At 41.8% G+C, this 72,089-nt stretch overlaps 1 protein-coding gene and 1 long non-coding RNA gene across 4 annotated transcripts; both read left to right on the top strand.

Annotated features, from left to right (window-relative positions):
* The first annotated feature begins 18,031 nt into the window (after window positions 1-18,031).
* Window positions 18,032-31,893, top strand: LOC143842614 (uncharacterized). Its single transcript, XR_013233223.1, has 5 exons — window positions 18,032-18,157; window positions 19,287-19,487; window positions 24,969-25,002; window positions 30,168-30,286; window positions 31,806-31,893. It is a non-coding gene; the product is annotated as an uncharacterized LOC143842614 (long non-coding RNA).
* Window positions 31,894-35,455: 3,562 nt separating this feature from the next.
* On the top strand, window positions 35,456-48,421 carry TRIM42 (tripartite motif containing 42). Of its 3 annotated transcripts, XM_077347840.1 has the most exons (6): window positions 35,456-35,958; window positions 38,118-38,863; window positions 41,172-41,986; window positions 45,362-45,589; window positions 47,857-47,984; window positions 48,279-48,421. In XM_077347840.1, exons 1-5 carry the CDS (start codon window positions 35,549-35,551, stop codon window positions 47,935-47,937), a joined length of 2,280 nt encoding a protein of 759 aa, XP_077203955.1. In that variant the 5' UTR covers window positions 35,456-35,548; the 3' UTR covers window positions 47,938-47,984; window positions 48,279-48,421. The 3 variants fall into 3 exon arrangements, with proteins under 3 accessions (XP_077203955.1, XP_077203956.1, XP_077203954.1); XM_077347841.1 differs by lacking the exon at window positions 48,279-48,421 and having other exon boundaries at window positions 38,118-38,815; window positions 47,857-48,107; XM_077347839.1 differs by lacking the exon at window positions 48,279-48,421 and having other exon boundaries at window positions 47,857-48,107.
* The last annotated feature ends 23,668 nt before the right edge of the window (window positions 48,422-72,089 follow it).

Raw genomic sequence — 72,089 nt, 5'->3', positions numbered from 1 at the left:
ACTTCCTCTTTCTTCCATATTAAATCTCTGACATTTGTATTCATATATGTATTCATATATCTATAGCTAAAACAATCCTTTGGAAGTTACTGGAAGCACTGGCAGCTGATAACTTGAACATTGTGGGGTTTGATTTTCTTAAACAAGTAATTTCCAGAGGCAGAATATCAACATTTTCTATTTCTTCTCATGGACTGAGGAAGGTTTAGGTTTATGTATTATTATTTTGGGGCTGTGTAAGGCCTTGAGTGAAAGATACAGAACAAGTCCACTAACCTGGAATTGGAAGAGATCATACAGACCATTCATGCCATGAAATAGCATAAGAAAAGAGTGGAAAAGAGGGAAAAGAGGAAAAAAGAGAATCAGTGGAAAGGCATTTGGATGGATGCAGCAAAATGCTGGCTTTGGGGGCCTGTGAGCTCACAGGACCCCCAAATGTTGCCCCCTCAATTCCCTCCTCTCAGCAGCCCTGCACACTAAATAATGGGAATGAAGAATGGGAAAGAATATCCCAAATGCAAACACAGTGATTTAAAGGAAAATTTGGTAAACATGTCCACACACTGAGAAAAAGGAGAAAAAGACTTTAAGTATACCTATAGATTGTGTAGGCATTCCTAAGGAAACATGGAATCCAGAAACTTATTGTACCGTCCACACTAGAGCAGAATGAGATGGCTGAACTATTCTGTAATGAACATTGTCAGATGTATGTTAATTGACTCAGGCCTTCCATATGGGCACTGGGGAGAAGCTGCAATCACCACAGTTTACTTGCAGGATAGATTGCCAACCAAAGCCACAGAGAAAACTCCTTACGAGTTATGATATAACAGAGGGCAAAGTGGAGAACACATTATGGTATTTGGATGAGCCCATGGTCATATCAAGAAAAAAGAGATCCATATTGGCAGCCAGAGCTGGAGAAGGAAACATTGTAGGCTATTCTCCAGAGGATAAGGGATTCAAAATTCTAAACCAAGCACTAACCAAATTACTACAGGCAGAGTGGTACAATTCAATTAGCAACCAAGGAACAACTGGACTGCTGTGACAGATGACGGTCCAGAGGGAGATGACAACAACAACCATCTGCTGGTGTATTAGAGCCATAGGATACAGTCACTATGCTGACAAAACCAGATGCTCAGCCAGAAGAGGAGGTGAAGGAGGAAGTTGTGAAGGAGCCAGAAACTGCTGCAGTGGTAGATGAGACTCTGGATCTCAGACATCCATCTCACTGTAATTTGTTAGGGGAAAATGGAGATTATTGTTTTAGGTTTTTATGCTCTCACTGTTTGTATATTGTCATACTGTTATCCACCTTGAGCTCCACAGGAAGGGGAGACTATACAAATAAAATATTTATTGCAGGCCAACAAGGGAGTTCTACCTCAGAAACGAATTTACTGTGCAAGGACATTACTACATGAACCCACATCATTGCCGGAATCATAGAGCATGCCTGAATCAAAAGAAAGCAAGTGGAGGAAAACAGCACAAGACAAAAATTATGAACTGCATAAGAACAAAAACTGACCATGACTTACCATAGGTTGTGACTGCTGCCTGAGCCAGGAGAGAGAGGAGGAGGCAACAGTTGCTTCTGGTCACATGGACAGGTATTTTAAAGGTGGATTGTCACTGGCTTTTACTAATGGCTGGCCACCTACATCAACAGATGGACCGGCCTACTAAGCATGGGATGGAGAGATGGACTGGCCTGCTAAGCACAGGAACTTGGACACAGTGGACTGACAAAGACTGGCAGCAGAGTCCAACATTGCCTCTAGGAGCACTCAGAGTTGTTGTTCCCCCCCCCATCTTCTCTTTTCCCTCTCTCCCTTCTTTTCAGTTCTTTCACTTTGTCCAGTTTTAATGCTTGTATCTTGATGTAGCTTAGGTGGTTTGGACTTTGGGATGGATCTTTTTTTTTTTTTGAGGGTGGGGGAGATGAGAGTGTGTGCCCACTATAGGTTTTGAAAAAAAAAACAGTATTTGTGGGGTTCAGGTTAGGGGTGGGCAATTTGACTCAAGTAAGTCGAAAAGTTCTCCATCTTTGGAAATTTTTAGACATTGGCTAGTTAGCCATCTGGCTGATTCTGTGAAAGGAAAGGGGTGGCAGGTTACAGTAGATAAGCGATTGGGATGTGAGTGTCCTGCATAATGCAGGGGTTTGGACTAGATGACCGATGAGGTCCCTTCCAACTCTATGATTCTATGATTCTAAGTACGTGAATCAGTGCTGAGTTGGGTAGTTTTTTGGCTCATCCAAGCTGAAATGCCCTTTAACTTGCATTCAAGTGGTCTGAGTCAGGATGGTTGAATTGCAATTCAGCAATCTGGCCACTACTTGGCCATTTAAATGCTTCCTCCTCACTTTCTCAGGCAGTGCCTAAGAAGGTAAGGGAGAAGAATATAAGCATAACTGCTGATTATGACAGGTGCACTGTCATCTTCATTAAATCCTCCCCAGTGGGCAGGCCAGCTGTCTTTATCAGTTGTTCATGCCCCAATCACTCCCCACCTGCCTATGAGGGTCAGGTGAGCATTTAAAGGAGGTGGCCAGGATGCCTAACAGCTGATAATGACCTGCTCCATTTAATTTCCTTAAAAACTTAAAATTCCTCCCAAACAACTTTGCCTGTAAAGGTGTGTGTTTGTGGGGGGGGGGGGCATACTTGTGCTACCCTCCTGAAACTTTTCAGACTTGGCTGAACCAATTTGGATGAATCTGAAGAAGTGGAGGGATTTGGTCCAAATAGTTTCAGACCAAATCTGAAACTCTACTTTTTTTGTGCGTGCACATTCCTAGTTTGGGTTTATTGAACAAAATAAATCAGTATTTGCCAGTATTACCAAATCCCAATACTGGTATCATATTTGGATTAAGTAAATATTCAGGAATGCTGAATTATTTTTGGCTCTATTATAACTTATGGAGAACATTATTGCTAATGGTCCACAAAGGGTATAATAGAGTATCTGGGTATCTGGAGGGTTGTTTTTGATGTGGAATACATCTACTCCCTTGCTCCCTGTAATGGAAATGATAATGGACATGACATCCATTGTCCCACCTCAGGGACAACACCAGTAGATGGTGGTGGGGGTGGTAGAGCAGAGAGGCCCAGTCCTGAGCCCTGCTCAGTGCTCTGCTTCTGCCTCCCATCTTATTAGGCCAGTCCTGTCCTCAGGAGAGTGGGACTGGCTTTGGAAAACAGGAGGTGGAGCTGGTGGTGGCAGAGCAGTGAGACCCAGCACTGAGCCCTGCTCAGTGCTCTGCCATGGCACCGAAGGAGTAGCTTTGGGGTGGCCACCTGGGGCAGTGGACAACCACAGAACATGTCAGCCCTCCTGCCATAAGTGATAAGGAGAGGGAAGCGGGAGTGGGGAAAAGGAGTCTGTGTCTGGGTATGTGTATGAGAGAGATAGGGAGGGAGGGGGAAGGGACCAGGGAGGATGTCAGAGAAGTACAAGGTAAGGGAGGAGAGGTCAATGGGGAATGGGGGGAAGAAATCTGTGTCTGGGTGTGCATATGTGTGGGAGGGGGAAGGGACCAGGGAGGAGGTCAGTGAAGCATGATGTAAGGGGGGAAAGGGCAGGAGGGAGTGTGGGGAAGGAGTCTCTGTCTGGATGTGTGGGTCTGTGTCTGAGAGAGAGGGAAAGGGGAGGGACCAGAAAGGAGGTCGGGGAATGACGGGAAAGGCCAGGGAGGAGCGGGGGAGCAGAAATCTATATCTACATGTGTTTCTGTGTGTCTGTGACAGAGAGAAAGGGGGCGAGGACCAAGGAGCCCCAGAGCAGATATGTGTTTCACATACCCTGTGATAGTCAGACTAGCACTAGACATTTTTTTAAGGTAGATATACAAAATTTGTAGCATAGTTGCTGGTGCCTCTCCTAAAAAGAACCCTCCAAGTTTGAAAATATTGTACCAGGAAGATAAATTCCATGGGCCCCAAAAGTTGATCCTATCCTCCACTGTTTCCAATGGAGGGGAAGGCATTTAAACATTAAAAGAAATGTATTCTTTCAGTCAATCATCAGAAAGGCCAAAGCTGAGAGTGAGCTAAGATTGGCCAGGGAAGCCCATTGTAACAAGAAAAGATTTTTCAGTTATGTGAGGAGCAAATGTAAAGTAAAGGAGGCAATAGGCCCACTGTTGGGTGCGGATGGACAAACTCTAACGGAAGATACAGAGAAAGCAGAAAGGCTTAGTGCCTATTTTACATCAGTTTTTCCCCACAGGTCAAAGGGTTTAGGCACATCTAGAGATGACAGTAGCCAACGGATAGTGTCTGGGTGGCAGATTAACATGGATAGAGAGGTTGTCGAGAGGCATTTAGCTGCACTGGATGAGTTCAAATCCCCTGGGCCGCATGAAATGCACCCGAGAGTGCTCAAAGAACTTTCCAGAGAACTTGCACAGCCCTTGTCCATCATCTTCGGGACCTCTTTAAGGACTGGAGATGTCCCAGAGGACTGGAAGAGAGCAAACGTTATTCTGATCTTCAAAAAAGGGAGGAAGGATGACCCGGGAAACTACAGACCAGTGAGTCTGACCTCTGTTGTGGGGAAGATAATGGAGCAGATATTAAAGGGAGCGATCTGCAAACATCTGGAGGACAATTTGGTGATCCAAGGAAGTCAGCATGGATTTGTCTCCAATAGGTCCTGCCAGACCAACCTGGTTTCCTTTTTTGACCAAGTAACAGGTTTGCTGGACCGTGGAAATTCAGTTGATGTTGTTTACTTCGATTTTAGTAAAGCTTTTGACAAGGTTCCCCATGATGTTCTGATGGATAAGTTGAAAACCCATATAACATCTCAGTTTTTCCTACTTCCTTCCCTCTTTCCACCCAACAGCCAACCTACAATTACCTGCCACTCCATGTTAGGTTTTCCCACTCCCCCTTAGCAATCTCTGACTAGGAAACTATGGACCATCTGGGACCATCTGGGGCCAAGGGACCAAGCCCTATGAAGATAGGCTGAGGGACTTGGGAATGTTCAGCCTGGAGAAAAGGAGGTTGAGAGGGGACATGATAGCCCTCTTTAAGTATTTGAAAGGTTGTCACTTGGAGGAGGGCAGGATGCTGTTTCTGTTGGCTGCAGAGGAGAGGACACGCAGTAATGGGTTTAAACTACAAGTACAATGATATAGGCTAGATATCAGGGGGAAAAATTTCACAGTCAGAGTAGATCAGCAGTGGAATAGGCTGCCTAAGGAGGTGGTGAACTCCCCTCACTGGCAGTCTTCAAGCAAAGGTTGGATACACACTTTTCTTGGATGCTTTAGGATGCTTTGGGCTGATCCTGCGTTGAGCAGGGGGTTGGACTAGATGGCCTGTATGGCCCCTTCCAACTCTATGATTCTATGATTCTATTATCTTTAAAATTTAAATTCCTTTTGCAAGGCATGGCAGAGGCGTGAGTGAACTTCAAAGCTGAGAGTTCATTCTGAAGGCATTTAAAGGGACTAAAAGTTGGACCCAGCACCAAGGTGCAGAGACAGGGATGAACAAAATGGAGGCAGCTCTGCAAAATTATGAAACAAATGTTTCTTTACATGTCTTGTAATTTGCTTTTATTTTGGGATTGCAACGGTTAAATATGTTAGTGCTTTACCAATATGACTATCAATATGACATCATCTTTGAAATGAAAATAAAACCATATATTAATGTGATGTTTTGAAATTTGGTTTTAGTTGCTTGCTTTTTACAGTGAGACAAATATCAGTGCTGATTTGACAGAAAAGGAAGGAGGACAACATTCAGTCTAGACAGGAGAGTTGTAGGTTTTTCCAAATAGTCATCTATCATCCATGACCTTCCTTGGGACTTGTGTCATAAGAAATCACTATACTGCTTTGGAAGTATTAATGGCTCTGGACTTTTCTGTTAGGTCTTTCTGTATATCCCCCCCCCCCCCAAATCCAAGTAGTATTATACATGTGAGCTATTTCTTCAATGCTTTCCAGTGTTGTCACTGAAATATTTGTTCATTTTTTCCTGAAGAAATAGAAGAGTAAAAATCACTAGCGTCTGCATAGTGTTTTATGATCGCATCTCTGCAGTGAGCCTTAGGGTCTAACTAGCTGTTGTGGGAGATACATGGCTGCTGTTGAGCCATGTCTTCCCAAAGTACTCTTCCCAGTAACATCTAGTAAGAGAAATACATGACTTTCTGTTCAACATGCCCACATTCCGACTTGAATTTATTGGTCCCAGGAAGCAGGATACTGAAGGCATATCTTTCTTTTACTAGACATGAGCAGGACACAAGGGTCTGTGGTGGCTAGGCATCACTAAATAACATCTGTTTAGATCCTCTGATTAATTCATCTTGCACATGACAATAGTGAATCTGATAGTTTAAGAATGCCCTTGCTAAATCTTCAAAGAAAATTAAAGAAATAAGCTGAAACAGCATCAGACCAATTTGTTTAATCACTGATTTATTTGCAATTGTGTAATAAATAAGGGGGAGACCGACATTTTAGAACAAAATCCCTGCTCTACTCATGCCTTCTAACTTTAAAGTCTATTCACATGGGCTGTTCTCCTCAACTCATTTGGTTTTGTTGTTGTTGCTGTTTCTGTGTGGTTATATTCACTGTCACAGCTGTAGTTTAGGCATGGTAGGAGCCTGTTGGCAGGGAGTTCAGTTTGCGCACTGGACTTCCTGGGGGCTGGGGGGTCTCCTTAACGAGACCAGCTGACACACAAGCATGGCCTACCCGGCTGGAAGGCCAGGAGCTCACAGCCAAGTGATCAAGGGGTTCCAAAGTGAGGTGGACGCCTGGTGGACCCCTACATGGTCACTTCCCTGATGAAGGATTCTGGACTCAGAAGGCCTGCTCTCCCAGCTGGGATGGAGCGGGTCTCATGGAGACCATGGACCCTTGGGCAAGCAGCCAAGCAGCTGAGGTGCAGGCTTCCTATCGTGCTAGGCCAAGCCCATTTTGGTTGGCACAGTAATAAAGTGGCTATCTTAATGCCAGAAACGAGTCATGTCTTCATTGGCATTCTGCCACCCTGCTAATCAACTGCAGATTTTTTGTTTTCCAGAAGACACATATTGATGAGAACAACAACAACAACAAAAACCGTTTTGAAACAACAACACCTGGACCACATTGGGGGGCTTTTTGTTTGTTTGTTTTGCTATTAAACAAGAATATATGTTTGTGTATATATAAAATAAAATATTATTTCCACATGTGGAAATACACCATTGACAACATGCAGAAATTTTTTAAAACATTATTTTTGTTATAAGAAATAGGAGGAATGGCAAAGGATTTTCTTCTTTACACTCAGCCACACTCATATGTATGTTCATAATCTATGAACAGCATTCAAAAATTCTAAATTACAGCCAGTACTAGAACCATAGAATATGGGCACAAATGTAATAATTCTAATTTGGGTTGGGTTTGGAATGGACCCTGAACCAAACCCTGAACCAAACCAGCCACCTGCAGCCAGGAGAAAGGGGGGGGTGATCGCCCAGAAAAGGTGAAATGGCTAGAAACCATTTAAAACTAACAGTGAACAAGTGTTCCCATTTCACTTTAGGTTTGAACAACTGCAAGTCATTTCAGTCTAACACCAGTTTAGTTTAACTCTGCTGTTAGGCTTAAATGGCGGCAAGTCATTTCACCAATCAATTTCACTTCCCCCATTTAGAAGTGTGGAATAATAATAGAGCAAAAGGCAATCTGGTCATCCACTGTGGGAAAGCATAATAACTTAAAAGGATTGATGGTATCCATTTGGGCATCCCCTTATACCTAGCATCACTAATTTTGGTCCAGATGCAAATACTTTAAGGCTTTCTGGAGTCTAGATGAAAATCATGCTGCTTATGAGAGAGGTACATAACCACATCCAGCAAAAAATACAAATCTGTTTACCTTCAAAGCCCTGTAAATTCCACAGTTAACTCTCCAATGTTACTTAGATTTAATATTTATGAGACTACCTCGTTTGATTTAACCTTCACTATATATTTCAATTATCTTCTACACTTTAATGATTCCCTGTAAGTCCAACAGAACATATTTGACCTTTTGAGGATCTATTTGTTTCCTTGAATTAGTATAAATAAGATCTGTAATCTTATCTGTCAAGGTTGTTTAGAATATCCCTCAGCGGAAAATCTAATTTTCTCTACTAAAGCATTTATTAATGTCTCCTGACAGTGTTTTTTTTTAAAAGAGGCAGATGATATTATACAGCTTCATAAATGGGCTTTCTTACTTTTCATTATATCTAAAGTAGGCGTATTTATAAACTGGTTACGTTCCATAATGCTTTGCCCTAAAAATGATGTTTCAAACTTGTAATTGTTTATGAGACATCACTATTTATAATATATGCAGTTTATCTACATAATAATGTTCTATATAGCCTCTAAAGGTTGTGAAGGCTTCTGGTACAGGAAATAACACAATTTTGAGTAGCAATGATTTTTTAATTTTCCATCTCTCAACATACCAAATCTCAACATGCCAAACCTTTATGTGGGCCTGATGTTATCCTTTCTCCAGAAACTGCAGCTGGTCCAGAAGACAGAAGCAAGGGTCCTTGCGGGTACACCTTGGAGGGCACACATTCAATCTGTGCTCTGACAGCTGCACTGGTCACCAGTTGAATTCTGAATCAAGTTTAAGGGATTGGTACTTATCCAAATGGCATAGGTCCTGCATATCTGAGAGACTGCCTCTCTATCTATACCCCCCAAACAGCGCTCTGCTCTGCTAAAAGCAATCAGTTGATTGTCCCTGGCCCAAAGGTCAGGCCTCAACCATGGCCAAGAGATTTTCTGTCTTGGCCCCTGCCTGGTAGAATGAATTCCTGGAAAATATCTGGGCCTTGCCAGATCTGGAACAATTCTGAAGGGTCTGTAAGATGGAGATCTTCTGACAGGCCTTTAGTTGGGGCCAAACATCTACTGAGGCCCCACCTACCTACCCTTTACTTACCAATTAGTTAGAAAAATCAAATAAATAAATAAATTCCTTGAAGAGTTTTCTTGGAGTTTTCTTTGTCATAGAAAGGTCATTCTACCTGTTTAATTCTGAAAAAAACTAGTCATGTTCTTCAATATCTATCAGTGGTGTGTTTCAACAATATTAGAGGTCTTTTTTATTCATAGATTTTCACAGATTTATACAGCATTGATCAAGAAGCCTGATGTGGGGCAAAATGTGCATTTTACGTGAATTCTCCTTGAACACTATTTTGTTATGAGAAGATAAGAAAGACATTCTTTGCATTGTATAATGCTGGCAAGCTCTGGTTGCTGTGTCAACACCCTATTACCTTTTTCTGGATCATTTATAACTGCATTATCTGTAGTGTACATTTTTATTGGTTTGAGAAAACCATGCTGACACTTCATACTTGTCTATATAGTAATTGCATTGTTAATTATAATATTCTTTTTGAAAATGAACTATATGTCTAAATTAGTTAGTTGAATTCACATGGACTTTTTGATATTTGTTTTTTTATTGCATGTTCCATTAACTTCTTGGGAATGTGTCTTTGCAGGATTCTTGTTGTTCCAAGCAATACTGTCTTCTGGACTGAGCTGCTGTTATTTGCTTAATGCTCAGGCTGTCCAGATGTTTCTTGAGATTTCCAGGCATTTCTCCAAGGGCTTGAGTGACAACTGGCAAGATGGTAAACTTCTCTCTGAGGTGCTCTAACTCAATTTGTAGGTCTTGGAATTTTTGTGATCTTCTCCTGTTCTTTTTTTTTTTTGTTGTTCTGCTGTCTCCTGGGTATGCAATGTATTTTTCATTCTCTTCTACAATTGTGTTCCAGGTGTTTATCTGTTTGTCCTATAATAGGGCATAACTCAACTGTTTGTCTGTCCTATAATGAGGCATAACTTTACAATTTACAAATTAAGTTTATTTCCTCCATTGGGAGGAGATAATTGCATTTCAAAGAGGCTTGAAACTATGACAACTTATGCTAAGTGCAGTCAGTAGAAAATGATTCAGTTAGCATGTATGTTTTTAGAGCGTGGAAACAACTATCAGTCAAGTTTATGGACTTTTATTATAACCCTTAAAATTGTCAGTGCTCCTGGTTTATTCTTCAGGGGTTACACATCCCCCTCGTCCAGCCTTTCTCAACTTTTAAAAATATATTAAAAATAATTAGTATCCCCTCATTTGGGAAACCCTTCCAGGACTGTCAAGAGTGCCCTAGTCCCTAGTTAGGACCTTTTACCGGACGTTTGGCCTGTCCTAGTTTTTCTACAAACATTCAAAATGCAATGACCTGTTTCAACAACCTCTACCCTTAGGTGGTTCTGGAGAGTGCATCTCTAATGAATTTACCCTTCCCTTTTATATGTCAGCAGAACAAACAACAGTCAAGTTTTAAACTTTGTTAACAGTTTATGCACCAACCATTTGAACATGGCTGGGACTTTCCAAAGACCAACTGCTATGATTGTGAATAAGAGTCCTTCTCTGGTCACAACAGCAGCTTTTGATTGTTTGTGCCAATCAGAATGCTTGAAGCAGCTTGTTACTCAAGGCTCTCTGTCTCTTTGTAGTCCTTCAAGCTGCTTGTACAGCACTTAAAAAATTAAAAGCGCAGTCCATAACACACAGAAAGAATAAGATCTGTGTGAGTTTCTCACAGCAACAATACTTCATTACCTAGCCTTATCAGAAGACAGATTCAGAGACCTCAGATTTCCTAAACCAGCGCCCATAGCAGTTGATCCCTGTCTGACTGAAACCCCCAGTTTAATAGATTTTTACTGTCAGCCGCACTCTGCCAATTAGTTTCTCCAAAGTTCTGTGGACCCTAATTGACTGTTATCTGCTCCTCACCCATTCCATCCAGGAAGAAATGGGATTACTTGTACATACGCAGGGCCCAACCACATTGGTATCTGTTTCTGGATTTCTGGTATCTATTTCTGGACTTTTAACTTGCTGGAAACGATCAGGTTCTGGAGGTGTTCTAGCTTTGCTTTATAACATAATTTTGTCCCAGGGAAGCGTAAGGAATAAAATTCTCATCTTTTATTAGGCACTATATGTGTGATCAATTATTACTTTTTTTTCTTGGAACCAGGGCCCATGCTATTCTTACCAAGAGGATGTTGCCAAAATTAGCATAACCATAACAACAACTTTCCATCTCTCTGCTACAATATTTAGAATGACTTAACATATGGATGATTATCATTATGTGTAATGTCTTCAGAACTGGAGAACTCTTCACATGCTGGCAGCCAGTCACATAGTAGCCTTTTCTAAATGTTATTCCTGGAGAGAAGCCCTCTTGAATAATTCAGTTTTACATAGTTTGCAGAAATCCAGAAGAGTGGGAGTCTTCCCGATCTCATCAGGCAGGCCATAAGATGGAGACCATAATAGAGAAAGCATGTGTATGGCCAATTGTTGGTTTTGCCCATTTGCAAGTTGGTATCTACATAAGACCCTGCTCAGATGAGCAAATGTATTGTGGCAGAACATAGCAGAAGAGGTAGTTCTGCAGATATGAGGGGCCAAGGCCATGAAGGGCTTTATATAAGCTGAATCTGGTGACAGATATCCAGCCAATGGAGTGACTGCACAATGGGAATGATATGCATACTCTGTCTAGCTATACATAATAACTAATCCCCATTGTTTTGTACCATCTAGAGTCTCCAAGCTGATTTTGAAGGGAGTCCAAAGTTGTACACTACTGTAGTCTAGTCTTAATGTTACTGTGGCATTGATTTCTGTGGCCATATCGACTATCTCAAGGTAGGGGGGGGCATCATCTGGAAGACAGTCAAGTGTTCAGGCCCTGAATCTGAATGTCAAACACAGTAATCACCCTAATTAGTAACATACAAAGCCTGTTGCCTACTTCAGTTGTTTGGTTTTGCTACTTAGCATTGAGCATGAGAGAGCAGAAAAGGTTCTACAAGTTTCTGAGTCAGAACTTGCCTGCATTTTAAATAGCCTTGTTGTTGTTAGGTTATGTCAAGTCATTTTACTACTCTTGGTTGTTTCAAATTCCAGAAGAGAGGGGTATACTTAAATAGCTTAGCCGTGGCCATATCCTAAACTTAGATAAATTAACAGATGTGTTAAAGATAATGAAATCAATGACATCAGGCTAATTTACTCTTTGTATTTATCTCCTATTCAAGGTGTTACAATGAGATGGATTTTCCATGGAGCAAAGTGATTTATTTAGTTTCTCTGACAACAGGCAAGAAAAATGGGGAGGGGGAGAGAAGTTGTTCTCTCTAAAGGTTGCATGAGTAAAACATCCTTGAAAAAGACTGATATAATCTGGAGTCATTTAAAACAGAGGAGCCCCCTTTCCCAGGTTGTCAGCATCTCAGGCTAAGTCGAGTCCCTTAAGTTGTGGTCACTGTAGCAACTATAATGTTCTGGCTAACTCCGGGGGGGGGGGGGTGAAAGTCATCCTCTGAGACATCTACACATCTTTTGTGAAGCTAGCTGAGATGCTCAGTTGCTAAGGTGACCACAATGCATTGGTGTGGAAAGCATAGGTTTCTGTTTGGTGGAAGCATCCAGTGTGATGTAATGGTTAAGGGCAATGGACTCTATTCTGGAGAACTGGGCTTGATTCCCCTCTCCTTCGCATGAAGCCTGCTGAGTGTCCTTAGGTCAGGCACAGCACTCTCAGAACACTTTCAGTTCCATCTACCTTACAAGATGTGTGCTGTGAGGAATGTGATTGTGAGTCATGTTGACTCACAAGCAAGGAATAAAAGCCTTTCCTCGTCTTCATTTCCTCCCTCCATTTTACAATGGCATATTGCAGATATCAGGGTTTTAAACTACAAGAAATGCCTTTATGGCTGTACGTTGTGCACCCATGAACCAGCTAAGAAAGCTTTTTAATGGGTACTTTGACCTAGGAAATATTTGTTACAGAGATGACCATTTTAAAGATCCACTGGAGTGACAATTAAGAAGGCATGCTTTCTTTCTGCAAGCCTCTTTGTTTGATCCAGGCTACACAGAAAATTCCTGATATTTTAAGAAAGGAAAGCTTTCTAAAGCCATTGTAGTATGATTCATGCTGGCACAAGCCTCTGCTAGCATAAAACCTGGATTAGATTAAGAAACTGATTTTTAAATTGACCTATGAAACAATGTTGTAAAGTCCAGCAACTGTACTCCTAAAGCCATTTAACCTAATGATGTTGATCTATCTATAGTCAATAAAGGATTGACATCATCTAAATTGGTATAAGCCAAGGTCAAGCTAAAGCATATTCGCCCTGTGGCTGGCTTTACTGGTTAGCCCAAAGAGGTCTGAAACAGACTTTTGTTTAAGATACCATAATTTCTTTGTGGAAAACTACAATCTCGTTTGCAAATATATCAGCAAAAATGTCAAGCAATCTTTTCTCTTTGTCACTAGAACCTGGTAATAATTGGCCCTACATTAAAGTTCAGTAGGAACCAACCACGTTGTGTTCAGGGGGTTCTGTGTTTAAAAGCTGTTCTGTAGCATGCAGACTGCTCCTCAGGATTTGCTTATCAAATTGCTACATTTAATTCCCGCCTTTTACTATTATGCAATCCAAGGCAGGGTATTCCGACAGAATTGCCAGTTTCCTCAGAACTTTTTCACCTCTAGCCAACTGTCACAACCTATTATATATGTCCTGAAAAATCTGCACTGCCAGATAATTTCATATGCACAGTTTTAAATAACTTGTGTGACAATAGATGTCTTGGCTTGTGTGCAGTTGAGTTTGGGAATTTCAAAACAACTCTGTTGATTCTTGCCCATGGCAATAAACAGGGGCATTTTATCATCTGTGTTTAATTCAGAAATGTCTCCCTTACTTGACTCTTCTGACCCAGTCACATTAATCCATATTTCTGAAAGCTCCTGACTGAACTACCTAGGTGTGCTTTCTTGGAGGCTGCCTTTGAAAGTAACATGGTAACTTCTACAGAATGCAGCAGGTGGTACTCACATACAATACTAATGCTGCCACAATTGTACTGGTTGCCAATCTGTTTCCAGGCACAATTCAAGGTGCTGGTTTTGTTTCACAATCTGTAGCTCATATACAAGAATTTTTCTTCTATACAGATATGCCTTGATTGGCTTAACAGTTTCTACTGAAGCAACATCCCTTCATGAATTGCATTTGGCTCATCAGTGATCAACAACCTTGACTGTGATGGATCTCATTTTCTATAATAGACCACCAGAAGAGTTGGGGGGGGGGAATGCACACCCTAGTTATGCTTTAGATCTGTTGGTGTGCCAAAAGAACAGGATGATTTCGTTATAACTGGTAGAATGACGGAAAGGTCTGCATATGAGGCAGCTCTGAGGTAAATGGGGATCCTTTACTTTAAATGGGGATACTTTTACTTTAAACTATTAAGCATAGGTGTTAATTTACAACAGCATAATGGGTTCAGTATAGTGTCATGTACAATGGTCTTAGATAGGTACATAAGCCTAATGTTTCTAGATAGGTGTACTGTTCTTCTTGCCTTCGCTAAAGTTCCTTAAATAGACCTAGCCCCAAAGGCTTGTTGCTATACTACTAATTTACACAAAGTGGGAATTTCCTGCCCCATAGGCTAATAACTTTCACCAAGCATATTTCCCTCACTTGTCACTTAAGCTTAGACCCTCCACACAGATTTACTTATAGTGAGCCAGCACAATCCCAGAAATGGGACATGGAATAACCAACACATTAGAATTTTAAACCTTTGGAACCAACTGAAAGAACTGTAGTATAGCATGAGTAGTAATATGACACATTCAGTGGTACAGAAATTATATAACAGGATCCTTCTTTAATATATTTATACACAGCAGTATATATAGCAATACTGACCACAAGTCTCATTCATTTATCCAAGTACGCTTGTGAACCATTTCATTATGTACAGACTTATTTGCCTACACAGAAGAGCTCTCTTTGGGTGTTCAATGTAATGTAGTCTGTAGGAGGCCCAGGATTGGTAGGCTAGCAGGAGCTGGCTTCTCTTGTGGCTCAGTTTAAATTCAGATCCAAGAGGAGATAATGCAGGAGGATCGGCTGGGGCAGCAGGATCTAAGAGCTCTCAGACAGGTCTGTATGCGGTAGGGAGAGGTCTCCCCACCACACACAGATCCTGGGGTTTAAACTGCACTGCTGGAAAAACTAAGCCAGCTCCAGGACCAACCTGGCTGTTTTTTATCAGCATTTTCTTTTCTTGGGTATATTGGACCCCCAAGATTTCAGTATTTCTGAAAAATCCCAGATCTGAGTCAGTATTATCAGTATTAGAATCTGCGATTTTTCAGAAATATTGAAATGTTTATGGGTCCAAGAGCTCTCAATGAAAAAACCCAACTTGGTGTAGTGGTTAGGAGCATGGACTTCTAATCTGGTAAGCCAGGTTTGATTTCCCGTTCCTCCACATGCAGCCATTTGCGTGACCTTGGGCTCACCACAGCACTGACAAAGCTGCTCTGACTGAGCAGTTATATCTCAGCCTCACTTAACTCACATGGTGTTTGTTGTGGGGAGAGGAAAGGGAAGGTGATCGTAAGTGATGTTTTCTGATCGAGAAAAGTATCGTATAAGAACCAACTCTTCTTCTTCCTTCTCAGCACACCCCTAATCATAACACACTTCAATCACACATCCAGACCCCACTTGTTCTTACTCTACAGAACTCTTGTACCTTTTGTAAAGAAGATTTAAAAGGAACCGTGGCTCAGTGCTTAGAATCTGGAAGGTATCAGGTTCTATCCCGAGCATTTCCAGGTAAAAGCTGCCTAACAATAGGTGATGTGAATGGCCTTTACATAAGGCCCTGAAAAGCCAATACTGACCTTGATGGACCAATTGTCTGATTCAGCACAAGGCAGCCTTATGTATGGCCTACGCTTATTTAAATTTGAGAGAAAAAGAGAGATCAGACAAAAACCAGATTGGTACTTGCATTATTATTATTATTCCACTACTAGTAGACTCAACTAAGTTTTTGAGTCTTGTGGTATAACATTTTTCTGCTTTCGTATGACTCTTTCCTGGATTTATAAGTATATAATGAGATAATACTTTATCCACAGACTTGGACCGAACTTTTCCCATAATACTGTACTCTGTGGTTAAGAAAACTTGCATTTTTTGGGGGGAAAAACCTATTTCATTTCTATGGACTTTATGTGTAGGTTGGCTGTGCTTTCCACCAATTAAAAAAAGCTCTTCTGAGCTGAGAAGATTAGCGGACATTTTTAGAGTCAATATAAAAAGTTATTCAGAATATTTAACCAGCTTCTTATTGTTAATATTAGAACAATGTTAGCAATAAAGAGCTATTTAAATAATCTCACTAACTTCAGAGGAAGTGGGGTAGAGAAGAAGAGTATTTTATAATGTCTCCTTATCTAGCTTGCTGCTTTGAAAGCACATTTCATATACTTGGTTATAAATTGACCTATTTTTCCTAGAGAAAACTATTTTTATCATCATTTCTCAGCCTCATTCATGCCTGTGTCAATTTCAGAATACTGTAGACCTGCTGGCCTTACTGGAAAGCACACCTATCTGTCCTATGACTGGAGAGAAGATGAATAAATAAAACAATGAGCAATTTCAGTGGCTCATTTTCTTGGAGTGTAGTTGTTGATGGATTCATCAAGTTGATGTAATCTCACTAATAATTAAGCATAAAAATATAGGAAAATCCCCATTCTTACTCAGGACCTTGTGTGCTTTCCTTGTGGAAAACAAGTGCTTGTTTTGTTGTGTTTGTTATTCATTGATATTCATAGCTGAAAACAATTATACAGAGCTGTGGATTCATAGATGATATGTCCACAAGAAAATATGTCCTATGCTGAATGTAGAACTGAACTATTCCATACAGGGGGAAAATATGAAGGTGAATACTTGATACAGGCCATCCAATGAAAAGAATAGCTGCTTTTTTGTACCCCAGTTTTTACTACCCAAAGATGTGTCTCATAGACCCATTATGCATGGCAGCAGCTACACTGGGCTGCTGCTGGGCATTGCTCCGGGGAGCATGCCCCAGTGCTTCCCATGTACTCATGGGGGAAGGAATCCCCCGGAGTATGCGGGCTGCTCCAGTGTAGCGCACACACAAAACGCTGGGGCTGGAAAGACCGGCACGCTGCCTGGAGATGGCAGCAGTGGGGGGAATGGGGCCCCCACCGCACAATGGTGGGAGTGGCATGCCATTCTTCCACCATGGGGGTGGGGGGTCTCCCTGGACAGCTCTGCAACCCTGCAGAGCTGACGGGGGCATGAGGTGTCCCTGGAGGGACACAGTAGGTTGGAGGAAGGGCCAGGCCAAAAGACCTGGCTGTGCCGATTATGTACAGTGCTGGCCCGACCCAGCTCTTCCTGGAACCCACAGCATCCCTTGGAATGTGGAAAATACTGTGTTGCCTTGCCATGGGATGGCGGCAGCGTGATGAACAATCAGGGCTGTCCTGCTGCCACAATCCCAGATTTCCTGCACCATGCATAATTGGTCAGAGAGTTTCTCCCCATAACAGACACCTTGTGAAGTAGGTGGGGCTGAGAGAGCTCTGTGAGAACTGTGACTAGCCCAAAGTCACCCAGCTGACTGCATGTGGAGGAGTCAGGAATCAAACCCAGTTCTCCAGATTAGAGACCACCACTGTTAACCACTTCATCATGCTGGCATTCAAAGTAAGAAAGACTGAAATTCTAAGGAATTAGTCATAATCAAACTGCCTAGAAGAATACCAGTGCTCTGAAAAGATACTATCATCTCAATTATATATATATATTACCTGATCTTCTGACTCTGCTTCACTTTAGCTTCTTCTTGCTTTACTTTTGCTGTGGAACGTAGTCTTAGGTGGTTATCCACTCTGCTGGTCTATATTAGTGAAAACTTATGCTTTTTGTGTTTTGTAACACTGTCCCCTTTGGAGTTTTCTTATGTAATAATTTCCCCAGTTTATTCTAATATACACCTCTCTATGTCCCCCTAGGAGCCTCTTGTGGCACAGGGTGATAAGGCAGCAGAAATGCTGTCTGAAGCTGTCCATGAGGCTGGGAGTTCAATCCCAGCAGCCGGCTCAAGGTAGACTCAGCCTTCCATCCTTCCGAGGTCGGTAAGATGAGTACCCAGCTTGTTGGGGGGTAAACGGTAATGACTGGGGAAGGCACTGGCAAACCACCCCGTATTGAGTCTGCCATGAAAACGCTATAGGGCGTCACCCCATGGGTTAGACATGACCCAGTGCTTGCACAGGGGATACCTTTACCTTTACCTTTACTCATGAAGGAGAGGGATAGCATTTATCCCTCTCCTTCATGTTGGCTTAACATTTAAGCCAACATTTATAATTAGAATATCAGAATGCGAACAGGAGAGGAGGAGTTGGGGTAGAGAGAGTCTTGCTGTGGATCATTCAGGTGTGAGTCTCTGTGAAAGAGGGTAGAACTTACATGGTTTTTGCACTTACTGACTGGAGAGAAAAGAGTCATGGAGCTCCGTTACAAGGAGTTCCGTTACAAGGAAAGAAATACAAATATTTCAGAGAAATAAACAATGTATATAAACAAAGTATGAAGAAGGGATCCATGTCAAGTACAGGAAAAGAAATACATCAAGATACAGCATAATAGAATGATCATAACTATACCATGCAGAGGCAGGTGTGAATAGTTATAGTGAGCTATAGAATCCAAACCTCTGTTTAAGCCAAGATGAGATGGTTAATCTCTTGATGAGTTCTAATTCAGCATTTTTACATGGAATTCTTTCTTCTTTTTCTCCTTCTCCTCCTTCCAGGGGAACGGTGACTTTAAGATCCACAACAGGAAGTCTGGGAAGATTAAAATGTTTTCTCACAGGTTTCTGAATGCCGCATTTTAAATGTCAAGTTTGTGGCCATTTATCCTGTCGCGTAGGAACTGCCTCTGTCACAGAACGTTATAGATAACAGAAGGGAATGATTATAGATAATAGAAGGGAACTGATGGTACATGAGGGCATATATTAACCCAGATGACGAATAAGAAAATGAGTCCAATATGGTATATCTGTGTGTGTGTATGGGGAGGGGGGAGGATAAATTAAATGTATTTATATTTCAAACTATTGTAAGCCATGCCAAAGATTTTATAGTCAAATCATGGGATAAAAATACAGTGAATAAATTATAGAAAGTTCAAAACGGTGTAAACTATAGCAGGTTTTAAAAATGGCACTGTGATAATTGTGTGTATTTCAGGAGGCTGGCTTTCCTTTAGGTCGCAACACTACAAGGTGTTAAGTGTTATTGGCAGTAATGTCCTCCTTCCTCTTAGCTGAATACTGAGGATGATTTCAGATTGCATGAGATGGATGGGGACACTTATGGGAACGTGATCTGCTTAGATAAAAGAACTCTCTACCCTCGAGTGAGTGAGCTGCAGCTGTTTCAGCCAGCAAGGTAAAACTAATTAAAATATTTTTACAAGATGTAAACCTCTGCATATAATCAAGTGTTTACAAAATAAAGGTACATTAATGAATTCCTGATGGTATTAACTTTAAGGAAAGTTGTTTATTAAAGAAAAAAAAAGGACTACAGATCAGTAACCACAAGTTATTAGTGCTCATTCTGAAGCCATACATCTGAAATTCATATACCCAGAACATGGATGCAGGGAGTGCATCTAAACATTTCCCAGGTTGAGCTGTTAGTCAGTGTTTTAGAAATCAGCACAGGATTTTTATCCATATGCATAGGCCACTTTTACCCATATTAAATGCAGCTTTAGAGAGCTGGGGTGGTGGTCCTAATGACTGTCCACCAGCAACTGCTTGGATCATTTGGGTACTATGAAATCATTAGGTCACACTAGAGTACAGTAGCAGTCGGTGCAAACTTAAATGGACTCCTGGGAATGGTAGAGGACAGGAAGGCCTGGAAGATCATTGTCCATGGGGTCGCGATGGGTCGGACACAACTTTGCATCTAACAACAACAACAAAAGAGTAGAGATGCTGCGGGAGAACTTGTAGGACTAGTAGTCTGGGGGCTAGCATGGGAGGGAGGTGATGGCCCTCATGTCTGGTGAGTTGGCACTTCTTCCAACTCTCCATTGGATAGAATGGTGGAATGGGGCACCCTCTTTTGGGAGCCCCTAGAAGTGGACCCCTTAGTCCAATAATTCTGAAATCTGGAGAGGAGTCAGGGAAGAGTCTCCCAGAGCTACCTTGAAAGTTTGGAGGCTCTACCTCAAACCTCAACACCCCCCACCCAGACCCCAGGAAAGGTGGGAATGCTGAAATTCCCATTATAGAATATGGAGAAAGGGATTGGCTGCCTGGATTGATTGAGAGGCTGAAGAGAGTTGCCTGTAAAGTGTGTTGCTATCTTCAACCATTTCAAGCAGGCATGCAGAGTGCAAGGAGCATGAGGAGAGCCAGAAGGTGAGGAATGGCCATTTTGCTGGCATAACACTATTTTTTTAAATGTGTGGAATTCCCATGAGTAAAGGCTGGCACCAAAAGGGGAAGAATACCAGCAAGGCAAAAGACACCTTTAAATCTAACATATCCACATATACTGGTGACTGCCACATGTACATTATATTTCCAAAATATCTTGGATTTCAACTCTCCCTTTTAAACAAATAGCAGAAAGGATATTTGCAGAATATATCCAGATCTCAGTCAATGAACTGGAGGACTTCCTTCCATCCGTCTTGCTACAGACTCCAATTAGAAACATCCTTCATTTGACCCTGGGAAACAGTACCAGTTTATGATCCGACATCTGTAAATCTTGTCTCTGCTCATAGGCATGTTGCCTGCCACACAGGGCCAAAGTTACCTACAATTTGTTAACTTGCACTTGTTATAGATCCTGTAGGCTTTTCTAGGCTTTTAAATGCATGCAGTCATACAGCAAAGGTTTATTCATTTTTAAAATTTCACTCCAGGCTAATGCAGGCTTTCCCAATAGTTTCAGCATCAACACTGACTCCACTGGAAATGCCATCTAAATTTTAAAGTAATTTTTGCCCCGTGGTGTTATGATAATTAGCTGTACTTGAATATTATAAACCCAAATGTTGCAAAAAGGTGTGTGTTTTAAAGTTATGTGCATTTTAGACTCCGTTGCATGAAGAAAAGCTATTCTCTCACTGCTGTGGCAGTACACACTGCTGGGCTGAGCACCTGTCTTTTTCCATACCAAAAATAAGACATTAGAACCATTGCTGACAGTTCACTGGAGTTAAGCAATTTCCCTTTCTGAGAATTTAGAAAGGTGATTTTTTTTTTTTTGCCGGAAGTAGAAATTCAGTCACCAAAATCATTCTTTAAGAGCCTCTCAAAGTTTTTTTTAACGCTATATTATTGTTATTTTAATATATTGCCATCACTGCATCTGGTGTGTTACAGAGTAAGATGGGGGGAGTACATTTAAATAGTGCGGGAACTCTAAAGGAAAGGGAAAGGGAAGTATAATCTTATACCTACAGTGGCTTTGATACAGCATTATGTTTATTTACATTGTAATACCCCCTCCTCAATCTTGTAAAAATGACCAGAAAGAGATGAGGGACTCTGGAGTTGTCAAGCTACTGGGATGTCAAGCTACTTTATACCAGGGCATATCTTGAGAGACCTTCCTTAAAAGTGAAAGCAGATGTATTTCCTATTCCTCCTGACAACTTAATGCTGGGAGTTCCTGGAGTGTTTTTTCCATACTCATGACATCTTAAAGTGTAGAGATCTTGGAGTATCTTTCCCATTTATGCGATATCTTAAATCCATGATATTTTGAGGGCTGTTTCTCCACACCTCTGATTTTGTTCTTGTTGTTATGTGCGAAGTCGTGTCCGACCCATCGCGACCCCATGGACAATGATCCTCCAGGCCTTCCTGTCCTCTACCATTCCCCGGAGTCCATTTAAGTTTGCACCTACTGCTTCAGTGACTCCATCCAGCCACCTCATTCTCTGTCGTCCCCTTCTTCTTTTGCCCTCGATCGCTCCCAGCATTAGGCTCTTCTCCAGGGAGTACTTCCTTCTCATGAGGTGGCCAAAGTATTTGAGTTTCATCTTCAGGATCTGGCCTTCTAAAGAGCAGTCAGGCCTGATCTCTTCTAGGACTGACCGGTTTGTTCGCCTTGCAGTCCAAGGGACTCGCAAGAGTCTTCTCCAGCACCAGAGTTCAAAAGCCACCTCTGATTTTAGTGCAATTCAAAAGTTCTTGGATGTACACATTTTTACTGTTCCCAGTAGGACTAGCAGGCAGTGCAACAGACATCAGTAAAAAGGTGTTGAATAATTACACAGTAAAAACCAGAATATTACCAAAACCAGAATATTACCAAACCAGCCATGGCCATTTATATTGCAGTACTCGGATACATACTGAAGGAGAAAGCTCCCCATTACATAATAAGGTGACTTTCTGCATTTTTTAAAATCCTGTCCTACACTGGGGCAAGAGGAGGCAGAGCAGCCCTCTATAGATTCTAATGGGAATGCTCTTTTAAAAGTTCTTGTTAGTCTTTTGCAGGTGTGACATTATGTCATTGTTGGGTTAGGACTAGGATTGCCAGTTCTGGGCTGGGAAATACCTGGAGATTTGTGAGATGGAGCCTGGGGAGGGCAGGTATTGGAGAGAGGAGAGGCCTTATTCATGCATAGTGCCATAAAATCCACCCTCCAAAGATGCTATTTTCTTTAGGGGAATTAATCCTGGTCGTCTAGAGATCAACTGTAATAATGGGAGCTCTCCATGTATTACCTGGAGGATGGTGACCCTAATTCTATTTCCCTCTAAAAAATCTCTCCTAATTTCTAGCAGATGAGCTAAAGCAGTGGTTCCCAACCTTTTTTAGGCTGGGGACCGGCAGGGCAACTGCCCCGCCCACACATCGCACATGCGTGCCCGCGCATCACACATGCGCGCATTGCGCATGCACCATGCACAGCTGAAATCGTGCATGCACGGCACTTTCGTGCATGTGTGCATGCATGAAAGTGCCGCACATGCACGATTTTGGCCGTGCATGGCGCATGTGCACATGTGCGGCCCGGCCCTGATTCCCTCTCCCCCCTCCCACAGTAAGAAGCTTCCTGGGCCGCAAGCTTGCGGCCCGGGAAGTATTTTACTGCGGGTTGGGGGCGGGGAGAGGCAACCGCGGCCCGGCGCCATGGCCTTCGCGGCCCGGCACCGGGCCGCAGCCGGCAGGTTGGGGACCACTTAGCTAAAGGATCCACATTGCTTAAATAGTGTTGTTATTGTTGTTAGGTGCAAAGTCATGTCCGACCCATCACGACCCCATGGACAATGATCCTCCAGGCCTTCCTGTCCTCTACCAGTCCCCGGAGTCCATTTAAGTTCGCACCGACTGCTTCAGTGACTCGATCCAGCCACCTCATTCTCTGTCGTCCCCTTCTTCTTTTGCCCTCAATCACTCCCAGCATTAGGCTCTTCTCCAGGGAGTCCTTACTTCTCATGAGGTGGCCAAAGTATTTGAGTTTCATCTTCAGGATCTGGCCTTCTAAGGAGCAGTCAGGGCTGATCTCCTCTAGGATGGACCGGTTTGTTCGCCTTGCAGTCCAAGGGACTCGCAAGAGTCTTCTCCAGCACCAGAGTTCAAAAGCCTCAATTCTTTGACGCTCGGCCTTCCTTATGGTCCAACTTTCACAGCCATACATTGCAACTGGGAATACCATAGCCTTGACTAAATGCACTTTTGTTGGCAGGGTGATGTCTCTGCTTTTTAGGATGCTGTCTAGATTTGCCATAGCTTTCCTCCCCAGGAGCAAGCGACTTTTAATTTCTTTGCTGCAGTCTCCATCTGCAGTGATCTTGGAGCCCAGGAAAATAAAATCTGTCACTATCTCCATTTCTTCCCCATCTATTTGCCATGAATTGAGAGGGCCGGATGCCATGATCTTTGTTTTCTTGATGTTGAGTTTCAAGCCAACTTTTGCACTCTCCTCCTTCACCCGCATCAACAGGCTCTTTAGTTCCTCTTCACTTTCTGCCATTAAAGTGGTATCATCTGCATATCTGAGGTTGTTAATATTTCTCCCTGCAATCTTGATCCCAATTTGTGACTCCTCTAATCCCGCCTTTCTCATGATGTGCTCCGCATACAAGTTAAATAGGTAAGGCGACAGTATACATTCTTGCTGAACTCCTTTCTCAATTTTGAACCAATCAGTGATTCCAAATAGTGAGTATATTTCAAAAAGCTAAGCTTTACATTTGTTCCAGTAGATCCAAGATCACATTTAGGTTGCAGTCAAAAGAAGACAATGAAGACTATAACAAATAGCCAGCTTGTATAATATCATGTGTGAAGATGCATGAGGACATTGTCTCTACGGGGAGACGTGTAAAAACAATTTGCCCCCCTTCCAATATCCAGGCATGCTGAGTCATTCATGCCAACAGCTGTGTGGGTAAAAGGAGAAAAAAGAGAACAATGAAAGTTGCCTTCGTTCCCATTGAAATTACAGTCAAATGAAGAGAAAGAAGCCTAATGTAAAGAGGACTTTATCACAAATGGCCAGTTGTAATGCAAAGAATACAGGTGAAATAATTTAATATTAAGGTATCAGCACAATGAAGAATTGATTTTTTAAATAAGGAGTTTCAGTGTAGCCATTTATTTAAACATTACTATTAACAAACTTTTAAGCATTACTATTAATAAGCATTTTTTTTTTTTTTGCATTTGTGCAAAAATGATTTACAGCTTTCATTTCACGGAGTATTAAAGCACATCCGTGAGGAAAATGACACATTTAGGGTTAGGCAATAAGATAATGGCTTAACTGATTTCAAACTCCAAAATTCCACTGAACTGAATTGATTTGTGGAGCATTGTTCTATGAAGGAACTAAACACCTATCAGTAACTGTGACTCACCAGTCCTAATTCCTTTGTTTCACAGATATCAGGGATGTTTCCTTTTGCAGAGGGCAAAGGTATGTAAGGGAGTCCATTTTGTTAAAAGGATTGATATGAAAAATTGTAACCTATATATCTTCATATAACTTTCTGCATTATTTTTATAAAATTGATGTAGTCGTTCTGTTTGGTCCCAGCAAAGAAATTCCAAAGGTCTTGTGACCTTTCATCCTCATAGAACGTTCTGTGGGATTACAATTTGCCCTCTCTTCTTGTTCATCATGTCGGTGAGACTGCTGGGCAAGACCAAGACATGGCATGAATATGTTAATTATACCCAGCTGTAGTTCTCATTAAAAAAAAACAGCTTGCAATATCTTTATCCAAATACAGGTGAACATTAAAGGAAATGGATGCACTCAGCACATTGTATATGACTTCAGATAATAAATAAGATCATCTTTTGATTTAGTAATTTGAGAGCTCAGGTTTTCCTGAGTTCTTTTGAAGTTATTTTATCTTCTGTTGAATTATTTTCTCTTTTGTTGAGTTATTTTCTCTTCCAAGTGAACCCAATCTTGTCACAGTGTATGAGTACTTTGTAGAGTATATGGAAATGCTTCATAATTAATGTGATCAGCCTACATTTTGTATCATAGAACATAAAAATATCCTAGGAAGAAGTCTTCAAACTTTCAGCTTTTCAGAGTGGGGATTGAGAGTGGATTCATTCATGGATTCTCTGGATCTGCTATAGGTCATATGTGCTCTCCATCAACTTTTTTGACAAGTAGTTGTAATCTTTTCTTTTGTATTCTGTTACCCACCAGCAACTTCCAAGGCTGCTGTTATGCTTATTGTCCATAAATGATCATATGAATGTTACCTTGGTTCCCAAAGTAACTACAGATAACATTAATTTTAAATAAATGTGGCATCATTATGACAATTTAACAGGAAAATATTTAAGATATATAAATAAAATATAAAAATATAAATAATTACACAAATGTACATGCCCAGCTGTCCACATCTTGTCAGATATACCCTTTACAAATTCAGTAAACAAAGGTGGTCAGTATCTATTTCTATTTTGGAGCACAATATTTTGCTAGGTAAAGTCCATAATAAAAATGACCGAGGGGGTTGGTATCCAGTCTTTCAAGAGAAACTAATGTTTCTCCATTCTGTTGAACATTTTGTCTATTTAGATCTTTTTAGGTTATTTGCTGGCAATCAATACCCACTAGATACATAAGCCACTCTAATTATACTGACCGCTCCTTCCCCCAAAATGAATACATGATCTAGAATATATGGTTGCAAGTTTAGAGAGCCATTTCAATTGATACCTATTATGTATGTTTTCATTGTGAATGACATATTTTTGGTAACAGCAAGCAGGCCATTTAATCATAAACTAGGATCAAACTGACACCAGCTTGCATGTGGAGTGTATACCAGACTGGATTAATTAATTAATTAATTAATTAATTAATCATATTTATATGCCGCCCTGCCCTCAGGGAATTAATACAGAAAACTCAATAGTTATAAACAGTAACAATATAGTGATAACAATAGAACACTATAATGGAACAGCAGAACAATGGTGAGAACATAAATTTAACATACTGATGGCCCTGTGGGTTGGATGAATCAGCAGTGGATTTCATGGGAGGGAGGTTCAGGGGCCAATGGAAGGTGATTGGTTTAGGTTGACCTTAACCAAATGCCTTGTCATACCCCCGCTGCCACCTCCCATCTCCAAGGAGTTGCCACAGCAACCAGGGCCTGCTGCTGAGCCAGCTGTTATAGATCACCCAGCTCTGTCAGAAGAGAGAGGGGGGCCTGAATGTGCAGCAGGGGAAAGCAGCACAAGTTACCCAGGCTCTTCCCAAGAGGCATCTTTGGTGCAGCTGCAGATACATTCCAGCTCTGACAGCTCGCCTGAACGATGCAGATGAAGCAGAAGGATGGTGTTTGCTGAACACTGAAAGAGCCAGAGACTGCAGGCACGTTGTCAAAGTAGATGGGGCCCAGCTGTGATAGCTCCTGGAGAGGATGAGTGAGTCCTTCCCCAGGTGCAGCCAATTAGCTGGACTGCTTTTAGGGGAGACAGCAGCAGCTCTTTGGGGTAGATGCAATCTATGCAGAAACCCTTCTGTCCAGCTTGGATTCCTTGGTCTGTGAACTTCTGACTCCCATCAGCTTCCCTGACTCCTGCAAATGGCTTTTGACTATGTACCTGGTAATTGGACTGGTTTCTTGAATATATGCTTATCTGGACTCTAACCTTGGCTTTCCCTCAACTACTCCTTGCCTCACCCTTAACTCTGCTTGCTTTGATTCCTAACGACTCGGGCTGGACTTTGTCTTTGCTCATGTTTGGACTCTGGCTAGGCTCTGCAGCCCAGGCACCTTCTGCACAACCCGCCACTGAGTGTGGCCAGCTAGGGCAGCATATGCCTGGTGGAGGAGCTCCCTTTTGCAGGCCCTGCAGAACTGTTCAAGTTCAGTTAGGGCCCTGCTCTACTCTGGGAGCTTGTTCCCATCAGGTGGGAGCCCTGGTTGAAGTCAAGCAAGCTTCCTTGGGGTCAGGGATTACCAGGCAGTTGGAGGTAGCAGAGTGTAAGGCTCTTTGAGGGGTGTAGGCAGAAAGGTGGTCCCTCAGGTACACTGGGCCCAGACTGTGTATGGCCTTAAAAGTGATTATCAGAACCTTAATCCTGATCCAGAATTCGACTGGAAGCCATCACAGGTGTTGGAGGATGGGCTGAATGTGGGACCTCCATTGTGTTGCTGTGAGAACCCTAGCTGCTGCATTCTGGACCTGCTGTAGTTTCTGGATCAAAGTTAAAGGCAGGCTGCATATAGCAAGTTGCAGAAGTCCAGTCCAGAGGTGACCATCACATGGATCACTGTGGCTAGGTGTTCTGGGGCCAAGTAGGGCATCAGTAGTTGGCAAAGATGATAGAATGCCAGTCATGCTACTTTCATGACCTGAGCCTCCATTGAGAGGGAAGCATCAAGAATCATACCCAGGTTCCTGGCAATGTGAGACACTGATAGCACAACATCCAGGTTGGGTTGGTGCACATCCTCACTTGGACCCTTCCTGCCCAGCCACAGGACCTCCGTCTTTGAATGGCTGAGCTTCAGATGACTCTGCTTGAGACACCTCATCACTGTTTCCAGTCAGCTGACTAATGCTTCTGGGGGAGAATTAGGGCTGTTGTCTATCAGAAAGAAGAGTTGGGTGTCATTAGCATATTGGTGACAACCCAGCCCAAACTTCTGCACCAGTTGATCAAGAAGGTGTATAAAGGTATTGAATAGGCTCTGAGAGAGAACTGCTCCTTGAGAGACTCCACATGCAAGCTGGTGTCAGCTTGATGAACTCTCTTCTATTGCTACCCTCTGTCCATCATCCCAGAGAAAGGAGATCAGCCACTGAAGTGGAGTCCCTCTAATCCCAGCATCAATGAGGCACTGAGCTAGAAGCTCATGGTTGACTGTGTCAAACGTTGCTGAGCAGTCTAATAACATGAGTAGCGCTGACCTGTCCCGGTCCAACAGGAGATGGATATCATCTGTCAGGGAGACTAACACTATTTCTACCCCATGGTCAGACTGGAAATCTGACTGGGATGGGTCTAAGACTGAAGCTTCTTCCAGGAATGCTGACAGTTGGTCCACGACAGCCCTTTCAAGCATCTTCCCCAGAAATGCTATGTGCAAGATGAGATGATAGTTGAAAATGAACGTAGTTTTATTGAGAATAACAATTAAAAGTCAACTTGTAAACTTGCATACAGAATATAAACTAAATATACACACTATCAGATAAAACAAGATTGAGAGGGTATGTTAGGGAGATATAAGGGTCGAAGTATAAAGTATAGCTACTGTTACAACATGGAGAAATCCAATGTGAGAAACAACCAGCATCATTTGAAGAGATGAATTCTACAAGCATGTAGGGATGTGTGTTTTGACACCGAGAAACATACACACAAACAAGATAGGCTCACACAGAGATGGGGGTATATGGAGAATCTTAGATCTCTCTCACACACAGGGTTTTTTTGGTGTGTGGCTTAAATAGCAATATTTGTATCTTGAGGCTAAGGTTGGGCAATGTAACCCCTAGAACAATGTGGTTGAAATGATTCTGAGTATGGGATAAGAGCATGTGTAAATCCTGTCTGGGTAAAGTCCCAGAGGTTTCTTAACACAGGAACAATAACAGTGAATGTTCTGGGTGGTATCTGGATGGACCTCCCAGGAAAAAAAAGACAAACCATGATTACATTACCAGAATTAAACTAAAAGTGTAAGTGGTTTCTTGACAACTCCTACACTGTGGGATGGGAGACTGTCTAGATCAGTGGTTCCCAACCTTTTTTAGGCTGGGGACCGGCAGGGCAAGTGCACCACCCGCGCATCTGCGGCACCTCCGACTGCGGCCCGCCGCCCGCCTGCCCCGCCCACATGACTGGCGCCCCCCTCCCTCCCTCGCTCGCCCTCCTAACTCCCTCTCGGATTACAGCTCGCTCCTTCGGCCGGCTGTTCCGAGCCCCGCGCAAGGCGCTCAGCTCCATTGTGCGTCCCTCTGTGGCTCCCTCTCGGGAACTCGAGTCCCCCTTTGCACTGGATGCTGCCGCCGCCTCTGCCGCCCTTCGGCCCACACCGCCATGGCTCTTGCCGCAGGGTGCCGCACAGCCTCCCGCACCTGAAAGAGCTGCGCCGCTGAGCACAAGCTTGGGCGAGGCACTGGTGAGGCAAGGCGTGGCCGCGGCCGCTGCCGCAGCTGCTACCGGGAGCCCGCCCAGGGGGGGCCACGCCGCCCCTCCTCCCACCCCGTAGCCCGCCCGCTGGGGGGGTTGCCGCTGCCGCCGCTCCCCTTCCTCGCTGGCCGGCTGGCTGCGGGCATCGGCGCGCGATGGAGACGGTGGAGAAGGAGTGCAGCGCGCTGGGCGGCCACATGGCGCATGTGCGTATGCGCGGCCCTTCCACAGTAATAAGCTTCCCGGGCCACAAGCTTGCGGCCTGGGAAGTTTCTTACTGCGGGGGGGGGGCGGGGAGAGGGTACCGCGGCCTGGCACCGGGCCACGGCCCGCAGGTTGGGTACCACTGGTCTAGATGAAGCAGGCTGTTAGTAATTTGCCTAATTAAATATTGCAGGAAGAAGCTTTTAGGGTTGATGGCATTAGTAATACTAGATATTATTATCCTGCAGATGTGGGTGTTTTGAAATACATGGCTGTTTTGAAAAGGGAGAGGAGAGTTAACAGATTCTGCAGGCCCATCATGATCTCACCAAAAGAGTTCAGACAGCTCCTGGAAGCATGGCATCAGGTTGGTGTGTATAATCTATTTTCTGCTTGGGAGAAAATGATGTAATCTGGTCAGTTTAGGTGCAGCCCACAATCATTTTGTACATTTCTGCCAGGCAAAGTGATTGCAGAAAAATGTGAAGGTGAGGTGTAGGGCAGGGGTAGGGTGCTTGCTGGCAGGGGCTCATGGGAGTTGTAGTCCATGGACATCTGGAGGACCACAGGTTGACTACCCCTGGTGTAGGGGATACATGGAGAAGGATGTTTATGAGCAAACTAACACATGTGCATGTCAAAGTGCTAATTTCCACTAGTACACTAAACTATCTGGGGAACAGTCTTCAAGATGGATTACTTCAAAAGTTTGCAGCTGGGTATAAAAACAACAGAATTAGCACTTTCTCTTAATGGGTATAGATTTGTACTAAGTGCAATCTGAATTGAATGCAATAGGATTTTTCCAATAATACTACAAGAAAAAAATACATTATGGGATTGCATTCACAGATATAGTCTGCAATCCTAGGTAACAACAGCAAAAAAGCATCTGCTATATTTAGGAGTTTAGCAAATTTCTATTGCTGCTGATTACCTGGCTGAATAGCTAATCTGTTTTTCCATATAAAATTTACGTGGATAATTGTGCACAATGCAAACTTGTACAGCATATTTGAATGAATGAAAGTGTTATTATCCCTGTACATTCTTTGGCTAACTATACAGAAATCTCCCAAATTAAATAACTATTATAGAAAGGATTCCTTAAAAATATTATTTTATTAATTAGCTCCAGTCTGTGTCCATCAGGCACATCCATCAGGCACATAAATTCCATTTTAAATGTGATAATAGATTATTAAAATGCATTATGCACTTTTTACAGCAAAAGTTCAACTTCAAAGTGAAGACTTCAGTGCAATAGGTAGAAACAATGTAACAGAACATCCTTTGGTAGCAACCTAAACACTGTAGATTAGCGATCCCCAACCTGTGGGCCATGGACCACATGTGGTCCTTCGACTAATTGGAGGTGGGCCCCAAAGGACGCCTTCTCCCCCCCCCCAGCCCTTTACTTCATTCCCCCCCCCCCTCAGCCCTTTACAACACACTTCATTGTTGTGGCGTGTCTGTATCTTATTTTGAAGGCATGTTTAAACATTACCATAGCAATCAGAGAGCGCTAGGGCAGTGGTTGAGAGTAGAGGAGTAAACTACCCCCCCCCCACCGGGCCTCAGTAAAAGGCACTGAGTGGTCCCCGGTGATAAAAAGGTTGGAGACCACTGCTGTAGATGAATGAGTTCCCAACTATCCTTTTGAAAGAAAACAGTTTAGAACAGAATACTCAATTTCTTCAACTTGTCTAACCTTTACTGGTTTGCTGAGGCTGATTATTAGAGATTTGATTCGATATAAAATATTTCAGGGGACCTTTATTGCAATTTCTTTTGCCAGCAAGTTGCAGATAACTTGTAATGGACTCATAGGGATTTTAAGGCAAGTTACATTCAAAGGTGGTTTGCCATTGCCTGTTTCTGCATAGTGACCCTGGACATGCTTGATGGTCCCCCATCCAAATACTGCTTAGCTTCTAAGATCTGATGAGATCAAGCTTCAATGGACCATGCCAGGTAAGGGATGGAGTTAAAGGCTCATGAAACCAATGTGAATACAAATAAGAGCTTTGCTGTGTTATTTATTCTAACCAGAATAAATGTTGTAATTTCCATCCCCCCCCTTAAAAAAAAAACTAAATTAAAACTGCAGGGAAATTATTCACAATCGTATTATTGACAAATTCCTAATGGTTATACATCCCTTTATAGTCCCATTCTTCCTCCAAGGAACTCAGGAAAATATCTGTAAGTTCTTTCTTCATTTTGCAGAATCGTGGGAGGTAGGTTAGGCTGCATTACAGTGAAGTGACTGGTCCAAGGTTATGGCTGACTGGAAAGGCTGCTTCCTAGGACAAATGGCTGCGTGGAAGGACATGTTGATTGGGCAATTATATCTCAGTGGCTGTTTCTTTGGCTTTCCTTTCCTTAGCTGGCCAGTCTCTTTTCTCAACCTCTTTCTTCAGCAGTAAACTGCAGGCACTACCTGTGATGTCTTTGCTGAGCACAACCCTGTCACTTATAACTGGAAAGAAACTTCTCTTGGTGAAGAGACTTATGTCCCTCCAATTACGGACAAAGAGAAGGGGAAGGAACTTCTAACCTGATTGGACTGTTGTTGTCTCCTCCTCCTTCCTCCTCCATAATCAAAAGAACTCATCCCAATTGATGGGGCCATGGCAGTGCCTGCCAAAGGCACTGTCGTTATTCTTTTTTAGTTATAGCAAGAGAAAGGAGGAGACTGCTGGGGTCTCAAGCAGACTGCAACAGTGTCACAGGCTGCCTTTTTTCATTCATGTCACTAACAATCTGCAATCTAATAAACTAAACTAATAAACTAAACTAAGGGCATTTCACTGAAAATAATAGTGTTGCACCAGAAAAATGCCTTAGCACTAAAAAAAAATCATGCCTCGGGCCATTCCTCACCTTTTGGCTCTCTCACTTTCGTCTGCTACCTTCTCACACAGTTTATACTCCACATGCCTGCTTGAAATGGCAGAAGAGAGCAATGGGATTTACATGCCATCTCTTCTGCCTGTCAATCAAGCCAGGCAGCCAATCCCCTTTCTCCATGCTTTAAAGGGTCCGCGGTGCCAGCTAATTTATTTTTAAAATAAGACTCCTCCATTGAAATGCTTTAAATAATGCCACCCCTTATGAAATAATGAGTCTGTAACCATTAAAAAATCTTGTTCCTGATTTTTTTTTGGGGGGGTGACTTTGGAGAGGCATACTTTGGGGGAAAATTCTTTTTGGCTTTGCCTGCAAAATTGAATGCCTATTTGTTGCTCTAGGCAGTTTGTTCTAAAAAAAAGGGGGGGAAACACTCATCTCCAGGAGAAGGGAGAGGGCAGAAGGTGTGAGGGCAGGACATTGGAGGCAGAGATAGTGCTTCTTCACCTTCACACATTTCTTTAGCATGTGACTTGCTGGTTGATCTCTTGTAGCTCACGCTACATAGGTTGGGGAATCTACTTTATGCAATTCCCCAACTACTGCCAAAAATGGTGGATGTTGCTTGAGGCTTGCTGGATGAACACGGGAGCTTGGCGATGTCATGCAAAATGCCAAAAACATGGCATCTTTATAAGATGAGCATTTCACTATATTTATTGGCTGCGGAATGGCCCTAAAGATGGATGATAGAGGACTTCTGTGGTCCCCTGTGGATCCCATGCAAGTAAGCACAGAAAGAAACAACTACCTCCTCCCCCCCCCCCCCACATACACACACACACATACTAGGGTTGCCAGTTCTGATTGGGAAATATCTGGAGACTTTGTGGGTGGAGCCGGGAATAGCGGGATTTGTGGCAGGAAGGAACCTCAGTGAATGCTATGGAGTCCATCCTATGAGGGGATCTGATATCTTTAGCCTGAAGACGAGCTCTATTTCCTAGGGAACCCCAAGTCGTACCTGGGGACTGGCATCCCTACCACACACCCCTATCAGTGTCAAGCTCACAGGACATGCTGCAGAGCCATTTTCCATGGAGTCCAGATGAGAAGCATAATAATAATAATAATAATAATAATAAAAAACTCCAAGACTTGATGGTGGGAAAGCTGTGCTGACTTAGAGTAAAACTTGTTAAGCCTAGGTTTCCCAGCCTCCAGGGCCGTGATGATTTCTCTGAATTACAACTGGCTAGGAAGATGAGTTCCTCTGGAGAAAAATGGCTAGAGAGCATACTCTACAGCAGGGGTAGTCAACCTATGGTCCTCCAGATGTCCATGGACTACAATTCCCATGAGAGCCTGCCCAGCATTTGACTACCCCTGCTCTACAACATTATATGATGCTGAGGTTTCTTCACATCCCCAAACTACACCTTCCCCAGGCTTCACCTCTAAATGTCCTGCAATTTCCCAATGCAGAATTATAAACCTCATTTGGGCCAGCCCTGTTGAACAGGGATGTAATTAGTAGCACTGATTCTCACCACACATCTTTGTCCTTGGTTGTTTTTGGTGGGGAGAGAGGTTTGTATTTGTATTTTTTCCCACTCATTCTATTTCACAGAGGATTTTTTTAAAAAAGAAAACTACAATGAAACATATTGTCAGGGGAAGAAACTGCATTGTGAAACAGAAAAGAAAAAACATGTAGATGATAAAATATCTTATACAAATGCTAATTAGTCCTCAGTATGATTAGGAGTTTTTGTGTTAATTTCTGTATTATTGAAGAGCGAGCAGGCCTATACCTTATCATTTCTTTTCTTTCCTTAGAAACCAATACTAATCACGGAAGATAACATCCTATAGATAAGAGGCAGGACAAAAGGGCCCAGATTGGTTGCTGATGTCACTGAGACAGAAATGGCAGCTGTGTATTAAACCCCAACAGGATAAGGCAGCAATCCTGGAACCCTTCTCCAAATGTGTTATTCTGGCTGCTGATAATGCTAATATATTTTCTCTGCCAGCCATGATGATTTAATCTTTCAATATCAGTTAAAGGGGAATAGAAATGTTAATCAACAGTTAGTTCTCAAACCTATCAAAGCAGACCACTGGAATGAGCTCAAGGGGAAACAATAGAGGGGGTACATGTGGGTTTGGGTGCAAGCATCACTGAAGGCAAACTGTATAGATGAATATCAGGGGATGTGCCATTTTGGCTTCTTGATGTGCATTCCCATTGCCAATATGAGCTAGATTTTGTTAGTTCAGCCACATGATCCCATAACAGTTTTTTTTTTAAAGAACCTGCTCCCTTCATGTCATTTCCTTCTTTCTCTGCAGTTTGTTTGTTGATGTCATGGTAGACCACAATCACAGTGTTGAATGAAGGTAGATGGAATCACTGAGCCCAAGATGGCCCACTTCTGTCACAGAACTGGATCTGCTGAATCCCAGGGCAGTGATATAATCCTTACTCACACCCAGTTTTCCTGTGTGGTTCAGAGTATTCTCTGCTCAATGGCTAGAACCACAGCATCAGGATCTAGGAATGGTGACATGCACCGTGATGCCACTGCAGTGCCACTTTCATATGGAAAGATACCCATCTCCTTGGTATAACCCATTGTGATGTCATTATTCCCTCCTAAGCAGTCAGAAAGAACTTTCACAATAACAGGGGGGAAATTGCTATAGGCATACATAGCAAGACCAGCTTGTAAAGACCAAAGGGAGGGAAAATTCTCAAGTGCCTTGTCAGGAGATGACTGGTGTGGCGTGTCAATGCTGCCTGACATGTCCATGCTGCCCAGGCTGTCATTGTTTGCCCTGCTGCCCTTGCTGTCCTTGCTGTCCTTGCTGCACAGCCTTTGACTCACCAGGATATCATGACAGATATGCAGAAGATGAATGCTGTTTGTGTTGGCGTTTCCTGTGTACTGATGAGCGGAACTGTGACTGTTGCTTCTGCCCGCATGATGAAGATCGACCTTGCCAGTGCTTTCACTGCTCATGCTCAGAGAACCCCAATTTCCGCTGCTGCTGCTGCTCTTGTGCTAATAACCCCCACTGCAAGTGCTGTTGCTGTACACGGGAGAATACAGAATGCCAGTGCTATGAAAGCAGGTGTTGCACATATGTTCCTAATCCTTACAGGACTCGACACAGAGATGAGTAAGTGCCACCAAACTGTGATTTTTTTTTTTACAATGATTATGCAATACTTCCTTATGCAACATTTATCACTCATATGAACTGTTCCTCGGAATCTATGGGTATAAGAAGAGAAGGGGGGAACCTGGGACAGTGACCGAGGAAAGAAGGAAGACATAAAAAGGGTGAGTAAGAAAACAAAAACATCTACATAGTAAAGCAGGATCCACTGGTAAGGACACGGGAACATAAAAAATAAACCTGCTGGATCAAAAAGTGGTCTATCTGGCCTAGCATCTCACTTCCTCTGGAGGTCCAACAACAGGGCATAGAAGTCAAGGCCTTCCTTGATGCTGTCTCCCAACACTGGGTTTCAGAGATCTACTCCCTCTGAACTAGGGATGCCAGCCTCCAGGTGTGACCTGGGGATCCCTTGGAATTACAGCTGATCTACAGATTGCAGAGGTCAGTTTTCCTGGAGAAAATGGGTGCTTTGGAGGGTGGGCTTTATGGCATTGTACCTCACTGAGGTCACTGTCCATTCAGGCTTCAACCCCAGATTTCCAGGAGTTTTCCAACCTTGATCTGGCAATCATCCCCTCATCCCCCACTCATGGCCAGGGAGGATCTGGCAACCCTACTCTAAACATGGAGGTTCTCTTTAAACCTCATGTCTAGCAGCCACTGAGAGAGATCTGAGATCTGAGCTATGATGGTACCTTGTCATCCTGACATCTTATTTATCCTCTTTCAGTGAATACTTATTTTGGCTGCTCCAAAGATCACTAGCAAAGTGCACAGAATGGCATGGCTAACGGCAACCTCCTCCAGTCCCTGGCAAGTGCCCTCAACTAATACCTGGTACACAAATGGCATGGTTTGCCTTGTAAACATGGTCTCTTGTCCCATGGCATGTTGTTCCAGGGTTCAGCCAGCCACATAAAGCACTAAGGTTCTATATCCTCCACTCTTAAGAAGGGCAGGCCAGCAAGGACAACCAACTTCACAGTATGTTGCTAGTTCTAATGGCTTCTCCCTTCCCCGTGCCAGTGCCAATGCCACACTCCATCTCCTCCACTGTTATCGGGTGGTGGTGTGATGACAGTGGAGGCAGCTGTGTACTGCTGCCTAGTGGGAATGTCAGCCAGAGTCCTCTGACTCATTCCCCTCATCTTGCTCTTGTCCTGAGTGGCAGGAAAGCATGGGTCCCAACTTGGTCTGCCTGACTGGCTCCTTACGTTATGCTGCAGGGATGAACAGCTGAGATACTCTTACCTTCCCTTCTGACTGATTTTCCAGCCACAAAGAACCCACCAATTAGAGATCCTCTTCCTTACTGCAGACTTGTTCTAACACTGAAGACTGGGGAGATTCCCCTTTGTCCTCCCACAGGAAAGCAGAATTCTAGCTGTAAAGGGGCTGTAATGTGTGTATGCACACTTGGCTTTCCAGGAAAAGCAGCATGCTAAAGCTGCAGAATTTGGAAAAGGTGGGAGGAAGTCAGCACAATCTACTCTCAGGGTCTTTGTGAAGGAGATGTTTCTTAGATACATATACAAGTTGCTCATTCTGAGTTATCCTGCACAGGAAAATTTTCCTGGGCTGGATTCAAGAGGCTCAGAAGCCAGACCTGTCATATAATTGTGCATCAGGGCAGGAATACACACAAGGCAACAGGGAAAGGCAAAAGTCACCCATTAGCTACTTTGACAGTGGTCTCTTCCTGGACTCACTCTCTCACTTCTGGCAAAGCTTTGACAGCAACTGATTTTTCTGTCCTTTAATTGTTAGCCAGGCACCCTATCGTTTTATGCCACCAGCTGCCTCCTTTGTCTCTGTCTTTCTTGAACTTTAGGATGTTTGCCTTGCGGGATTTTGAGAAGATAATTTAGAGGGGCAGATGAGCATTAATATTTAAAAGAATATGTTTAGTGGTCTTTGTTTCCTTCTGTGAAAATGTATGGGTCTGCATTCACCTATTATAATTTTTGGCATCCCTATAAGATGAAACATACCTAATTTATGAAGGTTTATATACAATTACAGGAACCAGACATGGGTGGGGTATGTCTACTTGTCTCTTTGCAGTTTAAGATTTTCCTGGTACTAGGCTCTGAAAATTGTGGCTTAGCTGACTTGATAGTTAGAAGACATTTGGCTTATTGTCCGTTTGTTTTCAGATCCGTATATCCCAGAAAAAGAACAAGAAGCAACGTATCTGTCATTACTCTGGAGAAGGATGCATCGGGACATGCTTTTATTGACCAGTTGACTTGCCCTCAGTGTAAAGAGCTGTTTCTCCATCCATTTATGTTGCCATGTAATCACTGCCTTTGTGAGAGGTGCATCAAGAGCAGCCAGGAACGCGCTGAGGTCATTGAAAACTTCTTTATCATCACCTGCCCAATCTGCAGCAAGGCACACTGCCTCCCATTTGCTAATAAAATACAGCTGAGGATGAATTACTTAAGAGCCAGACTGGCTAGGAGATACATGCGACGGTATGGTTTCCTAAGATGGAGATTTGACAAAAGCAAAATACCAATCTATTGCCAAGTTTGCATTGAGCGGCGACATGCTGTCAAAAGATGTGTGACGTGTCAACTGAATTACTGTAATGTTTGCTTGCCAGCATACCATCAGGACGTCTCCACTCAAAATCATATCTTTACCAAAGTCAGCCATGAAGTATGGGAAGAAAAAAACTGTTTGCTCCACCCTGATTCATTGGTCTCCAGATACTGCCTTGACGACCATGAACTAGTGTGTGACTATTGCAAGGAAGCATGGCACAATGATCACGAAGTAGTTGGATTGCCAGTGGCATGCTCGAAACAATCCGCTGCATTATTCAGTACTATTGCAAAGTTCAAAAAAGGTTCCTGTTTGTATTTCATTCTACTCTTTCTGCTTGACCTGTACTTAGGTAATTTCGCATGCCTCACAGTGCTTTCTCTGGGGCTAAATAGTCCTTGAGTACAGATGGTAACAAGCTGGTGGATTCTGACCACAAGAGGAGAAGCTGTACAGTAGTGTGATCCAGGGATCAAGATTTGGATAATCTAAGGGAAACCTTGGTCCAAGTTCTACTTCTGCTGTAGTCTTGCTAGGTAGCTTCCATTTCTAATTTGTGAAATGTGATGGGGGGCACACTATACCTGCATGCTTTTCTGAAGGCTGCCATGCACTCTCCCCTAAAGATCTCTAAATGAGAAGAGAGTTAAAGTCGGCTTTCCTGAATTTTCCTCCTCCTACACAATGGAAGTCTTTTATTAAGTTCTTCCTCCATTTTGACCTTGAGCATTTAGGTCCTTGGTTTCTTATCACCTGGCTCAATCAGTTGGCATCTGTAATCTCTCTCAGTGACCTCAGATGGGCATAAGGTCTCCTATCTGCTGTTAGAGAGAATACTATTAGAGGGCTTTGAAGCAATCATAGGAAGGAAACAAGCACAGTTTGGAGGGGGTGGTACTCATCCAGAACCTTTTAGAGTCATATTCTTCCTTCTTCTTTCTTAAAACCATACAGTGACAACAGTGGGAAATGCAGATGCACCCCAGAGGCTCCATTCATTTTTATATGTACTTCTATCCCATCATGTTTTCACACAGAATAAGAAAATTAAATGCCTCACTAGCCTTATTATTTTGGTGCTGGGTTGCAGAACACTTGTGGATGTGATTTTATGTGCATAATCACTTCCTTGTAACTAGATGATATAAAACCCAGCATCCCGACTCAGAATGTACAGTACATGAAATAGGATGCTATTCATACCTTTGGCTGAATACATGAAGACTGAATGCATGGTCAGTGAGTATTATTCTGCTCACCACCAAATGCTTTCATTTTACATACAACTGAACATCTGAACTAGCATGTTACCTGCATGCAGAGAAGGATTCTTTTCTCCTAATTTTCATTTTTTGATTGCAATGCTTATGCTGTTTCAGATACACCTCTAGAATGGCTTCAGGAACAACCTATTAGACGCATAGAGAACTGCTGTTGAAGGAGAGGGATTGAAAATCCCAGTGGGTACATGGCTTTACTCAGTGTAACTAAGACCAGCAATGCAATCTCTCTCTGTGTTATAAGTACCATGAAGTCACTGACTTATGGTGAATTTATGAATTAATATCTTCACAAACATACTATCATTAACAGCCATTGTCAGCACTGTTGATTTAATGTGTTCACAGATGTCTTTGTCTAAAACACCACTTCAGAGAAGTGTGATCTGTGAATATATTCTCCTTCACACGAATGGATCTGGTCCCTCATGCATGCACCTGAAGTCCTTGTGTGCACTTGAGTGTAGATGGATCTCAGGAATGAGAGCAATGTGTTTGGAATCTATGTGAAATACAGGGTCAATCAAAATTTCAGCCCATATGTGATTATTGGGAATACATGTAATCTCTTCTTTTAAATGAATATACCAATAAAATAACCACAACAGAATCTCAGCTGAACAAACCTACTACTTTTAGCCATTAAATCTTGAAGATATCCATGAACAGGCTTACCTTGCTGTGACTCAAAGAATAGTGCCCATGTACATTTGGTATCTGTAGAATTAAAAGTGGGGAACCACCTCTCTTTCTCTGTACTGTACACTCTGAGACTGTTGTCTGAACACATAGGCTATATATTTCCAATTTGGGGGGGATTAAGATTCTTTGCCCACTATCACCCTCCATGCACACTTTTAGAGCTGAAAGGGGATAGTAATGTAGACACAACTAGAATATGCTAAAAGTACTAAAAGTCAAACTCATAGGATTACAATGGGATTTACAAGGAAGTATTCATGTATATATGCATGTAGATTTTTATTTGCAAAATAAAAATGTTCATGTTTGGCTGATGTATAGATATATCATCATGCGTAGCCCAAAGCACCAAAAAGTCTTGCTTGAGGTAGGTGTTCTATATATTGGCCAGAGTTTTTTTCTTTTCTTTCTCCCAAGAATAACTGGAAGAGCATGTATATTCTATTAATAATGGCAGATGTAGTGCCCGTATAGGATACATGTCTTTGAAAACTAGTAGTGATCTTGCACTTCAGTTGGAATTTCTTGCTCTGGAATTTAGGATCTATGCTGGTGTTCTGGCTGAAGTCAACCTAGATCAAACCATGTGTCAGTTTTAAAAAGCCTTATGTGTTTTGTGAATGAACAGTGTTTCAAAATCACAGTGATATAATGATTATTCTTATCTTTGTATTGCAGTCCGCTATGTACTAGATAATGATCTCATGGAAATCCTTGTATTAAAAAACAATTTTAAGTCCTACAAAGAAGCAAAAAGAAAGGAGATCAGGGATGGTTTCTTCAAGTTACGGAACATACTTTATGAACGAGAGAAAGAGATGATGGAAGCAGTAGAAAACCTTGAGTATCAAAAACAGAATAAAATTATAGAATATACAGAATACACAACCAAAAGAATTGCCCAGATGGACAGCCTCATGCAGTATTCCAAGGAAGCTTTGAAGGAAAGCAGCCAAATAGCATTTCTGCAGTCTTCAAATGGCTTGATAAATGAAATAGAAGATATACTTGAAAATGTTTATCAACCGAGCCCATGTCTCAAAGAAGATCCTATTAAACATCTTAAAGTTAACTTTGAAGAACTTTCAGAAACATTTCAAACTCTTTTCCCATCAATTAGAAGGAGAATGGCAGCTGATAAATCAACCAAACGCCCTTACCCTTGCTCTTCTGACATAATGATTCCCAGGTATGTTTCCAGCGCACATGTTCAGAAGTCATTAACACCAACACGAAGTCAGTCTTTATCAACACTAACTTCACTGAGTGAGGAGAACCCAGTGGAAGCTGAAAGACCCAAATCATTGCCTCCTCCTAATTTTAGAGATCGTGGATTATATGCTTTTTGGGATGCATCTTTAGATAGTTCAAAAAATGAAAGAAACTACCAAACCCACAGTGCATACTTTGGACCAGAATCACTTGAGGAATCAACTACAGTCCCTGGCATTGTTATTATTTATCAAACACTTGTATACCCAACTGCTGCCAAGGTAAGGATTTTATAAACGTTTTTTGCACCTGATCATACTAATTGAAAGGATTCTTAGACTGCCCAGTTCTGGTGATACTGGAAAATCCTCAGGGGAAAGTAGCATGCATGCAGTGACATTGCAGTCATAGTCTCCTTTCTCTTTTAGGTTTTCCTCGTAGGACACAGTTCTAGAAATGTGGTTATGTGCCAGAATCTTAAAAGGGAAAACAGCCAAATTCTTTTATAAGGTTCTCTGAACCTAAAACTCCACTCCTTAGAATCAAAAAGGACATGACAGTTTCCTTATGGCCACCACTGCCATTTAAGTCTTTTAAAAATGCCACAAGAACCCAATTCTGATTGGGCCTGCAGAGTGCCACTCTTGTTTTTCCCACACATGCCCTCCTGGCATTATAAAATTACTTTAAAATGCTGGCCTTAATTTGGCATTGAGACACCTTTGCTTTACTCTATGAACAACTTGATATGTTATCTGTTCTGGCAACATTCAGATGAAGGGAACATGCTGGCAGAACCATGTTAGGATCCCTTCCCATGTCAGCATGAGTTTTCTTAAGGACAAGGGTGATATGAATATTGTTAACTCTGGATTGGAAAATTTTAAGACTGGGGGCACAGAAGGGCAGAGTTTGGGGAGAGGGCTCAGCAGGGATGTAATACAATCGATTCTCCAAAGTGGCCACTTTTTCCAGGATAAGTGTTCTCTGTAGTCTGGAGATTGCTTCTAATTCCATGAGAACTCTAGATCCCACCTGGATGCTGGCAACCTATTCTTATAGTGTTTGAATAGCATAGTAAAAAGAAGTAGCTCCATTCCTTGTGGGTGAATTAGTTGTTTGTGATATGTCACTGAGTGTTACCTCTGCTCCACACGTGGGGAGATTCAGTAGCAAGGAACCTACGAAAACTAGATTCTGGTGACAAATGACAGGGGAATGTTATTGCCCTCTTGTCCCACATGTAATGTTTAAAGGGCATTTGGTTGGCTACTATATTAAAAAGTAACATGGATTAGATGGAGATCAGTGATTTACCTACAATCAAAGCAGAATTGTGGTCTCAATGCTAAACATCCTTTTGATTCATATTTGTTGAGAGGGAATTCACCGCTAATTTAAATAATCACCAATCAGGATAAGGCAGGTGTGGACTACTAGTTTACTGCTGTATGAAATAGGATGCAGGATTAGATGGACAATTGGTCTGTTCCAGTAGGGCTATTAAGTTCTTATATCAGATAAAGTTTTCCAAGGACTGTTGCCTTGGAAGGCAACCAGTAGCTAGGAGAAAGCAAGCCCCAGGAGCACTCCAAGTGACAAGGTGGCCACTTGGCTCAATGACAACAGTATAAGGACATCTCCCTGGTTGCGTCCTCCTCCACTGTTCGCAATTGAAATAGTGCAGGAGGAAGTAATGTGTAGTCGCCTGACATTGCATAGCCTGATATCACTGATGTACTTGGCTAGGTATGTGCTCACCTTGGCTTCCTTCTTGATCATTTTAAATTTCTGGACCACTCTTGGAGTAAGAGGAAGGGGGTCCAGTGCCCATATGCAGCTCTAAGCACCACACAGATCTCGAACAAGATGTTCGTCTAGTCACTTCTCTTCACCAGAGTGTCAGGATTTGGGCAAAGAAAGATGTGCAATTTAGAAGATATTAACAGGCAACTACAGTCCAATCCATCTTTTGAGCCAGCCTTTGGGTCAATCTGTCTCCCTCCACAAAGAGCAGTGCAGTCCTCTTAGCCTCTTGGGCATCATATGTTTGTGCAGGCAGGATGCAAACCCTACAGACACCGTGTCCACATCTGCTTCTGTTTACTAGTACTATCCAGAGCCTCACAAATTCTTGATTAGGTCAGCCAGCTTAAAAGCATCTTCAATAAAAATAATTATGATCCCTGATTTTTTGCATTTAAGATGGTGATTGAGTAAACTATGCACAGTGACTAAATATTGCCACTGCAACCATCTCTAAATTCCATTTTGAAAATTATTTCAGTTCAAAAAAGTCATTCATTTTTGTTATCTGATACTGATTGTTGTGTACTGATTAAATGCAGGTGCTCATGTAACTTCTCTGTGTTCAGAGCAGGAGGAATGACAAATAGCAACAGCACTCACATGATGAACTCTCTTATGTCTTTAAATTAATTCTAAGCTTTGTGTTCTTTCTCACACTGAAGGCACGTAACACTGTTTTAACAAGTATTAGAATACTATCTCCATTTGTTTTTTAAAGAATAGAGAAGATTCATATACCTTGCTCCATCTAGTGCTCAAGTGAAATTTCATGTAATAATGGGTGGACATTAAAAGAGTTGTTCATTAACATGAGCAATTTTGCCCACATGCCTATAGGGCAAGAAGCATTTGAAGTTTTATTCTGTATTGAGATCTTTAAGTCACCCTGAGCATCAAGAAAACATGATAAATAATAAACAATTCACAAGAGGATGGCAGGTTACAGTGGATGAGTGAAAGGGTTGTGAGTGTCCTGCATAGTGGAGGGGGTTGGACTAGATTATCCATGAGGTCCCTTCCAACTCTATTATTCTATGATTCTATGACCTTAGCCTACAAACCTTACATCTCCACCAATGATTGGGAGTAGCTGGGCAAAGTCAGATAGAAGGCCAAACAAACAAGCCAAAACTATGGTTCCCAACAAAGCCAACAGGAAGACATGCTGGGAAAATATGGGCAAAGAAATGTCTTTACATATCCAGACACTTCTCTCCATCTTGGAGAAGACAGTTTTTTTCTTGAACATCTTGAACTAATTGCTTAGGCCCATTTAAAAAAAATGGTGTAAAAAGTGTTTCTGGACTATATTATTTCACACTAGGGATGGAAATTACATTTTTGAGTGCTGCCTCATGCCATAAAAAAGACTCAGTACACAAAAAGCCAGTGTATCCTGGAGAAGGCTAAAACAGATACATTCTTTTACATATCATTTTTGTTGTGTCCAGAGCTTGTTATATGACAACTCATTCAGTAATGCAGTTTATAAAGTCCAGGAAGATTTCTACTGTGTGGTAAGCGGTTTATGTTGGTATTGTTTCATTGGGTGTCACAGTGTAGTATCCCATTTGTTTTCTGAATGGGTCTGTAAGTATATACCTACATTATTTACAGAACTCTCTATCAAAACATTCTGGTAATATCCTTTATTATTATAATATGATGAGAACTGAACTGAAAGATATGACACAAAACAGATTTTTTTAAAGTATAAATCTTATTGATCAAAGAATAGTAATCTAATCCCTAATTGCTGCGGATATTCATTAAAATTATCCTATAGTCACTAAGTTAAAATACAGAATAGAAATATGTTTCATGGTAGATACCTTTGTACTCTCTAGATTTACTGGACATGTCCTACAGAAGACGTAGAAAGCTTTGAGATTGCTTATTATATAGTGCTTGAAACAGCAGCTGACAATCTAGTCCGGACCAAGCTAATCGAAGTAATAACAGGGGTTGGACAACAGAATCTGGAGATCCGTAATCTGACACCTAATACAGAATATATCTTTAAAGTTCGGGCTGTCAATGCTCAAGGACCAGGCCAATGGAGTGATGTTTGTAAGGTACAGTATAATCCTTCTATCACAAGTATTATAGACTGGCTCCTCAAAGAAAGGAAGTGCAGCTCTCCAGTTTTTTTCTTCCCCTACCATCAACACCATTCAATGGCAGAATGTGTGTTCAATATACTAGGTTCCACACATTGGGCCATGGTGAAGCTGGTGCTTACATTGACCCACTGAATGTGCAGCTATGCTAAATTATTCTTTATGAAAATAAAACATTACACATTAAAAACAATACATAGTTTAGTATCTCCAAATCTTTGTTGTCATATCAGCTGGAATATTTGTGGAATACATTAACTTCCTTTATGTCCCATGAACTGGTGGGTAGAATTGCAACAGAGTTTCACCTGAAGGGAAATACAAAGCAAAATTGTATGTTTTTCTGCAGAGTAAAGTATCTGTGGAATTCTCAAGCAAGGATTCTGAGCCTAGTTAGATTCCTCAGAGAAGCTCTGCACCAATCAACTGAAAATAAAGCATTATTAGTTTAGCAGAGAGGGAGTGAAGGAAGGTAGTGGGCTTGCAGGGGGATCTTTCTGTCCACGTTTTCATGAAGAAAAATGTCAGCGCTCAAAGCATTTGTAACATTTTTGTTTCTTATGAAACTCCTATAGAAACAGAAGCCTTGGGAGAAAACATGTTGAGGTACTAACTCCAAGCGTAGTGAGGAGTGTCAGCAAGTATTCATACAAAGATAAAATGTTTGCCAAATCCAACATGTATGGACTCTATATTCACAGTTGAAGTGCTACATTGTGTCAGATTTAAACCGTGTATACTAAGTCTATATGCACTGAATTTGGCCGCATCCATTCATGTTACTATGCCGATTGGTCTCAAAGGTGGGACTATCATGACTTGACTGGCAAGAATGTGAAACACAGCGTGCCCGCCCCACAACACACAAAGACAGATGCTTCTCATGGAACACTGAGTTGGCATACCATCCAAGGTCCTAACTCAAAGGGTTTGTTTGGGTTTCTGTAGGACTAAAGGAAGTTAATCACAATGAAAGAGCTTCAGGAGAAGGAAAGCAGAAAAGAGCAACAGAGAACCATTGTTAGTAATAGATCTAGAATCTCTGCATATAGAAACAGTCCATTCTCATAAGTGAATAACAACAGCAAGCAACATAAGAAAATCTGCAATACAGTTAGAATATTCACAGATTCTGGATCTGAATATATGTTTATGTATAGAAGGTAAAAGGCACAGAAGAGGGGAAGGAAACTAGAAGCAAAATTCTCCAGCCAGGCTTGGCATAAACTAGTGTTGACACAGATTTTTGTAACAGATTCAGCAGTTCTGTGTTGTAGTTTCCTTAACTGACATGCTGGAATGCAATACTATTTTCTGTCTTTCAAGCCATATTAATGCTCTTTGAAAAACACCAACCTAATATCTGTCATAATTTGCATATTCCATTTTAAATGTAAAAGATAGTGTATTCATTCAAGAAAGGTCTTTTAAAAACCTACCACATTCCCTTTTGCATGAAATTATAACATATACAAGTGGGGGACCAACAAAGACTTGCAGGGGGGTTCTTTCATCTTCCTGTTCCCTTATTTCCTCTTTCCCTTCCCTGGAAGCCCCCATAGCTTCTCCTTTTGCAGTTTCCTTCTCTCCTTCCCATCCAACAGTCAATCTATCTTTATCTGTCCTCTTGTCTTTTGTTTTGCCTCATTCCTTCTCCTTGGCAGTCTCTACCAGGAAAAACTATGATGTGCAGTGCTGGCCACCATGCTAGACCCAGTCCTGTGATACTGATTGCAAGGCCCGGTTATTTCAGGGGGAACCTGCAAGGACTTACATGGGGGGGGGGACCACATTTTCCTCTGGATCCTCCACCCCACACTATTTCCCCCTTTTCTGCCACTGGTGACACCCATATCCTTACCTTTCCCTTCCTCATAACTTTCTTAGCTTGGCTGCTCTTTCAGCTAGGTCTTTGCAATATTTGATCTATTTTTTCCTATATAGCCCTTTGACTTATCATTGATAATGGTAATGATCTTGACCCAACTTTGCCTGATAAATTTAAATAATGGGAGATCAACCATGTATTTTCTAGGACAAGGAGGTACAATTCAATTGTAGCCAATACAAATCAGGGGTCTATTAGCCAATGTGAATCACACAAAGCATTTTTTGCATATATACTCTTAGATATCTGTACTAATAGCTATTTCCTGCAACATCTACCACCACAATTAATGAGGCTAAAAGCTTCTGTGGATGTCATTTTTGTTTTCCACTAGGTGACGACACAAGATGCACGAGGAAAAGCCAAAGGCAGATGGGGTTTGCTGCGACATATTCAGTCTGCTTTCCGCAAATAACTGAACTGCAAACCAACGATCCATTTTCAGGGAGAGAAAATACAAAAGTAAGCCACTGGAAAGAAAGCAATTATATTTTTCTCATATTCTTTTTTTTTTAACTGAAGTTAGCTTCCAAGTGGAGATCTGAAGGTAAGCCCTTCAGAATAAAGATCTCCCGGCAAATTAAAGTCTTGGCCCTGGTCTTTTATTTTGTTTGTTCCAGACATACCTCCTAAACCAGAGGAAAACATTGCACTGTACTGGAAATATATAATGAAAAATCCCTGAAACCAACTCTCTGATGTAGCAGGCCTTCAATGAAATAAATCACAGACATTTTCTTTGTTGAAATTTGCCAGGTTCATACTTTGGTTACTTTCGAAGGAATCAGTCCTGATCTCATTTGAGGAAGATGGTATGCATGAAAATTCCATTCCAGAGAGGTGCCTGATTGTGCCTACTATGATTTTAATTTTACCTACAACTCACTGATTGATCCATTCTTACATTTTGTGCTTTACAATGGACTTGTACCAACTTCTGTTACCAAGACTGTCACACAGTTTTCTACCAACTGTTATGTTTTCAGCTTCAAACCATAATACTGTCATTTGCACTATGTTTTGCATGCAGATGGTGCCAGGTTCAGTCCATGGCCTTTCTCATAATATGATCTCAGAACCAGAGGTTGTGAGAACTTGAAAAGCTGCAGCCAGTGTAAACAATATGAAGAAAGGTGGACCAATGATCTGACTATAAAAAAGCTTCCTGTTTTCATCAGTACAGACTGCTAAAATCAGAAAATTACATTGTCTAGTAAAGAACATAAGAACAACCATGCTGGATTAGCCTAAAGACTGATGTTGCCCAGCATTATGTTCACACAATGGCTAACCGGCTATGTATAAGGAGCCCATGAATAGGGAGAGGGCAACAGTGGCATCATTCCGGTGCTTCCCAGCAACTGATTTAAAGAGGCATGCTACCCTTAGTACTCGAGAGCAGACTTTCACCATGATTAGTAGCCATTGATGGCCCAATCATCCATGAATTTTTTTACTCCCCTTTCAAAATATTCTAAATAGGTAGCCATGACTACATCCCATGGCAGCAAGTTCCCAAATAAAAATGGTTTATCCTGAATTTCCTGCCCTTCAGCTTCAGTGGATAAGTCCACACACATTGGCTAAATATACTTTCAATGTACTTTAGAAGAAGATTATCCTGTTCTGCACAGGAAAATCCAGCTGCAAAAGCACACTGAAAGTGCATTATCCAATGTGTGCAGAATGGGACCAGCTTTTAGTGTATCTCCATGCCATGCATTATTTTAAAAACCACTATAAGTCTTCCCTTATTTATCTTTTTTTCTAGGCTGAATAGCCATGATCATTTTCACTGATCTTCATAGGACAGTTGCTACAGCACCCTGATCATTTGAGGGTTTTTTTTCCTGCACCTTGTCAAACTTTACAATATCCTTTTTTTCAGTGACCAGAACTGTACACACTATCACAAGTGTGGTCTCATCATAGATTTGTATAAGGGCAGTTTGAAAGCAGTAGTTTTATTCTCTGTTTCTGTTCCAGTTGTGCTCAGGGTCCCAGGCCCTAAGGCAGGGGTAGTCAAACTGCGGCCCTCCAGATATCCATGGACTACAATTGCCATGAGCCCCTGCCAGCAAACACTGGCAGGGGCTCATGGGAATTGTAGTCCATGGACATCTGGAGGGCCGCAGTTTGACTACCCCTGCCCTAAGGAAATCAAACTGGCCTCAACCAGAGCCAGGGCCTTTTTGGCCCCAGCCCCAGCCTGGTGGAATACTCTGCCAGATGAGATAAGAGCCCTGCAAGACCTAAGACAGCTCCACAGGGCTTGTGAGACAGCTGTTCTGCCAGGTCTATGGTTGAGGCTAGAAGTAATATCTACACTTTTTCTGTAATATCTACATCTAATTTCTGTCAGACCCCACCAGACTGGAAGCCTGCACTACAGCTTCTGAAGATTCCCCTCTTCCTTCCCTTATTATGGCCAATCTTAATACTTAATATTTTAATGTTTAAGATTTTGATGTACAGAATTGGTTATTATTGTAATTAATGTTAAGTTTTATACCAGGATTGTATGTATCACACAAGTATGTCAACTGCCATGAGTTTTTGAAGACAGGACCGAGTATGAATGAATGAATGAACGAATTAATTAATTAGCACTTTTCATAGCAGCTGCAGACTGGGTTGACATTTTCATAGAAGTATTCACTACCATCTCAAGGTCCCTTTCTTGATCTGTTCCTGTCTGCTCAGATTCCTACCAGTCTATATGTGAAGTACATAGAATCATAGAGTTGGTAGGGGCCATACAGGCCATCTAGTTAAACCCCCTGCTCAATGCAGGATCAGCCCAAAACATCCTAAAGCATCCAAGAAGAGTGTGTCTCCAACCTTTGCTTGAAGATTGCCAGTGAGGGGGAGCTCACCACCTCCTTAGGCAGCCTATTCCACTGCTGATACGGATTATTTGCCCCAATATGCAGCACTTTGCATTTGCTCACATTGAATTTCATTTACTGACTTTTAACACCCATCCCCCAGTTTGAAGAGATCTTTTAAAAGTTATCACAATCTGTTTCCATCTTGACCAAATAGATGCAGAAATGTAAAGAACATGCATCTAAGTATTAATGGAAACTATTCTGGGAAAGTTTATTTATTTGTTTGTTCATTCATTCATGTATTTATTTTGGGATATATATATTCTGCCCTGTCTTTGGAAACAGACCCTCAATCCCCTGTGATAATGTCACTCCAAAGGTGAAAGTAAATAAAAAAGGACAATGTTAGGAATTTGTCCATAATTAGAAGACTTGAAAAAAAAAACTTAGTATTCAGTGATGGAGACAATAACATCTTATTGGGGAAACAGACTGGTTAGGAAATTTGAGGAGAAACTGAGTGTGTGACATATGAAATCAGGAAACAAATCAAGAATAGTAGTTTAAATTTATGAATATACCCGTATTTGCCGGTGTATAAGACGACCCCTCAACATTTCCACTCAAAATACAGTACTATGGGCCACTATGGGCAGCTATGTCTATCCCAACTGAAGTGCACCCGGCATATAAGACGACCCCCCCCCACTTGGAGGCATGTTTTTCAGGGGGGAAAAGTAGCCTTATACGCCAGCAAATACTGTAAATGTATTTCAGTATATAAGTAGAATGAGAATTGGTTTAAATGTTAAATGTTGATTTTAAAGGTATCCTAACAAAAGTTATTTTATAGACAATGTCTTAAAATTCCTTTATGTAATAAAGGCGGTGTTAGTAAGAAAACATTTTTTAAATTTTTCTTTATGATATATACTTTTTACTTTCTGTATTTTTGTATATTGTCTTAAAAATAAAAAACCCAAACCCCCAGGGCCTAAGCTTCTCTCCTTCAAATGAACAGAATCCGTGTGGCATTGCCACCCTGACTGACAGGCTGAAGATGAGGTATGAGACATCACATTCCTCAGTATGGCTTTCAACAGCCAAGAAATTATTCCCTTCACAAAGCAAATATATGTTAAGGCTACTTTGTTCTTAGAGATGGGGTGAGGGGGTGGAAGAATACATTTTTCCCCTTGGGGAAAAGAAATGGTATACCACTTCTGGAGAACATAGTCCCACTGACAATATGTAGCTTTTTTGTCTTAAGTTCTTTCTGATTTGCAAGCTGGCATCCACACTGGTTTCTGCACCCATGTTCTAGTCTTCTTCCAATTATTGCTGTTTAATCAATTTTTCTTGATTTCTGTCAGGTGTAATGTCTCAGACTTCTTGTATTGCTTTCTTTCCTAAGTTATTTCATACTCTGGATTCTGTTGCTGGTTTGTCCCTACTCTCTATTTCCATGTAATAATTGACATTTACTTTCTTGGAATACTTCTAAAATTTTCCACATCCAAATTTCACCCCAGAATTCACAGAATTCTGAATGACTTTTTAAAAATCTGTAACCGCTCCGCAGTAAAAAATAAAGGAGTAAGCCCTGTGTGGGAGGAGTTGGTCCATGATGAGGAAGCCCACCGATTGGGGTCTTGCCCCCGAACTGACAAGCGGAGAGCACCAGCCGATTGGGCCCTCCACTTGACAGCCCACCTCCCTGACTGCCCACCCTCCTCCAGAGCCTGCCTTTGCCTGCCGGCCGCCAGTTCAAGCCTCACGCCCATCAAGGCACGTCACCACCCGACTGCCCTACCCTCCCATGTGGCACGCAGCCCGCTGGCCCCGCCATGCCCCGACTTTACCTGGAGCCCGACAAGCCGCTTGCCTGCCCGCATGCCTCCCCAACCACCCACCGCCCACCGCCCACCACAGCCTGCCTTCGCCTGCACGCCACGCTCCCACACCTGTATGCCACCACGTCGCCGCCCTTCCTTCCTCCTTTCTTCCTCTCTAATTGACTTCCATTCCCTCTCCCTTCATCTCTTTCTCTCTTCCTCCCTTTCTTTCTATCTATCTCTCTGGCTCTCTTCTTCCCTTACTTCTGCCCCTTCAGCCAAACACACCGCTACCACCCGCTGCATTTGGGGTGCAGCGGGCTTAATTTCTAGTATAAAATAAAATATAAAAACACTTTAGAAACCTTCTATTGTTACATTTTGTCAGACCAGAGCATTTGGTGACCCTGCAGATAGCGACTACAGCAACATGGGGAAAATGGTAGTATCCACATTCCCTTACCACAGGCCATTGGGCCAGGGCTGGGAGGCAGCTGGGATGGTGGCGATGTTATGCATAATCGGGAATTATTCCATTGCCCTATCACCACCAGCCTGGCCTTTCCATCCTGTGCATAATCAGTATTCCCTTCCTCTTAATCATAGTCACCCTATTAAATGTAAGCCTAATTTTAAAAAAGAAAACAAAAGAAAGACAACAAGGGTCCAGGGAGCATCACTGAATCTAGATTCAGCCTATCAAAAACCTGAAGTGCTGCTGTTCCAGGATAGGCTGAAGGTGAACTAAGGCTTTAAGTACTCCTTCAAAGATGGAAGCTCCACCTTTCTGGAACAGATAGCTCTTAAAAGCAGTGCACCTCATTATGGCAATGAGGATTGTCAAACAGTGCAGGAATACAGGCGGAGTCAGTTGAAAAGATGCTTCTGAAGCTGAAGCTGAAGCTGCCTGTGGAGTGGTGTTTGATTAATAGCTTATCTTGGAAGGCAGGGCTATTTCTCAAGGTTAGAGAGCTGACCTGTCTCTTGTGGATTCTCAAAAGCAGGAGTCTCCTGGAGCATCCCTAGATGTTGCCTATTGGGTTGACTCCAGGGCTGAATTTGCACTTACTTTGTTTATTCCATTGTGGATCCTGCTGAATCCAGATTGATTTGAACTTGGGTCTCTCCCCCCCCCCCCCCACTGAAACAGAAAAGTGTTCTGCACATGGTTAGGGAAGCTCGGGGGGGGGGGGAGCCAAGCGCAGCAGGAGCCTCTTTCATTCTTTTTCCTGAAGTGGGGGGAAGAGGATTGGAGATAGCAGAGGAGGGAGAAAAAAAACAAGAGGCAAATCTCTTCCAACAGAAGTTAGGGCTTCTGGAGCTTCTGCCAAGAGAAGTTAGGGCTCCCCTTTAAGGCAAGCTTGCAACCTGGGAACCTTAAACTGACACCCTGGCCAATCAAGGCTTCTCTACCACGGAGGCTCAGCAGCAAGTTTGGAACAGGCAGAGCTCTACATGCTTTCTCATGCCGATTTTTCAAATATTGAGGGTTTTATCCACTCTAGGATATCATGGGGGAAAAGTCACTCCAGGTCAATCATGCGTGTTGCAGAGGGAAAATTTAAATCGGACAGGATCAAAATGGAAATCGTACTCAGTGGACACGTCAGGGACTCAATTGATCTGGGATTGGAATAAAAGTTCCATGCAGATTTAGCCCAGGATGTCAGCCTCCTTCTCCAGAGAAGACCCAGTGAAGAGGAGCTAGCACTGTGACTAATGATGCCTAGCATTTTCAGCCTCCAGGAGGGACCTGGAGTTCTCCTAGAATTGTATCTTGGCTCCAGATTGTATTTTGGCTCCAGATTGTATCTTGGCTCCAGGAGATCAATTCCCCTGGATAAAATGGCAGCTTTGAAAGGTTAACCTCATGGCATTGTACCCTTCTGCAGTCCCCTTCCCAAGCTCCCCGTCCCACAAGGTTGTACCTCCAAATCTCTAGGAATTTCCCAAACCAGAATTAGCAACCACAGGAGGTCTGGGTACATTTTTTTAAAACCCTCAAGAGTCTATACAAAAGTACTCTTGCTTTAATTGTATGTATAGCTATAACTGTATTTGTTTATGTGATATTATGGACAGCTTCTGCTTAGTAAAACACCTCATGAAAATAGAATCATACGCAGTTATGCTGATTGCTTTTGTAGTGCTTTATCAATATGCATGTGCTTCAGAGAAAAAAAGGAGCAAATGAATAATGAATAATTATAATTATAATAATTATATTATAATGAATAATAAAAGTAGCAAATGAATTGCTGCAGCAATTGGTGCATTCTTCAGTTTGGGAAAAATAGAATACAAGGCAAAGTAAGCCTATGGAATGATAAAGGAATGGAAGGAGAAAGATCTATTTATCCCTAGCTGTTTCCTGCTTTTGCAGGACATGTAGCAGATGAAAGGGTTCTTAGCTGCTTTATCATTGATTGTAAATGAGAAAGGAAAATCTTTTCCTCATTCTGAGGGCCTTATTCTCAAATGCAGCCCACAGGACGACCCCTGAAAGTAACATACATATACATACCAGGTCCTGCTCATGTGTGAAAAAGAGCATCAAGGAGGTACACTGGATGCACCTTCACCAGCCTGCTTCCTTGTCCAAGGCCTCCCCTAGTACTTCCCATCAGGTTCTAGTGACATGTGAAACAACTAATAAGCAAAGGCAGCTACTATCACTTTGCTGCTCAGCCAGTTGATTGATCCCCCCCAATGGCCACAGCCTCTCAAGTTCTACCATCGATTGCTATGGGGCCCAAGGAGTCCCACGGATATGCTCCCACAGCCTTGGCAGTCTGCGAAAAACACATCTTTCTGCATCAGTTCTGCCTTGCTTCATCTCTCCCACCTCTTCCCCAGCTATCTGGATTTTTTTAAAATAGAAAAATGTGTTAAATTTCTTGCACACAGTTCAGCAACTGCCTTCCATGAGCACAGCTAAATCCCATGGTGATTGGTTGTCTGCAGCCCAATTTATTGTGCTCCTTTCCTCAATAAACAGTCAAGGTAAAGCATGGAACAATTTTTCTTATCTATTGCTAGCTGCTCAATTTCCATGGGGGTGGTAGCACTACTTCATAGCTGGCGCATATGCTTTTTTTCCCTGCTGCATGCTCTAAAATTGAAATTTTGAGCTGTTTATAAATAAATAAAACCCACAGTAAGATATTTGCATAATTACTTTTCAAGGTAATGAGTGAGACAAGAGGCCAAAACATAAACGCTGAATATCTTCTGAGCAGTCTGTGCCACTAAATAAACACACAGCTCATGTAAGTACCAAGCTGTAGGGCAGTCTGAGTAGCACATAATTTATTTAGGGGACAATGAACAATCTATTTGAATTAGATGCCACACCAAAGGGAACACATGAAAGACATATAGGTAATTGAATATTAGATGAAGCATTATTGCAATTCAGAAATGTTTGTCTCTTGGAATCTCTATTGCCAGCCACATCATTAAAGAAGGTCTCCTATATAACAAAGGTGTTTATAACATTATGCCTACTCTAAAGCTGTGAGCTTATTGGTTAAAACAGGATGCCTGAATGAGGCAATCTCCACTGAAAGGAAGTAATCAAGAGCTTTGTGATACGCTCAGATAATCATTCAAACAAGCCTTCTTCAGAGATGATAGCATTGATTCATTTGGCCTGAATTGTCTGAATCTAGATACCTTCTTCTGCCATTTGTTCTCATGACTGGAATCTTCTTTTTGAGCTCATGCTGTAATGATCAAAGTGGATATATGTTCATCTGCTTTGTTTTTAAAAGTACATATTTTGAATGCATATCACTCAGGAAAGGAAGTATACAGTTTACCACTCTATTACAATGGCGGAGTGAAAAGATGAAATAGATCTTGGGAAAACCTATGTCTGAGTAAACATACTTAAATTGTGATTAAAGTCTCCGGTGTTTTGTAGGACTGCTTTCCTCTGGCACACACACACACACAGAAATGCATGTACAAAGGCTCTAATTGCATTTATTTCCTTTTACAAACCCAATGAGTGCATGAGAGCCTAATAGCAATTCATGATATTGTTCCCTGATGCCCTCTCCATCCCTGTCCTAAGCCAGTTCCATGGTACATCTGTCTGCACCCCAAATTGGTTAGCCAGCTGTTTGGAGGCCATGGTGGCCTGGCTCATGTGCAGTTGACTGAAGTTGAATCCAGCTAAGACAGTGGTCCTCTGGCTGAGTTGCATGCCCCAGTTGAGTCAGTGCAACTCTTGGCCCTCATCAGTATCTAGTTAAGAGCTTTGGCCTCCATCAAGAGCCTGGGTGTGATCTTGGACTCCTCTTTATCTGTGGAGACCCAGGCCAAAACATTGCCCATCAGGCTTTTTACCACATTCTCCAGGTGTGGCAACTGTCACCATGTCAACATCCAACCAGCCACTGTGATCCACGCAACAGTCACTCTCAGATTAGACTGCTCCAGTTTGCTCTGTGCAGGACTGCCCTTGAAGCTGTTTTGGATGCTTCAAACAGTCCAGAATGCAGCTACACAGATCCTCAAGGGGATCCAATGGAGAATACACATTCGTCCTGTGGTCTCTCAGCTGCAGTAGTTTCAGACTGAGGACCAAATGTAAGGTGACCAGATTTTAACATTGGTAACCTAATATCTAATATCCATCTATTGATCAGTTGTTTTGCCAGAGAGGAGGTAGCCCTTCTGGAATTGTTTGATTTTTAACTTAAATTGTTTGTATTTTAGGATTTTGCATGTCAATTTTACTGTTTAATTGTTTACTGTTATATGAGCCCTCGGGGAAGGGCAGCATACAAATACAATTCATTAAAAAGAAAACATGCTTAATCCTAATAGATCTGGAAGCATTTTGTCTGCTGTGTACCACAGTTACAGAATGTGCACATAAGAAGATCTTTTGTGGATCATAGTAGTAGGGTTGCCAACCTCCAGGCATTGACTGGAGCTCTCCCACTATTCAATTAAATCTCCAGGCAGAGTCAATTCACCTAGAGAAAATGGTTGCTTTGGAGGATGGACTGTATGGCATCCTACCACATTGAAAACCCTCCCCAAACCCCTCCCCTCTTAGGCTCCACCTTCAGAATCTCAAATTATTTCCCAATCCAGAACTGGTAGCCCAAGACCAGTGGTCCATCTAGTCGAGCATCCTGTCTCACATGTTGGTCAACAAGTTATTCTGGAGGGCTGACAACAGGACATAGAGGCTGCTATATTGTCTAAAGTTTTCTCCTGGTGCTGATGGCATACTTGTGCAGTGGCATACTGCAACTGAATGACTTTCCTACCAACTTGCAGTGGGCCCCCCATGCTCCCCACTCTCCCCCATTGCTACTGCTACTGCGCAGCACACTGGGCTATTCCAGCCCCAGTGTTGTGTGTGTGTGCTATGTCATGGCAGTTCACCTACACCAGGGGATTCCCTCCCCCATGCGTACATTGGAAGTGGAGAGGCATGCCACCCCGGCACAAGGACCCAGCAGCGGCCCGTGTATAATGCTTCTCACAACATATAACAAATAATTGTTTTTCTATGGAATATTTACAATGTTTTAGTGTTTTGGAAATGAAAACATCAGCTAAAAGAACTACAGATATGAGGCTGGTTTCTGATTTGGGCAGAATTCCCTTAACTCTAGCAGTCACTGGATAATGGTCAATGGATAATGGCCACAGGAGTCACCTCAGCATTTTTTCCAGCCTGTAAAACTTCTCAGAGTCAAATCAAGATTCAAAACACTTAAGGAATATTTTAACGGACCCAAATGGTTAAAAATCTGACATTAAAGAGAAAGTTTTAAAGTTCTATTAAATGTCTATTACTGCCTCATATATATAGGTTTAATTTATGGGAATTAAATTAAAATGCTGAGATCTGGAAGCCCTCATTTTAGTCCTTAATTCTAGGACAGTACACAGTTTGAGGATTGAAACATATGGGCATGTGTTCTACCGTGACCTAGAGATGTCTAACAGGAGAATATTATCTGATTGCCCACTGCTCATATAAATGCAAGTACACATCTAGGAGATTAATATTTGCAACCTCAAATCTCCAGAATTTATAGACTCACTATTGGTTATTATGATGTGGAGAAAACCAGTGAACTCCATTAAAACGACTGATGAGTATGCTAGAAGAGACACAGACAATCATGGTTTTTCTTTAGAAGATGCTTTTAAAATATGTTTATATAAAAACCTCAGGACAGAATGGAGAGAAATATTGTTCTATGGTGGTTGTTTTTTTAAATATATGAAATGCAGTATTGGTATTGGTGAAAAGGTGGGGCTTTTGAATTTAGAAAACCCAAAACTAGTGGTTCAAAAATTTACGTATGGAATAGTGATCTTCCTGTCCTACAGTACTTAGATTTGGGGAAATCCAATGATATTGATGGTTAATGGACAGTAGATGTAGGGGAGCCAAGGGTATTGGCTGTTTCTCCCTGCAAGAAATCCAATCTTCTCCAGCTTTGCCAATAAAACGCTGACACTAGAGGGCCTCTATGTTGTTCTGTTATAGGGATATCTCATAAGAGCATAGTCCTCAATTCATTCACCCTCTTACAGCTTGGAGATCCAGTTACTACTCACTTCCCTCATCTGCATCTTCTCAGGGCTCAGGTCCTGCTCCGGATTCTGTCATTGCTGTCACTAGACACTCTGTCCTTGCCACAAGTTAGGCTTTGGGAGGCACAGTTCCTCAGCAAGTAACCTGCTGCTCTCATACACCAGAATGTCGCCTCCAGGACTGCTGACTCCTAGGGGTTTGGGGGATGGTGCCTAGGGAAAGCAACATTTGGGAAGGGAAAGTATCATAGAGTCCACCTTCCAAAGGAGGCAGTTTGGTGTAGTGGTTAGCAGCATATTCTGCACTCCCCCACATGCAGCCAGCTGGATGACCTTGGCCTCACCACAGCACTGATAAAGCTGTTCCGACCGAGAAGTAATATCAGGGCTCTCTCTGCCTCACCTACCTCACAGGGTGTCTGTTGTAGGGAGAGGAAAGGGAAGGCGACTGTAAGCTGCTGTGAGACTCCTTCAGGTAGAGAAATGTGGCTTATAAGAACCACTCTTCAAAGAAGTCTGGAGCTGTAATTTTGGGAGATCTCCAAGTACTTTGCTGACCATTATTTTTCCTCTTTTACTTGACTGACTTTTTTGTTGTACTTATTTTGGTTATGTTACTGATCCTTGAGATGTTTATCTTTTCTCTTTGAATCTTCTCATATATTATTTTCCCCCTCTTTCTTATGTAAATAGATTTTTAAATACATGCAATTTCAAAAATCTATATACACAGGAAAGAGGGGAAAACATGATGAAAACAAGCTATTCATTGACTGTCCCTTCTTTCTGTTTCTTAAATTGCTTGAGTGAGTTTTCTCTCCATATTTTAATAATTCTTTATCTATCTCCTTTTACCGGTCTGGTTACTATGCTTATTATTCAACATAAACAACTTTAGTTTTCTTCATCTTAACAGAAATACCAAGCCTCCATTTTTTATACTTTTGAACTTTTGGGGGGGGGAATAGAATCTAGTTTTCATATATCTTTTCTGTCTTTTTTTCCCTCTCAGTTCACTTCATATTAATTTTGTTTCTATGACTGGCTCTTTATTTTCTTCTTTTTGTGACTCTGTGGGGGTTCTTTTCTGATCTAGATAATTTATTCATCTCTAATCTTTAGTTTCTTGTATTTTCTGTGCTCTTAATCAAGTTTTTTTTTCCTTTGACCTATTTCTTTGGTTAACCTTCCATCTTATTGTATTGTTATCTCCATATAGCTCATCTTCTAAAGCTAGTTTGGTAAATGAATTTCTTAATATTTCTTCTGAGATTTCACTTCCCATTTCTTCTGTTTCCTTGTTCCTTGTTTTTTCTTTTCAACATTCATCACTCTTCATTTATTGTCTTTTCATTTTCTACTGTCAAATTTTAAATATTTATTCATTTTTTGTATACTAGTTCATTCTCTGATCCTGAATTAATTATTGTAATGGTCTTTTATTTCATCCTCCCTATTCTCCCATGGTATTTTTTTCTTTTTTGCAATTTGTTGCCTGCCCGGTTTTTTTCACACACATGTTTCTTCACTTCCAAAATCTCTTTGCTGATTTATCTTTTCTTTTTCCCATTTCTTATTCATTTTTAGACTCTGTTTCTTATCTTCAAATGTATTCATTCTCTTGCTTCTACTAATCCTTTATCTGATTTCTCAATTTCTGTAGTCATCTGGTTCTTCATCACACATTAAACCCTATAGTCCTATATCTATTTCACATCTTTATTTTTTTTTTCATTTCCTGCTCTTTCTCTATGGTGACATTTACTAACAGATATTTATTCCATTGATTCTCTTACATATGGGCAGAAGAAGGAACCCTGAAAGGCTCATTTATTTATCTGCATATTTTTCTGTTCTTCCTTCAGTTTTTAGGGTTTTAAAAATTATTTAAAAATGTATCTGTTTTTATTAGATTGTAAGCACATGTGGATAGGCCTTGTCCTGTGTGTGGGCATGAGGCAGGATTGCTGTTTCATTCTGATAAAGTTGGAATATAAATAACATAAATAAATTTCAGAGTGGTGCCATGTTAATCTACAGCAGACAAAAAAACAAAGTCTTTAAAGTCTAACCCAGTCAAACCAGGGTTATGATGCATTCAGAGTGGAAATGGAAAACTTCCAACAAGAAATACATCACACAAACATTCAAAGAGGGATTAGTTTATGCACAGGGGAAAAAAAGACTGAGTATTGTTTTCTTCAGGGCAATGGGATACACCTAACTCAGATTACTGAAACGTTGAGCCTTTATAAAAGCACTTTCTCCCATTTTCTTCCCCTTGTATGTGTATGTGTGCATATGCTAACACAATCATGTGTGTACATATTTCTTCCAACTCATGGTAACACTTTGTGTTTCAGATTAACTGTACTCTACCTCATCAAAGCTTACAACACAATATGTTTGTTAGTATTTAGAGTGCTGCATGATTATTAATGTTTTTCTTTTGTTTCACAAGTTATTATGGTGACAGTAACAATCTACATCCAGTTCTATTCTATTTGTCTCCTGAAATCCCTTTATTTTCCATTACTTTGCACTTCTACAAACATGATCTATCACAAATGGAATAGAAACCTGAATGATGTAACTTTGGTCATGCTGTTCTTTCCTGACCCTCAACCATCCATTTTCTCTAGTGTGTGCAAAGAAATGCAAATGTTTGCACTCCCCATCCAACTTCACAGCACATGGTTGGCTCCTAGAATGAGCATTTCACTTTATCTGAGTAAAAGTATTTCCCAGGAGGAGGCGGGGGACAACATGGATTTAAACTGAAGGAAACAGGCAGACAAAGCTCCACAAAGCTCAGTAAACCATGCCCATCTATGTATACAATCAATAAACACTGACCATACACCAAGAGCCAATCCCATCCCTGAAAACAGGTTTTTCCAGTTTCTCAGCATTCATTCACAATTTCTAATTGCAGTACAAAAGACTACAAAATGGTAATGCAGATATAAAATGAATGTATATAAAAGATGCAGAAGAATCCAGTTTAAAAGGATATCATACTTGGCTATACCTCTACTGCACAGGAAACAATGAGTGCAAAGAGGGCCATTTTATAAAATAAAAACAATAGTTAAACAAAAGCACATAAATAAACAAAATACAGGCACAAAAAACACACAGGAAGGAGGGTCAGTGAGTTAACACCAAATCAAACAGATGGGTCGTCATCCACTGACAGAAGACAGAACCAGGCCTTAGTATGTTACATTATACTTTAAAAACATATACAGATATGGTTATGTTGATCCCCCCCCCCTTTCTAAAAATGTCTGAAGATGGGCCTGGGAAGGGGAAGCAGCCCCAGGTGAGCATGTACACAGCTATGCTTCCCAACCATATTTTGCTTGATTGCACCACTTCTGGGGTTTCTTGAAGCCTGAATAGTTTTTCAGGGGTTTCTAAACATTAACAAAGTTGAGAATGGCTGGTAGTAGTGGTTAGGAGTGGCATCTTCTAATATGGCAAAAGGGGTTTGATTCCCCACTCCTCCATATGCAGCCAGCTGGTTGGCCTTGAGCTCATCACAGCCCTGATAGTGATCTTCTGTCTGAGCAGTCCTATCAGGGCTCTCTCAGTCTCACCTACCTCACAAGGTACCTGTTGTGCGGAAAGGAAGAGAAGATGATTGCAAGCCACTATGAGACTCCTTCAGGCACCGAAAACCAGTTCTTCTTCTTAGCTGAGGGTGAAAAACAACCACAGAGAAAGGGATTTATCTTCTCTCCAACCTCTTAGTATATTCCCATCTTGCCTTGAGGCTCACCAGCCATGCTCAGAGCTTCTGTGCCTTTATAATGAAGAAGTTAATGATATATTGAATGAGGACTGGAATATGCTATTATTATATAGTTGCACAGAAGAATGTGAGTTTCATAACTGATGTAGAAATCCTTCATTCACATAGATGTAAGTATTTTTGCACATTTGGTAATTTTGATATAGAATAAGAATACAGAATCAGTTTCATTGGGATTATAATTGTAGCAACAATGGGAAGAAAATGGAACAGTGATTATTTTTATTACCCTCACTATTATCAAAGTAGATATAATATAAAGGTAAAGGTGAAGGTATCCCCTATACAAACACTGGGTCATGTCTGACCCTTGGGGTGATGTCCTCTAGCGCAGTGGTCCCCAACCTTTTTATCACCGGGGAACACTCAATGCCTTTTACTGAGGTCCAGTGTGTGTGGGGGGGTAGTTTACTCCTCTACTCTCAACCACTGCCCTAGCGCTCTCTGATTGCTATGGTAATGTTTTAACTTCCCTTCAAAATAAGATACAGACACGCCACAACAATGAAGTGTGCTGTAAAGGGCTGGGGGGGATGAAGTAAAGGGCCAGGGGGGGGGAGAAGGCATCCTTCGGGGCCCACCTCCAATTAGTCTAAGGACCACATGTGGTCCGCAGCCCACAGGTTGGGGGCCGCTACTCTAGTGTTTTCATGGCAGAGTCAATACGGGATGGTTTGCCAGTGCCTTCCACAGTCATTACCATTTACCCCACAGCATTTTACCAACCTCGGAAGGATGGAAGGTTGAGTCAACCTTGAGCCAGCTGCTGGGATTAAACTCCCAGCCTCATGGGCAGATAGCTTCAGACAGCATTTCTGCTGCATTACCACCCTGCGCCACAAGAGGCTCTTAGATATAATATACTGGACACCAAAAAGAGTAGAAGTGGATGTTGAACAGGAAAATCCTGAGGGTTTTAAAAAATCATGCCACCTTAGACTGTGCCTTCTGAAGAAAGTATAATGGCAGGCAATAGTACTTCACAGGTGTGCAAAAGAAGAATATACAAGGTGAAATCGTATGAGCAGTCCTAAATAGATCTACTCAGAATCCTGGTTGCCTATTCAATGAGGCTTTCTCCCAGGAAAGTATTTTTTGGATTGCACTGTGTTTGATTAGCAGTGTGGCAGTTCTGCCAAGGAAGACATGACTCGTTTTTTGCATTAATATAGCAGGATTTCGAAGAGACAGAGGAACTAGAGATCAAATTGCCAACATATGCTGGACCATGGAGAAAGCTACAGTGTTCCAGAAGAACATTTACATCTGCTTCATTGACTATGCTAAAGCCTTTGATTGTGTGGAGCACAACAAACTGTGGCAAGTTCTTAAACAGATGGGCATACCAGAGCATCTTATCTGTCTCTTGAGAAACCTATATGCAGGTCAAGAAGCAATAGTGAGAACCGGGCATGGAATCACTGGTTGGTTCAAAATTGAGGGCCATTCCACACCGGGATCCATGTAGCAAATTGTTTGCTGAACGAAAAATCGTCATTTTAAATAGTGGAATTCGGCGTAACACATACCTGCCTTTGTAATTGAATCCAGTTGCGTTTCTATCGTTTCCCACAGGGTTCCGGTCTCTTCAAAAACTGCTAGAAAGGAAGCGCTATTGCTAAGCTGTGTCCCGCCCCTGGCCGTCAAGCAGCCAATGGACGGCCGTTAGCATGCTCCCAAACAGCCCCTTTCCCTTTAAGGAAGGTTTAAAAAAAAACACACCAGTTGCAATGAATATGCGTTGATTCGTTGCAACTGAGAGACCCATCCAGCTAGCAGGTGATGTTTGAGCTGCCGTTTCATCGTTGCCACGCTCCCCCCAAGTGGAAAAAAAAATCCCCCCCTCACGGGCACAATTTTCGGCCAAAAACAGTGTGAAAAATAAAGTGAAAATAAACCAGCAAACGGGCCTCTGCGATGCTTGTGCTCGGTGACTTTAAACAGAGGGGCTGCAGCCAGGGAAGCCTCACTGGGTAAACGAAGGCTCGCTGGTGCGTTGATCTCCGCTCGCTTGGAGAAAAAAAAATGGTGATCGCTTCGCCGGAAGATCAGAGGAGAGAGTCAGGGGGAGGGACTTTGCAGAAACCGCAACAATGGTAACGCACAGAACTTTCGTGCTAGTGTTGCAGATTGGTTGCAGGAGTGTAGCGCTTTCCGGAGGGTGAATCCACTTTTTGGGATTTCCCTGAAAGCGCTACAACGAAGCGCTTTTTGCAGATCGGTTTAAGGAGTGTTGCAGATTCTCAATGACGTTGTGCATAATGGCAAAACTGTAGCAATTTCAATTAGTAACCATTGTGCTATTTTGGACGAATGTGGAATGGCCCTGAGAAAGGAGTTTGGCAAAGCTGTACACTGTCATTTTGCATATTTAACTTGTATGTGGAGCACATCATGAGAAAGGTCAGGTTAGATGAGTCACAAATTGGGATCAAGATTGCAGGGAGAAATATCAACAACCTCAGATATGCAGATGATACCACTCTAACGGCAGAAAGTGAAGAGGAACTAAAGAGCCTTTTGATGTGGGTGAAGGAGGAAAGTGCAAAAGTTGGCGTGAAACTCAACATCAAGAAAACGAAGATCATGGCATCCAGCCCTCTCAATTCCTGGCAAATAGATGGGGAAGAAATGGAGGTAGTAACAGATTTTATTTTCCTGGGCTCCAAGATCATTGCAGATGGGGTCTGTAGCAAAGAAATTAAAATATGCTTACACCTGGGGAGGAAAGCCAGCTGCACCCTGATTGGCCCTGCCCCTACAGCTTCCGCTCTCCCTGTCTGAGTTGGAATAGGGTCTCTCAGGGTGCAGCCAGCTGCACTCTGATTGTCCCTGCCCATACAGCTTCCGCCCTCCCTCACCGAGCCCTCACCCCTTGCCTCACAGACGTACATGGTTGTTAGAGCCAGGCACATCTGTGACTCCGCTGTTCCACTTGCAGGGCCCCAAGTAAGTGGCCCGGCCAGGAAGTGGGGGAGAGGGAGTGCTTCCCAAAGGCCTGGAAAGCACACCTAGGGCCTTGCAGAGGCCCTAGATGTGCTTCCCAGGCCCCCGGGAAGCCATCTAGCCACAGGTGGGGGGGAGCAAAGGGAGTGCTTCCCAAATGCCTGGAAAGCACACCCTAGGGACTCAGGGGCCAGTCCCCTGGAAAGTTATCCAGCCACGAGGGGGCCTGGGGGAGAGGGAGCACTTCCCGGGGGCCTGACAAGCATGTGTGCTTGCCAGGGCCCCGGGAAGCACTCCCTCTCCCCCATCCCCTCTTGCCCTCAGCACTTCCTAGCGGCCTGGAAAGCAGCCAGGAAGCTCATGGGGAGGATCCTTTCAAAGCCCGTTCTTATGAACGGGCTTTGAAGCTAGTATTTATATAAAATGTAGCATTGCCTATACATAAAATATGTAGTAATTAGAGAACTTAAGGGGTATACACAGAATAAATAAGTCATAAACAAAGATAAGTGGAAATAATCATACCTACTGTTCGCCTTCTGATATAATGGCTTTTCTGCATAGGGTGTAAATATAGATTAGGGTTTTATTTGTGATGCTACATCCTACTTCATTCAATCATTCCCTGTGTGTGGATAGAATTTGATTATACTTAGCATCTGACTGATTGCCACCACCCCCGCCAAATCAAACTGACTAATGAGTCTAGTTTCAGGTTCAGTTTCTTGCGATGTTCTGCCACACATGAATTATCTGTAGCAATTTCACTGACACTATACTTCCTCTTTCTATGGTATTTTCCACATATGCCATGTCTTATTGTCCGGATAGCAAATATTATAGATGGAAAGTCCTAATTTGCAGCAAGGGATTGAACCAAATAGCCTCTCAGTTTCATTCACTTCCATGGTGTTACGCTTTTGTTATATAGATTTATATGGGAGACATAATAGAACAATTATTTCATTTTATCTCTTTGCAGCATAACCACCTTGAAAACACCCACTGTACTGTATGTGTCGAAACATCTCTGTAGGGTAATTCAGAATGTAAACATTGGTAAACAGTAACCATTCCTTACCTGGAAGGCTGCGTCTTTCCAACCCAATAGGGGATGAATCAAGTAAGTATAAACATCACTAATTGGAAAATGAAAAGTTGTCAGGTATTTACTAGCAGAACAGATAGAAGAAGAGGGTTTTATAACCCATTTTTCACTACCCGAAGAAGTTTCAAGGGAGTACAACTACCTTCCTTTTGGCTCCCCTCTACAGGTGACAATTTGCTTGATGGTAATTAAAGGCTAATTATTTTGTGCTGGCAACTGGTCATCAGGTGATCTCTATTGCAATTTTAGAAAAGAAGCAGTACGAGGTAACTTAAAAAAAAGAGAGTTTCAAACACTGGTTGGATGATTCACAGCAAATGTTTTATTTTCTTTCTTATGTTACAGTTTTATTAGATTCCAGACACTGGTTCTATTGAAGCACATGGATGAGTAATCACTGTGGCTAACATTTGTTTTTGAATATTTCCTCTTGGATGACAGATAAATTGTTCAAAGTTCTTTCTGAAACTAGTTCTGAGATGCTTTGTGATTCTAGTTCATGTCTCTTTGTCTGCTCTGCTCTGAGAGAGACCTGTGGTTCTTGATCAACATACAGCCTACAGAAAATACTTCACATTTTAGAATACTCACAACTTCCTTTTTTTTTTCATTTTTAGCCATTGTTTGTGAAGTGGCTTTTCCATCAAGTGCTGTGAGAAATTATATGTCACAGATTAATGTTCTTTACTCAAAGCATGTAAGGAAGTACAATACTTTTTGTTCAAAAGCATATTTCTGTTAATTATAAGGTGGTAGTATAAAGGAAGAGCCTCCTGTGGCGCAGAGTGGTAAGGCAGCAGACATGCAGTTTGAAAGCTCTGCCCATGAGGCTGGGAGTTCAATCCCAGCAGCTGGCTCAAGGTTGACTCAGCCTTCCATCCTTCCGAGGTCGGTAAAATGAGTACCCAACTTGCTGGGGGGGTAAATGGTAATGACTGGGGAAGGCACTGGCAAACCACCCCATATTGAGTCTGCCATGAAAACGCTAGAGGGCGTCACCCCAAGGGTCAGACATGACTCGGTGCTTGCACAGGGGATACCTTTACCTTTACCTTTTAGTATAAAGGAAAGAGGCAGTGTTGTCCTTGGGGTAGGGATACACAAATATGCCTTTTTATTCATTTTTATGTGGTCACATCCCTACTTCCTTTGCCTATATTTGTTGTTGATATTTCTGATTTGTTGTTTCTTTCATAGAATTTTATACTATTTTCTCATTGATAGACAGTTTTTGTATAACATTATACATCTGCTTTTGTATACATAACCAATACAAAAGGAAGGATTAATTTTAACAGTCATATTTCTATAAAATGTATTAATTTGTGGACCTGAAAAGAAGATGTCAGCAGTTTCTCCCACCTCTCTGACTCTATGATAAGGAAACTTTTAAAATGAGATTTGAAAACTGAACACATCAAAATTTCAAACAAATGTCAACTCGAGAGGAAGGATCTTCTGCAGTTGTGCTTATATGAGGAAGGGCACAGCTAGTAGAAAGAGGCATATGCCATCCATTTAGAAAATGCCTCCGACATTATCAGAATCCCTACAGAAGTATACAATGGGCTGTTACTTTATGGAGAAAATTGCTAAACTTCTCCTATTCCCTAATGGGTAAGGCCTGGATGCAGTTTGTGAGTATGCAGGGAAAGCATACTGTACAATTCCAACAATTCTTTATGAATTTTATCTTTATTTCTCATGTTCTAGGGTACAGACAAAGCATTAGAACTATGTTCCAAAGGTAAATGGAACATTTCTTTAATTAAATAATTGTAGTACCATTGCTTTAATTCATTCATTCATTCATTCATTCACTTTTATATACTGCCCTCCCCGAAGGCTCAGTGCGGGTTACATAGAACTGAAAACTGTACAAGAAACCATACATATAAATAACTATAACACTGATATTATTAACTAATAATAACAGGATAACAGGATAACATTAAGCAAAACATTAAACAATAATTCAAGGTCTAGGAGTCTTGATGGATTTCTGGGGGGGGGGGCAGGGGCCCTGCAGATGTTGTTGATTGTGCCTGGCCTCAGCCAAATGCCTGTTAGAAGAGCTCTCTTTTGCATCTTCATGTGTTGCTTTCAAACTGGAATGCTCACATCTTTTCCTTGATTATTTCAAAATATAATGGGCATAGACCCATCCCAATAGGTTTTCCTCCAGTTGAATTGAAGAATAGCACAAAAGCATACCTCCTTCCCTCAATTCTCAATAGACAGACATTGTGGATTTGGCTTTAGAATGACATTTACTATATACCGTCATATGTGTTTTTGCTTTGATTTACAACACCAATTACAAGATACCCAATGAGTTTTAATAACTTGTATTTTAGTCACTCAGGAATTTGAGAGATTAAGTCAATGAACAGGAGCTATCCAGCAACAATTACTACATGATAAATTACTTTAGCTTATGGTGTTTCATGAAAGCAAAAGGAGGATTTAAATTAAAATGTCATGCTATGGCCATGTTACCAGAAGTTTAGTCATCAATCATCAAAACTACATTCATAGTTTTGGGCAGCAGAAAAACTAAACAGTGTGATGTTTACAGATGTTTTACACAAGACTGACAGTGTATGCTATTTGTTTGTGCTGAGTTGAATCTGGAGAGTGCATCATAAATATTTTGGTCCTGTGGGGGGATTTGTAACAACTTTTTGCATTCTTTTGTGAAAGCATGAAACTGTTCACAAAGAGGTGGAATGAAGAAAGACAGAATGTGTTTCTGTTGTCAAGGCAACTGGTCTGTTGCTCCCTTATTCTGAGGCAGCTATGTGTATTTGATGTGGATGAATGAGGATGGTTTCATTTTTCTAAAAAGTAGAAGGAGCTGAAATTGTGGCTCAGCATTACAAAACATCATGCTATATAATGATGTCATCTAAGTAACTGGAAGACTTCCCACTGAGCAGGATTATCCTGAGAAGTGTTTTTATACTCAGTGTCCCCATGTTCTGTCAAATCCAACCTTGGCAACCATTTCCATCCATATACTCAATATCTGTAAAGAAAATCAGACCCCACCACCTGATTCTAGAAGGGGGGGGGGAACTTATTCACATACCAGTTAAGGTTTCCTTTGCAAATTGAGTTGCTCATTGTCTACAGATGGGGACATTTTCTCAACCTGAAACCTGAAGCGGTTCTCTTGGGTGAAGAGACCATCCCTTTAAAAAGTTTACCCAAACTGATGTGTAGAATTTCACCTAAGAAAGGGGTTCCCCTATTGAAATCAATGTGAATTATTGAAGAATTCAGTTAATTTTTAAATAATATACAACCTCTCTCCAAGTCTTTTTGTTCAATGAATTCTCTACAAGAAAGCTATACGCTCTGTTGCAATTGCTGTAGTTGTGAAAGGAGAAACAGTTTATGTGAACTGGCCTGAGGTATGACAGAAGAATTACATTTTACAAACAAAACTTCTCTTTATATGTATCTCATTCCTTTCAAAAATGTATGCCCTACACTCAGTTGCCATCAAACGAGGGATTCTCTTTTTTCTCTCTCTATAAGTTGCCACACAAAATGTCCTACTACAAAGTTCCATGCTGTTAGGCTATAAATCATTTAAGTCTTCACACCCACTCCTCTTTTCCTTAATTAATCATGAAGGCAAATCTTCCATATCATAATTGTCTTGGCAATCAGTTACCCTCTAGGTGTCCTGTTGGCGGACTGTTGTATGCCTCAAAATAAAATCTTCAAAGACCCATTTCATGACTGCATCTGCCTTTGAAAATAGGACTCCAAGAAAATAACTCTTGCCCAAGAGCTTTAGAAAAAAATTGGCTCTCAAGGGCTTTATTTTGTTTCTCCATTGATTCTAATTAACTTTGCCCTGACTTGCAAATGCGATCTTGGGTAAAAAATATAGTTCTGAAAGACTCTTGTTTCTATGACCTTAGTAGACATGTACTGTTCAAATCTTTCATCAAATGATTATGCAAATAAGGAATAATAGAAAAAAGGCCTCACGTCTGTATTTTAGCTATGAAGTGTCTGAGAAGTGGTCCTTACATAAGGGTAAAGAACTAATGAATCATGACAATAGATGCCTTTTTAAAACCTGTGATTACATGAAAGTTTATCAACCAGTCTGTGGATGCAAACTAATCCGTGCAACTTTTCTAAATGTAGAAGCAATTATTGTTTTGTCTTCTACAATACTTCAGAAGGTTTCTTCCTATTTTTCTATTTTTTTTCTATTCTGTTGCATAGAAGTTCTAAATAATCCATTTTGCATAACTAATGTGTATACCCGGACTATGTGAAGTGATTACAGATATCACATTTATCCTAGTATAACACTAGTAGCGTAGGCAAATACTGAAATACATGAAAATCTTTTGAGTGAATAATTCATTATTGATGAGGAATGCAATCACTTGAGGGGACTTAAAAGAGACAGTGGGCCAAGCTAGGTGTGACAGTGACCTTGTGTCCACCACAAGGCTACTGCCTCCATTTTAAAGTGGTTAAAATGTCACAATGTTCAGTCTTGATCTGCCTACCGTGGGTTAAAATGCTTTTCTTTCTCCTTCCACTTTTTCAGGGGCCAAAAGAGCCAGCAGTGTTTAGCATCTGAAAAGGCATGCTTGGGGGGGGGGGGGGAATCAGGATCAGACATGTGAGGCTTTTTAAAACCACTTTAAAATGGTTTGACCCAGTACCATCTAGTTCAGGGTGCCAGGCCAACAGGCAGATTCTGAATGTTAGCAAAGTATCATTATGCTAATCAGATTTCTGGGAAACAAAATGTGAGGCAACTAGATTAGGCTTCACTGTGAAGACATTATGTATACAAATGAGAAAAATATTGGTGTCGTAGACACAACCATGCACACAAGCTGAAGCCTAAGCAGAGTCCAGTCAAAGCTGAAAGTCCCAAAAGAACACCAGCAACCAAATCCAAAGGGCTAGGTAGAAGACAAATCCAGAATACAAGCCAAGTTCAAGACAGGACCACAGTCAGTAGCACTGGACTGTAAACACCAGAGGTCTATCTCCAGCATCTTTTCTAGCCAGAGGCCCCACCTACCGATGGCCATGCAGCTGGGTTGTATCTCAGCCTGTTTCCTGTAAATACTCTATGCTGGAGCTGAGGCTAGTTCAACCCTGAGCTGCCACCCTGCTGCTTATGCAAGCTGGAATGCAGCCTTCTCCTTCACTTCTCAAGGGTCTCAGGAGGCAAGGGGGTGAGTCATCTGGTGCCAGGACTTCTGTGACTGGTCTGGCACTGGGGGACTTCAGCACTTGTGCCTGGTTGTGGCTCTGGGTCTGAAACTACCTGCACTTCCTGAGCCTCTGATCCTTGTCTTGCAGCAACTCTGGTTGACATAGGTCCTGATCCTGTAAGTGAAGCATCAGGTTCCAGGTTGGGAAATATTTCCACTTCTCATTCAGTATGTGAAGAATCTAGAAGTGGCA

This window comes from Paroedura picta, chromosome 8 (assembly GCF_049243985.1).
Source record: "Paroedura picta isolate Pp20150507F chromosome 8, Ppicta_v3.0, whole genome shotgun sequence".
Taxonomy (NCBI): Eukaryota; Metazoa; Chordata; class Lepidosauria; order Squamata; family Gekkonidae; genus Paroedura; species Paroedura picta.
This window is presented reverse-complemented; position numbering and strand designations above follow the sequence as displayed.

Excerpts from the sequence above, each read along its gene's own strand:
- TRIM42 (XM_077347840.1), top strand. The coding sequence starts at position 35,549 with ATGACTGGTGTGGCGTGTCAATGCTGCCTGACATGTCCATGCTGCCCA. Across the intron at positions 38,864-41,171 it reads TCTGCTTGACCTGTACTTAG|TCCGCTATGTACTAGATAAT; the intron begins GTAATTTCGCAT and ends TTTGTATTGCAG. Across the intron at positions 41,987-45,361 it reads TATACCCAACTGCTGCCAAG|ATTTACTGGACATGTCCTAC; the intron begins GTAAGGATTTTA and ends TGTACTCTCTAG.